This window comes from Gracilinanus agilis, chromosome 3 (genome assembly GCF_016433145.1).
Source record: "Gracilinanus agilis isolate LMUSP501 chromosome 3, AgileGrace, whole genome shotgun sequence".
Taxonomy (NCBI): domain Eukaryota; kingdom Metazoa; phylum Chordata; class Mammalia; order Didelphimorphia; family Didelphidae; genus Gracilinanus; species Gracilinanus agilis.
The window spans coordinates 326,000,005-326,072,093 of NC_058132.1; positions in this window are offsets into that span (position 1 = coordinate 326,000,005).

Below are 72,089 nucleotides of genomic sequence, written 5' to 3' on the forward strand. Positions count from 1 at the left end.
TGGCCTTTTAGGGCATGAACTTTCTTTGTTAGTGACTAAGTGTTAAGTAGTATAAGAATTAAAATAGTGGTTTTGGCAAAATAAGAGAGCAGCTTTTAATAATTTAAATTTTAATGAGAATATAGTAGAGTTGTAAATTAATAGTATTCCTTTAAGCCAGAGAAAAGAAAACTTCTAGGAGCTTTTAGCAATTAACTATATATATATATGTATATATAATTATATACATATAATTATATATATGTATATACACACACATATATATATATAGAAAATAGGAAAAAGAAATTAGTAATCTTATACCCTATAAATATACCTAAAATTCACAATACTACCTCTAACTATCTTCTGAGAACAGGTTCTTCTGCCTGGCACAACTCATGCCTAATTTCACCTACTCTATCTATAATTTATTCACTAACTATATAACTTCCTAAAATAATAGACAGCCACCACTCACTCACTCCTTCAATCAGTTTTCTATAGCAGCCCAACTGTCAGTAGCCAACTGAAAGCAGATCCTTGCCTCAGAGACAGACCTCCTGCTCTCTAGAGATCCCAGAGGCAAAAAAAGATCTCTAAAGACTAAAGCCAAAAGCCCTCTCAGTAAGCTCAGGCCTGTCTTTATATTTCCACAACTGAACACCAACCACAGCACCAACGACCAACTCACACCCAGCAGACAACTTCCCCGCCACTGCCAACCCTAACTGTGAGCAACCGACTCTCCTAACTGTCACCCACTGACAGCCTGCAACTTCCACTGGCTCAGCAGGGTGCTCCCTGGTTCCTACCTCCTGTCCCTGTGGGATAGTTAATCCCTATACATCTCTATGGTAAGAGGATCCTCCTGGTCTCCCATTAAATTAAAGAAATTAAAGAATTCCTTTTTATAGTAGGGATACTTTAAGTTCTTGATTGATTAACTTAAAATAGACAGAATAAAAATTCTCTTTCACAGAAGTAACAAGAAGGGAGGAAGAAGGAAAGGAGGAAAAATGAAACTATCAAGGAATACCTCTATGGCTAACCATCACATATCACCATGGTAGAAGTGACATTAGAAAACTGTTGAAGATGTATGGAAATGTATTAGAAGACTACATTGATATCTAGCTGTTAAAGATCATCAGAAACTTGAATATCATATCACTCAATTAAAGAATAGAATCCAGAAAAGGAGATAAGAAATTTCTATATTCTCTTCAAAAGAAGTTATAACTAAGAAGTCAAAAGATTAAGGCAATAAAAGAAGTCAAAGCTGTAGCTGAATTGGTTAAGAGACTTCCTGGCATCCTGAAATCAAAGCTCAGTGGGAAGAAAACATTTAAATTCATGAACACCGAGGAAATATCAGTCTTAATGTATGCTTATGAACAGTATAATGGACCATAATAGACTTGGAAATTTATACAAACAGATACACACACACATACACACACACACACACACACACACACACACACACACATTGCAGAACCCATCACTCTAAAGCAGTGATGGTGAACCTTTTAGAGATTGAATGTTGAAACTGTAACCCTTATGCTGCATGTAAGCTGCCCACCTTACCCAGACAGGGGAGGGAGGAAGTGCTCCCATTGGGCTGCTGGGTAGAGAGGTGGATGATGGGAGAAATATCTTCAGGTGTACATGGATGGGGGAGGGGAGCAGCCCCCTCTGGCATGCATGCCATAGGTTTGCCAACACAGCTCTAAAATAATTGAAAGATTAGTACTCGAAAGGAAGAATATTTGCAGTATTTATAATTTATTATATATAACATAGTAAATATGATAAAATGTTTTGAAAAAAGTTTCTAACAAATGACAGAGACCTGCAGATCTCGTTCTGAAGTAGAGAAAAGGATGATAATTCAGTGCTAGGCCATTGCCACCAAAAATTACAAAAGGGTTTATAAATAAGGAGCTCAGTATCAGGGACCAATATAGATTACATAAAGCAATAGTAGAAATTTTGTAACACATCCTGTAGTCTATAAACATTTAGCATCAGGGGAATATCTAGCATGGCAGTGCTTTGTGACTAGAATTGTACAACATAAGCTTGTTGATTTTCCAAGGACTAAAATATAGCAAATCCGCATACCACAAATATAGAACTCAAAATATCCTGGAGAGCTACACTATCATCAGAGCCCAAACTGGTTGCCCATCATCACCCAGATATAACAGTGATCCACAAAACCTTCAGAACAGTATATTTTTAGCAGATGGCATCATATCAAATACTCTCAATGATTGAACTGTGTATAACAAAAAACTTTCAAAACATAGATACCTAGGGGCAGCTGGGTAGCTCAGTGGATTGAGATTCAGGCCTAGAGATGGGAGGGCCTAGGTTCAAATCTGGCCTCAGACACTTCCCAGCTGTGTGACCCTGGGCAAGTCACTTGACCCCCATTGCCCACCCTTACCACTCTTCCACCTAGGAGCCAATACACAGAAGTTAAGGGTTTAAAATATATATATATATACACCTAGAACTGGAGTCAATACAGAACACAGCAAGGTTCATATTATGCTTATTATCCTATTTGCTAGTGGAATTGTACTAAGCATGTTTTTAGTGAGCCTACAGAAGATGAGCTTTTTTCCCTAATACTTCTGCTACTAATAATAGTTATTTATTTATCTGTTCAATGGTTCACATAATATTAAATATAAATGAATAAAAATAAGATAGCTATTTGTTACAGGATTGTTTCTGTCTGAATGCTATCAAACACAATTAGAAGAATGATTGTCAATAATAATAATAAATAATACATCAATCCACATTGATGTATCATTTTAAGACTTCAAGAAATAGCTTCAAAAACATTTGTTCCAAGGAAGTAGACAACCATCTATCATGGGTAGAAATAGAGTCACGTCAGACAGACTTTCAACAAGAAATAGGATGTCACTATATCTTCTATCTAGCACCCATTTATCAAATGGAAAAGGGAGGAAGAAGGAAAGGAGCAGGAAGATGAAGAAAGAAAGGGGGGAAAGGAAGGGAAAGCTGAAAAGAGTTAGTTTTAAGGGGGGAAGTTCTATTATTACTTTTTTATTATACTATTTCACTAAATGCTTTTGTTTTGAACTGATTGGATCCTCTGGCTGTATAGTAAAAGCATATATATCAGTAGAGGTTCCTGAGGTGGGACTCTGAATGCATGTGGATCAGCAGAAAAACTAAAAACTGACATAGCTTTGTCAGGGAGCCACATGCAAATTGGGTGAGATTTTAACTAGATAATTTCTAAGTTCTCTTACAACAATCAACTCATGATTTAATGACACAAATTCCACAAAATAAGTAAAATCTCCAGAAGAAATTGAAAATTTCTAGGGCTGTTAGAACTTTGTGCCAAAGATCCAACATTTCTACCAAACCTCCTAAATATATTTGTTAACTCAATATAATATTGAGATGTCTCACATAATTTATTATTTGCTTTCCCAACTTTACTTACTTATTGCCAAATGATTACTGTGCAAATATACCACTGAGTTGCCTCCTACAGAGCCACCCACTTTTAATTCTTCTGTATTTCTTGACATTCTGTTGCTGTGTTACATCATTTTAACATCAACTGTATTTAGGAATCAGGAAATTTGACCCAATTAAAATCCCAAAAAGCTTTCTATTCATGTAAATGTCTTATTAAAAATCTATAAACTAAGGAGTAAAAAGAAAACACTTGAACATGCAGGTTTTAAGATAGGCTTCCACTCTTGAAATGGCCCTGCTTTTTACAAAACAGAATATTTTTTTCTGGAAATTAGACTAAAATGAAGAACAATATTTATTATTATGGGTCTAGTATAGATAAGGTATGAGATTTTTTCATCCACCTATATATTAGCATCTTAATTTAGGAGCCCCTATGAAGTTTATTTAACAAGGTAAATGTTTGACCAAAAAAAAAAGTCCTACTTTAAAAATGGTTGTGAAACTCAGTGACTCAGAAACCAATATAGGCAGAAAATTTTTGAGAAGTTTTAAAAAGAAGTTAAACTGTAGGATGACTTATTAATGACAAGTTATTGAGGAAAAGTAGGGTATTTGGAGAGTGCCCTTTCTTTTGAGTCTGACATCATGAAGGGTAATCACATCCTAAAAATCTTCAGTTATAGAAAATGAAATTTTTGGAACTGTAATGCAAGATTATATTAATGATAATAGTTATAATAAACATAGTAACAACATTAATAATACCTATTATTTATGTAGATTTTTAAAACTTTTACCTTCTATCTTGTAATCAATATTAAGTATTGGTTCCAAGGTAGAAGAATAGTAAGGGCTAGGATTGTTGGGGTTAAATGACTTGTCCAGAGTCAAACAGCCAGGAAGTGACTGAATTCACTCCCATATCTAGGCCTGACTCTCAATTCACTGAGCCACCTCATTGTCCCATTTGTGTAGAATTTTGAAGTTTTTCAAAGTACTTTACATATACTTTCACATTTGATCCTTACAATTCCCTTATGAAGTAGGCACTCTCATTAAATCCATTTTAGAGATAATAAATCTGAGCTTCAGTGAGGGCAAGTGATTTGTCCATGATTATAATTATATCTGAGATAAAATTTGAATCCACATCCCTCCTTTATTCTGAGACTAGTGCTCTTCCAAGTATATCACATTCAAATATCATTTCCTAGATGAAGAAATTGAGGCTTAGCCGTTAGGGCAATTCTCTTTCTCTTAGGATTTATTATCATTAAACTAATATGCAGGTTCTTTACAAATAACATTGGGTTTGGGGATGGGGAAGTAGAGTGAAGAATTCAAGGCTTTGGAAGATGGGACAATGAAAGTATAACAGGATTAATACAACCTTCCTTTTAGATCCCAGGTAGTGTTTCCTATTGTTACCAGTGTGTTATTTAGGTACCTACGGGCATAGACTAGAGATGTCTATTTCCCTTGCAGCTGACTGGGCATATTCTAGGAAATTGCTAAATACTTGTTGAAAGAATGAAAAGAAGCAAAAAAAAAAAGACATTATCTTCAATCTGAAATATTTTTTAATCTGGTTGGGAACACCAAACTAATATACAGATGAAAAAGTCAAAAAAATAATATTACATAGAGTATTATCCGGAACTGACTATGTAACTCTGTCATGATTTTGGGAGAGGAGACATTAAAAGAATCTCAGTGTTAAGGTTAAAAGGCATCTAAGAGATAATTTCATCTATCCTCACACTCATTTTGCAGGTAAGGAAACTGAAGTGAATGACTTGCCCAAGTTAGCAAAGTAGGAGAGCTAGAATTTGATCCCAAAAATGTAAGTGTCTATAAGATAATGTGGACTATTTTCATTATTTTGTCTTTTTATCACCAGCACCTAACACAGAGTCTTACCCTTTAATGAGTAAGACTAAAATGTTTTTGTCAAATTGAATTGTTTTTAATTACAAATCTATATAGAACAATTATACTTGATAAAGTTAAAGAATATTATATTTTCAGAAAAATACTTTTAAAGAAATGGTCACCTAGATATTAAACCCTCTATCTACCCACACACACATATACATACATACATATATACATACATACATATGTATGTTTAATCTCATCTTGGTTTAACTCTGGATTTATGCCCATGTCTTTCCAACTTATTCTGACTTCTTATCTTACAACCTTTTCAGAATAACTCCAAGACTTCAGTTCAGGGAGGCATTACTGTTCTCTCCAAGAATTTGTCTTCAATTTTTACTGAGATGTTTGCTTAACTAGAGCTCTGCCATCTACCTTTACTAGTACCTGATTGCTCTTACTAATGTCTTCTTAGTAATGTAATTTTTTAATGCCTGGAATTAATATCACAAAATGTTATATTAGGAACATCTTATTGTGAACTACTCCCACAGATGTTTTCATAGAGGAAGGAATTAGGTTCATGTATGGTTGGACTAGATGGCCACTGAAGTGCCTTCCAACTCTCAAATTCTGCCATTCTGTATGATAAAACAACTCTAAAGTGTCCTTGCAGTATGGAAGCTGGAGCACTAAAAAAGAATTCCTTCTGGATTGGAATTTTTTAAAAAATTCAACTCAATTCAACAAATGTTTAGTGTAAACATATTATGTACAAAATACTCTGCTAAAAAACAAAACAAACAAAAAAAACCCTGTCTTAAAAGCTCTTATATTCTAAATGAGGGAACAATTAAGCATACAGAACAAAGAACCAGGAGCCCTTTCTGATATTTTTGCTAGGCAGGTAGTATTGAAATTTATGCCACTGACAATTCCAAATTAAATAGGAATGTTTGATCTTTAAAGAATGGCTGACTGGCTGGCATGTTTCAGTAAGACTGTTCAATGTGCATCTAAGCCAGATGTAGTGTAGATAGGAAGGCCAAAGGAAAGCAAAGTCTTTTCATAAATGCGAGCCATTCTTAGAAGAGCATCCTCTGACACTCATCACCATTCTCACCTGTAGAAATGAAGCTATTATTACTAATCTCAAGACAGCACATTGTACATGTTTGCAATATCCTGATTAAAATGTACTATTTCTTCCATTCAAGCTAAATTTATTGGCCTTTAATAAGAACAAGTGCTATCTTGTCCTCTGGAAAGAAGTTGAAGTAATGTTCCAAGAAGCTTTCAGTTCTAACCCATCTTTGAATCAATTGCTTCCCCCTGTCCTTCAAAGTACAAGGCCCTGAGGAAATCTTTGAGGCAATGGTACCTTCTAGGGCAGCATTGGTGAACCTTTTCAAGTTCAAGTGCCCTGAGGGCAAATTCAAGCTATCAATAAGCCCCCTGATTTACCTAAGAGAGTGGAGGAAATGTTTGCTTCAGGCAGCTGGACTGAGAGGGAGGGGGCATGAAAATGTCCTCAGGCACTGGGAAGAGGGGGAATGGAAAGGAGGAATGGAGCAGCTCCCTGAGTGCTGGGTCTGCATGCATGCCTATGCTTGGCCAATGCTGTTCTAGGGTTTCCTTATGTAGAAAATTATGTATGCTTTTGAAGGAATCAGTATTCTAAGAATACCCTGTGAGTAAGGAGCACATCTCAGGCATAGAAGAGAGTCTATGCAAGGAGAAGATGGACTGTTGGCTGTGAGTAACAGCAAAGAGACCAACTTTGTTGGATCTCTTGGCAACTACCAAATTTTAGGTATTCAGTTTAGGTGTTGGGTAGAAAAGTTGGGCTGCCAAAGTCACTGCCTAGAAAGTAGTCTCTGAAATGAAAACAAAGTCCAGTATGATATTCTAAGAGAAAAGTTGAAAAGGAGGTGCTCTGATATATCTCTGATAAACCTCTGATAAAAGGAGGTCCCAAGTGATATAACACTTGGGAGTTTGACTTTGGCTATCTTGGTATAGTTGATCAATGTGCCTACTTTCCATTTGTAGCAATAAGCAGTCAGAGGTCAAGGTAGAAATATTTTCTTTGAAGATTCTAGAAATATGAAGGTATGGGATGATTATATACATTTTTGTAGGTGTGTATTTATATATGCCACACAGATGTATACATGAATAAATGGGTATATATAATCAGATCTATGAATGTATATATGAATGTGAATATGTTAGCCTGATGTACAAGTAGCTGGGCAATCCACAACAACCAAGGAAGCTAAATATTCAGTCCTCAAATAAGTAGCTTTAGGATACAGAAGACAGACATGGAATAATTCTCCTTTCTAGGCCTCATGTTCTAAGCACAAAGTCTGCCTTCATTCAGCCCCATTTCCTGAAGATCAGTCATATGGTAGAGATAAGGATAAAAGTAAATTTTTTAGGGAATATCATATTGGACAACTGAATTGACAGGATACTATTGCTTTTAGTTTTGGCCTAATGACATCATCTTGGCCACAGAAACTTATGACATGCAGTGGCTACATCAGTCTGTAGAAGAAACAAATATTCACTTGAATGGAAAAATGGATGTTTTGAAGTATCAGACAGGTGAGTGAACTTATCAAATTTTTTTCTAAATAGAGGAGTGGAAAAAATTTTAGGGTGATAACCATTTTTGTACTTATGAGGGAGTAGCACAAAGATTTGAAGGAAAGATCATAGAAAAGGAAGGTGGAAATTACCAAGGACAAAATTCTCTGAACTGAAAGATCTGTATTCAGTTCTACTCTGAAATCAGGAGTGAATTTTGCATTTTGTGGATCATTTAGCATAATGCCTGGCACAAGGAAGGAGCTAAATAAATACCTGTTGATTGATTGATCAGCCTTTTCCCTTCCTTAAATCCAGATATTAGTTATTCCTTTCCTTGGACAAAATGGTGAAGCAGAAAAAGAATGTGTCATGTCTTCCTAACAACATTTTAGGGCCTTTCCACTTTCTCAATTACATTCCCTCCAAGGTATTCTCCAGCTTCCTCTCCTGGTATCCATTGATTGCCTAGCACTCTCTAATGCAACATCTAATTCAGACTTACCTTATTCAAGCAAGGGACCAAGCTCCAAAGATTTTGCTGCCTTCATTAAATTTTCTTTCTGCCAGGTAGTTTTCTCATGGGAAAAGAATACAGATCCTATTCATCCTTTAAGACCCATCTACTCCTCAATTCCCATGAAACCTTTCACTAACAAGACCAGCTAACTCTGATCTCTCCCTTCTCAGAAGTCATATGACATGGGGAGCTCATAGCAACTTCTTTGAGTAGTGTTAATGTTTATTTTGCAAAATAGGTTATGATCCCCAAGACAGAAACAGCTCTTATAGGTCTCCTTGTTTCCTTCTATGCCTTCCATGAAAATCTCCCCCAGGGTTGCCCTTATACATAATCTGTGCAATGTAATATAAGGATCCTAGGAACTTCAAGAAGCCAGTCACAGTGTTGTGTCCAGAGCTGATGGCTCAATAAATCCCATTTTATTCGTCATCCTCGTCATAAGAGATAGTATAATGATTAATTCCTATTGATAAGAAGTGTCCCAAAAGTCTCAGCTTTAGTAGCTTTAAACTACACTATGACTTTTGGGACATCCACTATAGCACTTTCTGGTTTAAGAAGCACATATCTCATATATGTAATGCTTGGGTTAGGTAACACAAGTATTTACACCACCATTTTATAGAAGAGGAATTAATCAAAAAGAGATGAATTGGGGGCAGCTGGGTAGCTCAGTGGAGTGAGAGTCAGGCCTAGAGACAGGAGGTCCTAGGTTCAAACCCGGCCTCAGCCACTTCCCAGCTGTGTGACCCTGGGCAAGTCACTTGACCCCCATTGCCCACCCTTACCAATCTTCCACCTATGAGACAATACACCGAAGTACAAGGGTTTAAAAAAAAAGAGATGAATTGATTTACCCAATGTTAAAAGCTGGAAAGTGTCAGAGTCTAGATCGAAATTCAGATCTTTTGACTTTAAATTCAGTACTCATCATGATGCTTTAATTCACCAAATGTATCCCTTTGAAATGTTAATACCATATAATAGTTTAATGTATCTCTCCTTTGGGGGATAACATTTTGAAAAAGCTCTCTAGATTTAAAGCCTTACCTTGAAGGAATGAATCTCTTCAGCTAGAATTTTCGGGACTCTGGAAAGATGTCAAGGGAGATATTCATAGACAAAGAAGCATTCTCAAGATACCCCAAATCATACCATATGGGCTTTTGCCTACTCTGCCTAGAAGTTGGGACATCCGTACAGAGCAATCATTTTCTGAGCACAGAATGGAGCACTAGAAGGACAAATTACTGAATCCAATGAGGGTGTGGGGAAAGAATGCTAATAGCATTGTGGACAAAGGACTAGCCTAGGAGGCAAAAGAGCTGGATATATACTAAATATGTCATTCATCAACTGTGTGACCTTACACAAGCCTCTTTCACTCTCTAGCCTCAGTTTCCTCATTTGTAAAATTATGAGGTTACAGTAGAGAGTCTCTCCAGGGCCTCCTCTACCTCTAACATTCTATGATTACAAAGCAGGTTCTTCCAGCTACAATAACTACAAAGACTATGATACCATGGGCTAAACAACAATTCAAACTCCAGGTGCCTATTGGCATCAATCACACCCAGAGAGAGGATGTTAACTTTAAAAGAACTATTTAAAAGTAATACTGTATATTGATTCTTGGTTTATTCCCTGCCTGGTGCATCTTGTACTGAACAGCACCATTTTAATAGCTTTCCAAGGCTTTTCCATCAGTATCCCATGCCTTAACATTTCCCTCATTAGGCAGCTAACATTTCACTGTTCCCCAGACTTGCTTATCATTAATCTTCAAAAACTTTTAGCAAATACATTACCTTAGAGCTAGGGCCAGATGCCTAAGAGCAGGAGAATTTTAGTTCCTGTTCAAGAATGTCTGCTCAGTTTATGAATCTCCTATTGCTAAGAAATGGAAAGAGCCCTCATAGTAAGGCAGACCACAGCAAGATTTTGACAACTATAATTGGGTTTGAAGGCAGTCTTTATTTCTCATGTGATTCCTTGAATCCCTCTTCTAGGTACTGCTGTCCATCTACCACCATCATCCTACAGGTTGCTGAATATTCACTGTGGGTAAATAACCCAAATAGATTTGAAGTTACAGCTTAGCTGATATGAACCCTGAGGACAATAGACTGTAACCAGCTCCTCTTTTCCATTCATATCTGATCCATGGCATTCACAGGCCCCTAAATGATCACAAAATGCCCTTTTCCTCAATTACATCCTACTACTGCCAAGATGAGTTGTGGGGAAAAAATAAATCTCACTGCTTTCCAATGAAATCTTCGTAAGACTTGACAAGAATCATCTATGACTATGGTTGTTTCCACATTATTTACTGATTTTTACCATCTGAAACTCAGACAAGATTTGTTTTGACTTTATTGTTTGCACTTTGTACCCAACCTATCTTTTCAGCTTTGGTGGACATTATTCTCCTTCCTGAACTTTGTCATCTAGCCAGTTAGCCTTCTCCCTCTTCCTCATCCATGACACACTCTCTTCTTATCTTTGTGCCCTTGCACTCATCTTTCCTCATGCCCAGATTGTGTTCCATCCTTTCTTCTGTCTCACATAATTCCTCTCTTCCTTTAGTTGAACTATCTTCTGCATGAAGATTTTCCTGAACTATTCACCACTGTCATTTCCTCCTTGTAAAACTACCTCACATTGAACTACTATGTATATATATTTGTATTTGTTTACTTTATTCTATGTATTTACTGTATCCTTCATTATAATGTAAAATCCTTGCTAGCAGAAATTATTTCATTCTTTCTATTTATATGTTCCCAGTACCTAGAATATTCCTGACACAAAGTAGGAACTTAATAATTGCCTACTAATTTATCAATTAATGCTCAATCCATCCAAAGTTCAATTCAACAAACATTTATTGAACATTGACTTTGTGCAGTTTCTTGGGTACCCAAAATATATAAAGCATTAACTAACAAACATTTGTTTTTATTATTTTTTATTTTAACATAGATCTAATATAATACTATATAAATCTATTTAATTATATATCATTTATATTTATATGTAAATATGAAGACATTTACATATAAATTTATTTGTTATTTAAATATATCATTTAAATTTTAATTATATTAGTTAAATATATAAGTTAAATTTAAATATGTGTATATATTTAAATTTATTTATGCATAAATGAATTAAATTTATATTTATATTAAATATGTAAAATAATATATAATTAAATAGATTTATGTAGTATTATAATGAAACATGAAACAATCTCTGCCCTCAATAGGCTTATATTCTATTGAGGACTGGAGGTGGGGAACAGCATATATACAGATAAATAAATGCAAAATATATACATAGTAGTTCCGAAATAATTTCAAGAAGTATTAGCCACTGGAGATACTCCTGTAGGAATGTCATTTGAGCTGAGTTTTAAGAGATTGTAAGAGGCAGAGGTAAGGAAGGAAAGTATTCTATGATCCATGAGGTGTGTGAGAAGCAACAAGTAGGCCAGTATGCATGGAATATCAAGTGCATAAAAAGGGTTTAATGTGTGATTAATGTGTAAGCCTGTAAAGGTAGGCTGGAGCCAGACTAATGGGTTCTGAATGCCAAATAGAGGAGTTGCTCAGCTTTTTTGAATAGGTTAGATCCATCCTTTAGGAATATCACTATGATAGGCATATAGGAAAAGATTGAAAAAGAGAAATAATTGAAGGAGGGAGAGCAATTAGTAGGAATATTACAATGGTCAAGGTAAGAGGTAATGAGAGTCTGAACTAGTATGGGGGCCATGTGAGGAGGAAAAATGGGACAGATGCTGGAGATATAGACATAAGACTTAGCAACTGATTGAATATGAATGATTGTGGTATCCTTTACAGAAATATAGAAATTTGGAAGAGGGATATGTTTTGGGGAAAAGATATTGAGTTTTGTTTTGGAAATGTTAAGTTTGTACTTATGAGACCTCAGATTTGGGAGGAAAAAAAAAAACCTCCCTGACTATGTATTCCAACCCATGTTTAACCCAAGAGTGCATTTATATCTCCATTGAGTTCCTTTTAGAAATCTTCTCCTAGGGTGGAATCTACTTCTTCAGGCAACAAAAGAACATTTTTCCCCACTTTGAGAGAGTACTAATTATTAGAAAATTTTTCCTTATCCTGATCCCAAAACTTTCTTTTTTATTTTTTATCTCTTGAACCCATTATTCCTAGTTCTCCACAAGCTAAACACATTGAATCCTACTACTCAACAACCTTTCAAATATTTGAAGTTAGCTGCCATATTTATGTCTCCTTCTTCAAGTTAACTACATCAACTTCCTTTAGGCGATTCTTTTTTGCACTGATTTCTGATCCTCTCACATTTTGGTTACTTCGCTCAAGAATATTATACCTTATCCAATTCGAATAAATTCAATTAGATTCAACAAACATTTATTTAAATGTGGGGCACTATATTAGGCTCAGAGGATAAAAAGTGAAAAATGATATTATGTCCAATAGTAAGGAACTTATATTTTATTAGGGATATATGTCAGATACAAAATTAATTATATAAGGTATGATGTGATCATTTAAAAGAGAGGCTTGGCAAAGGAATATAGAAAAATTTAAGAGTATGCTTATCTATTTGAGGAAATCAGTCATTTGTATACATGTCTATAATACAAGTCAGAAAATAAGAAGAATTATAACTGAAGTTGTTTGAAGGAGAAATTGAAATGTGTTTGGGAGAGTAGGGGTGGGATTAAGTAACCTTAGAAAGTGGCCTCAAAGGCTAGAAGGACTTCAAAAGGCTAAGATAGATGGTAAAGAGATTGCAGATACAAAGAATTTCATGAGCAAAAGCATGAATTTATCAATGGATCAATAAACATGTAAAAGGGACGAGAAATAATTCAATCTTATAAAAGTGTGAGTTCCCAAACTGGAAGTAGCTTCTTTTGGTAGGCTTAAGTTAATATTGCACAGAGTATGCAAATCTACATAGTATTGTCATTTTGCTCTTTATTCAGCATCAACAAAATATGCAGTGTGACTCAGTGTAATTAATAAGTAAACATACCATCTGTAGACTTAATAAGTAATATGTCTCACACATGTATATTATTCTTTTCCAAATATATCTAGACATTGTTGTGACGAATAAAATACAAATTCATTTAGCAACATTTTAGAACTTGTAGTAGTTGTCTGTCATGTATATTCTCTATCTATGGACTTTAAAAGTACTGCAAAATATTCATGTTAGTAGGATTTGGGACTATTCTATTAGAGAATAAGATATGGACACAACTTTACAACATCTTTAGAGAAATGCATCTAAAAAGGTTGTTTGAGAAAAGAATGAAAGTTCTCAAATGTTAAGGTTAAGAAATATTTAGTTTGGGTGGTAATAGAAACTCTTTTGAAGGGCTTTGGGAAGGTAACATGATTTTCCACTATGCATTATGAAGATTAATTCAGCAACCATGGTCAGGAGATGCTAGAGGGAGGATTGAGCAGGGAACCTATTAGGAAACAATATTAAAATCTTAGGAAAGAAGTAACAAGGTCATGAATTACAGTATTGGCAGTGAGAATGGATTTGAGAGAAACTTAACTGCTTAAATTAAAAAATAAAAATAAAAAAATCATGGCAAACTGATTGAATTGGTAGGGGAGGATATAAAAGTAAGCAATGATGGGAAGGCTTTAAAGGTGGGTATCTGGTATTTCAAAGAACAAATATTTATTGAATGCCTGTTATCCACAATATGTTTTGGTATGACTACAAAGATAAAACTGAAAGAGTCCCAGTCCTCATGGAGGGTCTAGGTATTATAAATATTCTACTAGGGAGTAGTGATATTATGCCTCTATTTTGACTGAATTGGGGCTGCACTTGATAGAAATAGAGAAATTAGGAAGAGAGGACGGTGGTTTGGGATTATGTCAAATTATCGTTTAAATGTGTCGAAGACTAGGTATACTTGATGGCACCAGGGATTTTACTAGCTTTGTCTGCACCATAGAATTGTATGTATGTATTGCCTCCTTTTTTATGAGGAAAAAAGAACATTTTTGTGGCATGAGAGAATTAATAGAACTAATTAAAAATTTACACAGACAGTATTGATTTGATGTTTGAAAAGTTAATACTAAAAAAGATAGCTGATATTTCCCTTTTCCCATGGTTCACAAATAACTGTCAAATCACTGGTGGCTGGATATCTTTCCTGGACTCTGAGATCAAGGAAATGGAGAGAAGGTATGACATATTTGATACATTTGTAAATGCAATGCTGTTCCATAGTCATTAAGTCAGGAGCTTTAAGTATTTTCTCCAACAGCAGTGATAGGTTTGTGCCAATCCATCTTTGTGCTCCTGTTGTGATCAACAACGCACAGCACTCATTTGGCAATTCATCCTACAATGCCTTGTGACACTTTTTTATATTGCTGTCTTATTCTGTTACCTAACTAGGATTATCATCAGACTTTTTGAATGCATTTATCTTGTCTGTCCAACCAGATTGGGGACAGGGATAAAGTATCATACTTCTTTATATCCTTTCACTCTGTCTTGGAAATAAATGATGTCCAAAATGATTGATCAGGATAGAGAATCAATATGTAACCAAAAGTAGGGCTTATTTTTCCTAAAGTGTTTCCATGGGGGATTGAACCAATGGGTGGGAGGCTTACTAGATCCTGTGCCTTCACTTTACAATTTAGAATTGGATGCATAAAATCTCTTTAACATCTCAAAAGATAACCAGCAGATTTTCCCCTTTATAAGAGTTCTACACACCTCTCTATTCAAAGAAAAGAGATTTTGATAGCATGTGTAATTAATATTTAATTTTTACAGAAAATATATTCTATATTTAAATCATGAATATGGTTCTTGGTGGTTTCTATTTGTAGATTTTATGTGAATCTCAATGTCACTCTAACAGTCTAGGCTAGTGTTGGGCAAACTTTTTAAAGAGGGGGCCAAAGGAAAGGAAATGCTCATCTGTCAGTCTGTTTCTAAGGCAATTCTTTCAAGGTTTCATTATATTGTATCCTACTCATTGTATTTGTCAGATTAGGAATAATGTGCAGCCAGATAGAACATTTAGGGGGCTGGATCTGGCCCGTGGGCCGTAGTTTGCCCATCACTAGTCTAGGGCTCAGCATCCTCTCTCTTTTTAAAAAAACAAAACAAAACTTAAGGATCATCTTCTCTGCTCACAAAATTACCTTCCACCTACCAAAAGGACCTTTAAGAGTTCTCTGTGTGTCCTATTTCTTAATCTCTATCCTGGGTACTTTATCAGGCTGTGTGGGAGTCAGAAGTATATTTGATAAGAAAAACAACAGAGACTTTAGTGACTATAAATTCATATTTTCATATCTGTAAGGTTACACTTTGAAGAGAAACTCTGATGAAATCACTCAAACTCTATTTCTTTTCTGCTATCTTCACAGACATAACGTAGTCACTGAAAGATACATTTTCAATCTTTTATTTAATAAAATCTACTATTATTATTGTACTAATGTTAACACCTGGAGGGTAAACACATATTGCCTTAGGGGTATGGATTTCATTAAAAATATTTTATTAAAAACTAAGCATAGGGCAAAAGCTAAAGTAAGAGAAGGTTTTTGTTGTTGTTGTCAGATATGGAAAAAAGAAAGAAAGCCATGATTTTCAGTTCAATTCAAGTAATTTGCATTAAGTAACTATGAACCAAGGCAATACCATTAGGCAGTATGGATAAAGGTGAAAAATAACAAATGCCCTAGCCACAAGGAATTTATAGTCTAGTAATATATGAAGAGAAGAAAAAAACACAGCAGAATGTTGCAAATGATAAGAGCAATGAGTTTAAAACAAGTGTCAGTAATTTCAAAAATATCAAGCTTATAAGAAATAGATAAAAGACAAAGGAAACTAAAGGACAATTTGGCAGCAATTCTACAATATTGGACTGGTAGTAGTTATATTAAGTTGCAGGTAATTTTTTTNTATATATATATATATATATATATATATATATATATATATATATCCGTTCCAAGGCAGAAGAGCAGTTAAGGGCTAGGCACTTGGGGTTACGTGACTTACCCAAGGTCACACACCTAGGAAGAGTCTGAGGTCAGATTTGAACCCAAGCCAACCTATCTCCAAGTCTGCCCCTCTATCCACTAAGTCACTTAGCTTCCCCAAGAAGATATTTTTAAAATTGATCTCAAAGGTTCCTTCTAGATCTACATTTTTAATCCTATGTGTCATTCTTTCTTTCTGGAATAGCCCATATCCATTTTGGCACTTGAGAAGAATGACCAAACTCATAATCAATTCATATCATGGTTAAAAAATTAAAAAAAAATCACTTCTAATGGTCTGAGTCCAGAGCTCATTAATTAGAGTACCATGTAATCAGTAGTTCTCTAACAGGATGGGAGGAGAATCTGTTATGAAGTCAGTATTAAAAATAGTGACTTGCATTCACAGGGGGTGGCATTGTTTTCTGATATTTGGGAAATGCGTTCAAAATCAGAGGAACAGATAATGTCTCTAGGAAAATGTATTGCCTTCCAAATGGTAAATATGCAAAGCCTATATATTTTCTAACAAACATGTTTTCATTAAGTCATTAATGTCACTTTAAAGCTTTTTCTCTCTCTCCCTCTGTCTTACTGATAGATTTAACGTCAAGTGATTCTGCTTTGACAGCTGGCGAGAAATCAGCTTTGTGTTTTCTCATTAAAAGTAATGCTGTGTTAGTAGCCAAATACTTGGAAATGTGAAATGTTAAAATTTAATGGAGTGGAAAAGGCTTATTCTAACTTTGGAAATGGTAACATCTTTGCAGAAGTTGGTAGAAAAGACCAACTTGGAGCAAGAAAGGCCTACTGCAGTTGTAAAAATAACAGAAGTTTACCGAAGAGGAGAGTGTCCATTGGAGCCTGGGTGCTTAATGTTGTTTGCTGCCTAGCTTTATAGAAATCTCAGAATTGGCTTGCACACCTGCACAAAATAAAGTTTCTCCCTCCTCTCTGCTTCTTAATTCCTCCCTTGCTCCATTATTGGTCTTGGAGAGGAATGCTCAAATTTATTCAGCTTGTAATAATGTCTTTCCACCACTGTTTTCAGCAATATATTGCCCAGTGTCTTATATTACCTTATCCAGTTACCCATTTAGAAATGCCATTTGTATGAGAGATTGCAGGAAATAAAGTTTCATTGTATTTTAGATTGGGTACAACAAATAATAGTCCTTGCATCAATTGCCATCAAAGCTGCCCATTTGCATTTTTGGAAAATAATGGCCCTCTTTATCTCTTGATTTTAAATCACTTCCTAAAAACCTCAAACACCTGCAACAATGAAAAATATAGTACAGATATACAAATTATTCAGTGGGTTCCCTCAGCCGCCTTTGATAGATCACTGCACTTAAGCTTGGTAATTTCAGTGGAGTTAAGGGTGATGAGGCAGATGGGGACATTTGGCTATTCTGAACTATACTGATCTTCACCTCTCCGAATGAGTAAAGAAAGACTTACAATCTAAATATACATCTAGCACTAGATTATACTCTGCTCTATATTATTATATTTCCATAATAATGGTTTCCTATGCATGTCCTGTCTCGTCAAGGACAAAGACCCCATCTCAGTATGGTAATCATGTGCTGAGTGCATGAGATCATAGAGCTGGACAGGACCTCAGATATCATCAAGAAGGATGTTCTTAACTTGGGCTTCATGAATTACAAAAAAGTGTAATAAAATGATTCAATATAATTGGTTTCTTTTATAATCCTATGTATTTTAATATATGCATATATATATATATATTCTTCTGAGGAGAGGTCTAAATGCTTCATCAGCTTGCCAAAGGGTGATAGTGGGGTTTGATGTCAAAAGGACCTCTGATTTAGTCCAACCTGCTCATTATATAGTTGAGGAAATGAATCCCCAGGGAATTTAAGTGATTTGGCCAAGTTCCCATTCATAGTAAGTAGTAGATATGGGCATCAAACCCATAGGTTCTAAATCCAAAATCCAGTGCTTTTTCAGCTACCAAGCATGGCATCATAGTATCTTAGGAGTTTTAAGATAGCCCTTAGAGATCATATAAACATCACACCTTATATATCAATTTCTCCTAAGGTATTCAAACAGACGACCACCCAAGCCTGTATGTCAATGACAGAAAATTCACTACTTCATAAGAAAACCCATTTCATTATCAAATAGCTCTAACTGCTAAAAATAAAATAAAGTTCTTTGTATTGAGTTATTTCTATCTCTTGATCCAGTGCTCTGGAAATACTCTGAATAAGTAGAGAATTAGGACTCCAAAATATTTAACTAGACTGGTCTCAAAATTAAAAGATCAATTTTATATAGTGAAATATAAAGCCCTTCACTGAGATTCAAAAAATTAACTGTGCAGGTTGGAGGATATATCATTTAAAAGTTGCTTGTTTGAAAAAGTTGTGACTCTTAGTTGGCTGAAAGATTCCCCGAAGTGAATTCAAAGTTAGGGTGCTCTGAGAGTTCCCTATAGTTCAACATTCTTGCAGAAGGGAAAATCTTGTTCATTATATCTCCTTACTCTCCCATTCCTCCACCCAGCCTAAAATGCTCTTATTAGATTGACTGAACTGCCTGATGGGCAGCAAGCATTTGCTCTGCCAGTTTACTTAGTGGGATCCTTTCCTTAGATTTGCCCCTTTGGGTTTACCTCTCTGTTGTATCCATGCTTTGATATCTCAAAAGGGCAGCTAAGTAGTGTTAATAGAGTGCTGGGCCTGGAGTCAAAAAGACTCATCTTCCTTATTTCAAATCTGGGCTCAGATACTTGCTAGCTAGGTCACCCCGGGCAAATTACTTACCTTTGTTTGCCTCAGTTTCCTCATCTATAAAATGAGCTGTAGAAAGTAATGGCAAACCACTTTAATAGCTTTGCCAAGATAACCCCCAAAGGGCCACCAAGACTTGGACATGACTGGATAATGACAACAATAACCAATTTTTGCTTCTTCCCTGATGATCTCTTCACAGCCTATGATTTCCTCTTGAATATTCACCTCTTGCTTCCTCTATCCTAAGTTAGCTTTGGATGTTGTTCTGGGCTGCTGAAATGAACTAAGGTTCAGATGCCCAAATGCAACAGAGTATAGAGAACTCTGACTGGAGACAAAGACCTTGGATTCAAGTCCTAGCAATATAACTTATTAGCCGTGTGACCTTGGAAAAGTCATTTCACCATTCTGGGCCTCAGATATAAAGTGAAGATGTTGCACTAGACCTCCTCTATGTATTTATGTACATAAAATAAATGAATAAATGCTATGTATACACACAGAGAGAGTAGCCATTTACACATACACACACACACAATAACGTTGATTCATTCATTCATTGAAAAGGATTGTCCTATCTTAAGATTTACTTTCAGTTTTAAATCTATAATCTTATGGCAATGGCCAAATCATGCCTATTTTTCCTCTGGATGCTGCTATAAGTGTCTGCTCCCCATCTGTGCTCTCTTTTTCCGATCTCTCCATCAAGTCAAGCCTTATCCATCTTCAAGATGGCAGGGCAAGAGCTACTTTTTACATCCATCTTTGAGTGACCTAGCTCACACAGAAGAAAATTATCTTTCTTCTAGGATCAAGATGACTTTGGAGTCTAAATAAATGCCAAGACTTCTGGGATTTAGAACCCTAGCCTTTTTGTTTCCCCCCAAAGTCAGAAGTCAGTATTACTCCTTCCTGCCTTGTTGATTTCCTGCCTCTCAGATTTTTAGAATATTCCTGGTTGCAAAGCCTCTTGCTTCTCCCTTCATCCTGGACTGACTTCATAGACGATCAATGTTGACCTTCTTCTGACCTTCAATTTAATAACAGTCTGCACATCTAAGACCTTCATAGGTAAGTGACTGGCTTCCATCCAGTCCTATGTCCCACCTGACTAACCATATATCCTATTGCTATTCATTTCCATGCATGACAAGGACCATGTCTCCTTTTTCTCTTGATTCCTCCATAGGACCTATCACAGGGCAACAACCATGCATTACTACTATAGGTATTATCTTTATTATTATAGTGGCATTCTACAAATATTTGTTGATTGCATTGTACAGGATGATTTAGGACAAAGCAAATTAAGGATATAGATTATACACACAAAATGAAAACATAACGGGTAAAGTTCTCCATGTCTTTCTTTTATTGCCTAGAAGACAGACAGGAAAGAATTCTGAGGAAGTTGAACAATGGCCATATACCGTGTTAGTATCTCAACACAAGGTATAGCAGATGGCACAAAAGACTGAACTGCATTTTCCTAGAGCACAGCCAGATTTTCACTAGTCCCAATGGAAAGATATCCTATTATTATAATTTTTTTGGAGGGAGTAGTGGGCTTTGATTGACAGTCCTCTCTCTTTCCTGCTGTCAGGCTAGAAGATGCAATAAGGAACTTGGGAGCATGGGCAAGACTTTGCTTACAAGCCTCTTGAAAATTCTTCTAAATTCAAGGGATTATTCGCATCTTCTGCCGTCCTTGACCCAGGTGCCTAAGAGTTACAGGATGCTGATGACTATGCTCTAGAAATGTGAACTCAGCCAAGCATATCAGACATCAGGGACTGCTTCTCAGAGTCTGGGCAGAACGCGGTCAAGTGGCAACTCACACAAGAAAAACAATGTTTGTGGAACCCAAGATTTTTGTCAATGAGGTTATTGCTTGTTTCTTGTCCTTTTCTCTCCTCATATTATCTTGTATTGTATGATGTATCCATCTAATGGGACATAAACTCCTTGAGGATAAACTGATAGAAAGAATGAAAGAAGGAAGGAGGGTATAAAGGAAAAGCATTGTACTAAACACTTCATAAATATTTTATTTGATCCTCACAACAACCCTAGGAGGTGGTAGTGGTGGGGGTTAAGGTGCTATTATTATCACCATGTTACTGTGGCAGAGGTTAAATGACTTGTTCAGGATCACACAGCTAGGAAGTGTCTGAGATCACATTTGAACCCAGGACCTCCTGTCTCTGAGGCTGACTTTCAATTCATTGAGCCACCTAGCTACTCCTTCTCTATTTTTTTAAAGGGCATATCCACCCTTCCATTCAGTCAGGTTAATAATCCCAATCATCCTTCCATTCACTAATATGACCACTAACTTCAGCCCCAGGCTGGGCTATTGTCATTCCCTCCCTTTGAACACATTCTCTTCCTTCTGGACTATTTTCAACTTTGGCTAGGCAAGGAGATGAGAGGGAAGTGAAGTACAATCATTCTCCCTTTCCCCTCTGTTTCCACAGTTGGCACTGCCTGAAGTCCCAGCCACTTCTTGCTATGTATGGCTTCATATCTCTGCCACTTCTCCCTCACCCTGATTCCCCTGGGTTCTTTACACTGAGCTGTACATGCTGTTTTGTTATGTGTGTGCAGGTATATGTATATGTGCATGTATAAAATAAATGAATAAATGCTATGTGTACACACAGAATAGCTACATATATGTTACATATATACATACACACAAAAAATGAACACATTCATTCATTCACTGAAAAGAGTTGTCCCATAGTAGCTGTACCTGCTGCCTGTACATCTGCTGCCTCTGTCATTGGATCTGTTTGGCTGATTTTAACTTCTCACAAGTCAAATCCATGGACAAGTCTAGGGATAAACATGTATAAAACAATTATGTCTCTCCCTCCTTTCCTTTGTTCCTTTTTCCTTTCTCTAGAAAGGGAAAGTAGATATAAAGTTAAAAAGAAAAGCCCAAACCTTTTCTCACTTTGAATTGCTCAAATGTATTCATCTTTCTACACTTCTCTTGACTCCTATGTTTGCATTTCAAATTATCTTCTAAGCTCTGGAATCTTAATCAAGAATGTTTGAAAGTCCTCTATTTCACCAAAAATCTAGTTTCCCCCTTTAAAATTATAATCATAATTATTTATTCTGGTTGTAAGTACTTATCTTTTGCTTTTTGGAATATTATACTCTAAGCTCTCTTCTTTATGTTGATAGTTATCAAGGTTTATTTGACTCTGACTGTGACTCCTTGGTATCTTAAATTCTTTCTGGTGGCTTGTATTATTTTTTCCTTTGACCTAGAGGGTCTGCGTTTTGTCTATACTATTTCTGCACATCTTCATGTTGGAGTTTGTTTTGATGGTGATAGGTTGATTCTGTTTTTTTACTTTTCCCTCTGGTTCTAATAAGTCTGGGAAGTTCTCACTGAAAAATGTTATGTTACATAGGACTTTTTACTGTCAGGGTTATCCAGTAGTACAATGATTCTTAGATGATCTCTCCTTAACCTGTTCTTCAGAGCAGTTGTTTTTGATAGGAAATAATTTGTTTTTTCTGATATTTTTCAGTCATTTTAATTTTTTGGTTAGTATTTCTTATGATTATTTGTGTCTCCAGTTCTAAGCTTTTTATTCTTTTCCCCATTCTTTCCTTAATAGTTCTCATTTCCTTTCCTATTCTTCCCATTAACATTTTCATTTCATATATAAGATTGTGCTTAAACACTTCTTTTATTTCCTCTAAGAATTCCTGCAGAGCCTAAAGCAAATCTGTGAGTTTCTTTATGGACGTTCTTTTAGAAGCTGAGGAATTACCCTCTTCTTTTGGGTTTATGTCTTGAACATCCTTGGCTTCATAATACAGGCATCCTTTTCACATCTCAGCGGTTAGGAGCATAGCATTCCTCATGATCTGGAAAATCCATGTAAAGTTTTTTGGCATTTTCTTTGTACCAGAGAAGAAGTACAAACTTTCTCTTTTTCTTTTAGGGGCTGCTTACGGTACCTTATTATAAAATTTGGTTAAAGTATTTGGTCATATAGGCATTAAAAATACTGTAGTTTCTAAGCCTTTTCCTTATCATCTATTGGCTTACAAAACTCCCAAGAAATTCCTATTTAATTTCTTCTGCCACTCTGTGATATATCAAAACCACGAGAAGGGGAAAGTCATAATGTAGAAGGAATATCTGTATTTCTTTGTTGACAAGTTGTGCTTTTATAGCTTTACTTCCTGAAATGCAACTTTGAGTCAGGCTCAAGTTCTATATACTTCTCAAAGGAACAGTAGAACTTTTTGTTTTGTTTTACTACTTAACTGTATTATCTGGGGTCTGGGTAATGAGTACAATTTCCTTGAGTACCTTAGGAGCAGCTGCATGGCTCTACAGAGTGGGCAAGTGTAGACAGCTCAGCTTGCACCAGGGTCGAGGATTTGTGAGAGAAATGGTATGAGGTGAGCCTGATTATAATTTTTCAGGTCTTCCCTCCACGCTTTAGAACCACAAACTCTAGGCTCTTTGGCCAGACTGTTGTCAGGGCTTCTGTTTTCCAGGTGTTTCCTACAGTTTGGGTTTCTTGCCTTTCCTGTCTTGCTCTCTGGTCCATGCTAAAAGATTGATGTCTTTAGTGTTGGACAGACTTTTCTGAATGGAACAACAATAATTCAGGTCAGCTAGGTTGCCCAGTGAATAGAGCATTGGAATTCTTATCAGGAAGACTCATCTTCCTGAGTTCAAATCTGGACTCAAACACTTCCTAGCTGTGTGATCCTGGGTAAATCACTTAACCTTGCTTGCCTCAGTTTTCTCATTTATAAAAAGAAGTGGAGAAGGAAATGGGAAATCACTCTAGTATTTCTGCCAAGAAAATTCCAAATCAGTTCAAAAAGGTCTGACATTACTAAAAAACAAATGAACAACAACAAAATATACCAATAATACAGGTTCATGTAGATGACATTGACATCTGGTGTTCCTTGTCTCATAGGTCTCTGTGTAGAACTTGGCTGGAAAAATGCACTTACTCCTTGGATTTCCTGATCCTTTCTTGATCCAGTGCCCTTTTAAAAATATCCTTATTAGAGTAGTTGGGCAAGAACTGGACTTTTCAGCTATCAGTAACTCTATGATCTTGAGGACAGTCATTGAATCCAACTGACTTTTAGTTGTTCTTCCCTGGAATGCTATTCTCTCAGCTGAATTAATGCCAGGAAGTCTCTTCTAACTATTCTAAGTCTATTCTGTTTGACATTTAAAGCCCTTAACAATCTGTCTCCAACCTCTTTTTCCAGACTTATTTCCCATTACTTCCCCTCAATCAATGTTCTAGCCAAAGTGAACTATTTTCTATTCCCTCTACACAACATTTTCTCTCTCCTGTGTTTTATACAGATTCACTCCTTCCCACCTTAAACTTAGGAAGTTCTTCTTCCTCATCTTTGCCTCCTTGAATTCCTGGATATATTCAAATCCCAGCTCAAGATTTGAAGTCTTTTGGGATCCTCAATTGGTTAGCACCTATAAGTATTTTCTGTATGTATCTTATACTTAACTTATCTGTATTCAGTGATGGGAAAACTTTTTAAAGAGGGGGCCAAAGGAAAGGAAATGCTCATCTGTCAGTCTGTTTCTAAGGCAACTCTTTCAAAGTTTGTTGTATTGTATCCTACTCATTGTATTCATCAGATTAGGAATAATGTCCCATGGCCTGATAGAACATTTCTGGGGGTCCCATCTGGCCCACAGGCTGTAGTTTGCCCATCACTGGTATAGATGATTGTTTTTCTCCAATAAAATTTAAGCTTCTTGAGGTTAGTGACTTTTATTTTTCTTTTTTTTTTGCTTTTTTATTTTTAAATTTATTTTTGAATAAATTAAAAAGAATTTGTTATAATACTATTCTTAAAATTCATATTTCTAGAACCTTGTACAGAAGTTGCTTCAGAATAAATAGAAGACTTATAAATGTTTGCTGAATCAATTGAACACAGCATACTGAACATTGTTTGACTTGCCAAAATAGTAGGCTGGACTAGATTGTGGTTTCACAAAGTTTTTTAATCCTCATGTCCTTCCCCCACCCTCAAGAAAAAATAGAGCTTCCTATACTCCTCATTCACCATGAAAGGAAATAAAGTCTAGAGTTTGCTATGCATGTGCTCATAAGAAAGAAGATAAATTTATTTCAATAAGCTAATATGGTTTATTTACAAATATTTCCCCAAAGCAATGGGAAACTTTCTGAATCCTCCAGCAATATGCATCCATCCGCTTGGGAAATGTCAGAACCAGATCTCCTCTAAGGTCCTGTCTAGCTTAGGCAGTCAATTTAGCTATGCTTCTAAAACCCAAGTCTTCAGAATCTGTATCCAGTATCTTTCTACTAAACTCTACTGATTCTCATATACTGCCTCTCCCCACCATAAGTTTCTGAGGAAACCAGAACCAACCAACAAATAGGAATCATGCCTTCCTTTTCTCTTATTCCCTACACTGAAACACTTGAAACTAGGGACAAAGGAAAGACTATTGGAAATGAATTGAATAAATCATCAATGCAACTTTCAGCTCTAGTTCTATATTCTCATTGTTAGTATGCTGCTCTACTATGTCTAGCCTTCTTTGTTTCTGTGAGGCTTGGATCTGTCCAAGGTGGCACATCTGGATTCCTAAGCAATTTTCTCAGGATCACTGTTGTGCTTCTATGAGAATTAAAGGACAGGTACTTTCCCCCTGCTCCTTTTCCCACATTGGTCTGACTTCCCTGATTAATGTCCCAGATTTCCCTTTTTCTTTCCTTCAAACTTAGTTGAGATTTACTTGCCCAATGATGAAAATCAGTCTAATCAGATATCTACCTTGGACAAACACTGAACAAATGGGATGTCTAACAGTGTTCATCTTAGCACTTTAATGAAGTACTGATAAATGACAGTTTTAGTCATAGTAAAGCATCTTACTAAGTGGGTTCTTGTGGGCATCCAACTAGATCAAAGGAGTGGCATTATTTTGATAGCAGGGCAGGCAACTTCTCTCCCAGATGGCCATGTCCTTCAGGGGGCAACACATCCTTACAACCTTAGAAATAGCTTTGAATGCAGGGGGTACCATTTCATGACTAACCTTGGGAAGAGCTAAACAATGAGTCATAGACACCATCAGAAGCACTGAAATAATGTGACCTTAATGAAAATAAGTGCTGCTTGAAATACAGATGGTGACTTTTTGATGTTCAGGAAAAGTAAAAGAGTGGCATGTAAAAATAAAATAAGGGCATTGACAACAAAGTACCACATCAATCAAAAGGGAAGCATTGGGCATAGATTACCTAGTTGGTATAAGTAAATGGTACCAGGAAAGTGCCTCTATAGCAGAATTTTCATTTATTATTCTCTCTCTGAAACCAGAAAAACTATTCTTAGGAATCCACTCCCAGGAATTATTTCTTGTGAGACTATGAATAAGAAATCAGCCATTGTGAAAAGAGTGCTGGATTTGAAGTCAAGAGGACCTGGGTTTGAATCTTAACTTTTCTGGTTGCTCCATGGTGACATAAGATAAATCAAGGCTTTTTCCTGAGCCTGCAAAATTTTGGGGTGAATGATAGAATCCATAAAGTTCATTCCAGTTCTAAATCCTATGATCTCTGGTTAGAATAACAAATTAGGGATAATTTATTTTTTATCAGAGACTTATCAGAGAGGAAGTACAGTATGGTATATAGAGAGCTGGCCCAGAAGACCTGAATTAAAGGCCAGCCTCTTCCAGATCCTAGCCTTGTTACTCTGGGCAAGTCACTTCACTGCTCAGTACCCCAGGCAACTTTCTAAGAAAATAAATTCTAGAGAAGGTGGCAACCTGCAATGTAAAAGGAATTTTCTTATTCAGGAGTTGCCAGTACAAGTTAAATCACAGGTCTATGACCTATCCATATCTGCTTATCAAACCTTTTTAGCAATATAAAATAAGTGTTAAAAATTGAAACTATTTGACCTCACCATTTTTATATACCTTGAAAACACAATTAAAAACACCAAAATAATACCTCTTCATGTAGTTCCATAAATAGTCAGAAAAATAATAGAATGCCTAAATAAATTGTATTACATTAATAGAATGGAAAACTGTAATGAAATTAGTACTAATATGTGAGGAACATGAAGGAAGCTGGGAAAATATTTACAAAATATAAAAAAATGAAAAAAACAAAACAAAACAAAACCAGGAGCACAACAGTGCACATATTAACTAAAACATGTAAGAGAAAAAGAGAATGAGAATGAACAAATGATCCCAAAAAACAGTTGAATTAGGTGAAAATTTTTTGTAACATTTTATACTATGAAATTAATGAAACAGTTACTAAGCAAGTTTAGTTAGCTATATTGATTTTTAACATTAAGTTCATAATAAGCCATTTTAATGTAGCCTGAGCCTCTGACTCTCTTTTCCCCCTCTCCTAGATGCTGATCATGGAAATCTGGTACTTTAGTGTGGACATACAAATTACTCAGAAATCCCCAGGATCTGAAGCTTTCATGACCTTGGGAGGATCTTCATTGGAAATATGGCACAAGGTTGAGACAAAGAACTATGACCAAACCAAGAACCAAATTTCCCCTGACAAACCTGAAAAGGAATGGGGATAATAGTAGAAGTTGTGGGGACCAGATCAGAGCAAGAACTGAGGGGAATATACAAGAGTAGATCGAGATTGGCTAAAGAATGGAGAAATTGCCAAAACCCAACAATTGAAATAGTTTTTGAGAGCAAACTCCAGTTCAGAGTGAATTTTTCCTTGGGCCAGCATAATAAAGTGAAGAATGGTGTGCATCAATCTGCATTTCAACTATATAGATTCCTTTTATCAAAGTGGATAGCCTTTTTCATTAGTAGTTCCTTGGAGTTTTCCTGGATCCTTGCATTGCTGATAATAGTTGTCATTCACAGATGATCATTGTACTTTATTGCACTCACTGTATACCATGTTCTCCTTGTTCGGCTGGCTTCACTCTGTATTATTTCATAAGTCTTTCCAGGTTTTCTTTGATCATCTTGTTCATCATTTTTATGGCATAATAGTATTCCATAACAATCATAACACTACAATTTGTTCAGATATTCCCCAATTGATGGACATTCCTTCAGTTTCCAGTTCTTTGCCACTAGAAAAAGAGTTGCTATATATATTTAATTTAGGAAAACTTCTTGAACTTTATACAAATACAAATACTTTTTCAAAGTTTCTTAGCTATCTGGAGTACTTAACCAATACCATGTCCACAATGTGAGGAGACTATGAATCCCTTCTCTCAATACTATTTTAAGTTAGAATAAAATGATCCATTAAAATAATTTCTAACTTTTAGAGTTCATTTGTAATTATGTCTAATTTTGGAAACTTATTCCCGATATTTGGAGAGGCAGGTAGAATCTTCACTACCAAAGTAAAGAGCTTCACTCTTTGTTCACTATGAATAACCTAGTTCCCAACAACCAAAGGATTTGTAGCAATCTACCAGAATCTCAACTCTGACCATTTAATGAAACTTAGAGGAATTTGCTATAACTTATAATGATTCCTCACTAAGTAATTCACTATTCATTATAAAAAAGCAGAAATTTCTGACTTGGACATTCAGTTATCCAAAGGAATCATTTCATATTGACTGTGTGCAGAGTAAATTAGATGGGTAGTAAATGAAGGTAAGGATTTTTCAGAGCTATCACTTTGGGCATTCAAAATCCAATATGTTGTTGAGAGTTCTTTGCTTTGTATTGTTTTATGTTTTTCCCCTAAGTAAACTGGTCTTATTCTGTGCACTCCAATATGAAGTCATCATTGTAATTGAGTTTGCCATCTGTGTAGCTTGCCATGTAGACAAGATATTCCCTTAAAATCAATCTCAATCTATTAGAAAGTTCTCTAGCAAAAGATCCTGAGAAGTTCTATCCTTTTCTTGCCCCTGAAATAATTTTATTTTTGTCAGAAACATTTGTACCAGTAATGAGAGTAGATTTTTTCCCAATTAAACTGATGTTCCAACAATATAGTGAAAGCTGTATATCTCACTATAATCCATTTTCTTAGTTCAGGTGTTTATTATGATGTGTTTTGCTTTTAAATTAGAATGTTCAGGGATGAACACAATTTGCAAATATGGTTTTCCCCTATCCAATTTAACAATGTTTTCTTCTTGCTAAAGAATGCGTTCCTCCATCTCCATCAAGTGAACTAGAAATTTATTTCCTTATACATACCTTTTTAGTGCTACTTATAATGCAAGAGAGCTCTGATGCAAATAGCCAATGCTGAACAAATATCATGCCAAATACTTTAACTTTAAAGGAAAGGAAGAGGGGAATCAAAATCCCCTCAATCATAATATGAAAAGATTTCATTTGTCAATATCAGTACTAGCATTCAAGAACCCTGTAAAATAATATCATATATATGTATATATATATTTCATTTTAGTCTTTTCATCCCCTCAGTTCCTAATTCACAATAGGTTCTAAGTAAATTCTTCTTATTTGACATATACTGTACCCTTATGGGAGCTATATGAATATGAATATTCTTATACATACACATGCCCCTTCTCCCCACACAAAAATAAACAATGAAAGGGCCAATGAAGAATAAAATTTGTATGGTTTTCATTATTCCATCAGTTCCATTTTCCTTGGCCAGGATAACTAAATACATGTTATTACTTGCCATCTTTTCAGAAATATTTTCTTAACACAGAAGCTGGTTGGAATAAGATGATTGGAAAGGTACATATCTGAGAAGTTCATAAGCCTATGGGGTCCAACACACAAATACTGGAAATTAAACTTTCCCATCACAAGCTATAAGAAAAGGCTATACTTCAATAGATAGCTAAGAAAGAAACATGATTTATTTGTGTCATCATCAAAGTGCATAAAAATTCATCTAAAAGTTAAATTAGTTACTGTAATCAAACCTTGATTCCTTTGGGCACCCCCTTGTGGATCTATATTCAAATGCCATTTTAGTTTTCAAAGAATATAATATTACTTATAATCATAGCATCAACACAATTTGTAACTTCTAATTTTTTGTCCCACTTGTTTCAGGGCATTCCTTTAAGGCTCTGAAGACAAGTTTGGAAAAAAAATGTCAGGTCAGAAGTATTAGAGGATTATGAAACAAGGTCATGTGTTCTATCTCCCTAGGTAATTTTAGGAGATGTTGATATTAGGAAATGTAGCAGCACCTCATAGAATATTTCCCAAATACCTTCAAATGAAAAGTTGATTTGTACAGTAAAACTACTTTGGAAAAGCCCTTAGTCCATCCAGATTACTGATCTTGTATCAGGTTACGCAGCACAAAGTCTCTGGCTAGTATCAGTATTCTTAATGTAAAAGTCTGTTTGGTTCAAGACAGAAAAGCAACTCTTTTCCTTCAGAAAATGCTTCCCAGAAAAATACTTATAGGATCATCAATAAAGAGCTAAAAGGACTTAAAGGTCATCTTGGCCAGTGCCTTCATTTTAACCACAAATGAGAAATCTAAGTCCTTGAGACCTAGTAAATGATGTGCCCAAGGTCACACCACATATTAAATAAATGTGAGAGTTTCAAGATCCTGTACTCTAGCATGCTACCTTTCATTAATTTGTTTAAAATATTTATACTCTCAGTCAGTTATGGTTAGAAAAAAATTAAGAACCTGAAGATAAGTTTATTTAGGGGAAAATACCATACAAACAGTACAAAACAAAACAAAACAAAATTTTCAACAACCTACTGGACTTTAAGTGCCCAATGTGATAATTCTGAAAAATGCTTTCCTTCATTTACTAACACCTCTGATTTATTCTGCATCTAGCCAATATCCTTTCCCTGCTAAGATATTCTTTTCATTATGTTATTCTATTTTTCAAACACCTTTGATGATTTCCTGCCTACAGGATGAATCCCAACTTCCTCAGTATGACAGTCAATGTCTTCCAAAAAAATCATCTTCAACTACTTGACCCTTTGGTTCTACTACTCTTAACCTGTACTCTCCACTCCATCCAACACTCCCTTCAACAACTCCACTCCCTTCAACACTTAGTGCTCTTTTGCAGCTCTTCCTTTCCTTGTTCATGCTATTTGTCTCCTACCTCCTCTTTACTATTCTAAACTTTCCTACTCATCATTGAAGGCTTTAGCTGATCTCATGGGCATATTTTGGCTCCAACATGGATGGACTGGGGTCTCTGTCCTAACAACATCATCTCTCACTAAATGCTGTCAGCTAAGGAGTCAAACTAGGACAAAGGCCAAATGGATTGAATTTAATATTGTGTTTGACTGAAACCAATTAAAGAAGGATTTCTCTAACCATAGAGTTAGTGGACTGGAACTTAATATGGGCTGCCCATAAGTGCTTCACAGTTTATCCAGGGTACTCCCCTTCGATGTCATAAGGACGTTTCTAGGAGCAGACTCTTCAGCTTTTCTCATTAGGAGATCTGCATTAGTAAAGAACGTTGATGCACCCTTTACATAAGTTCCTTGAGGACAGGGATCCTGTCTTCTCTTCCTGTGTCACTTATAGCACCTCATACACTACTGGGAAAATAAATGCCTGTGATTCATCAGTGACTTTCATATTTTCTCTCATGAAGCCACAGAGAACAGAGGAAATTTAAAATGAAGAAGCTAAAGCCAATGGCCATCAAAATGAATGTCGCTGTTTGAAAATATAAGAGTCTCTATTTATCTTCAAATACCTGGTGTGTTTGGTAATTCTAGGACTGATCAGTTCTTTTTGAGAGCTGCAACAAAACCATCAAGCCAGATGGCCAGGGGCTGCTGTACCAACAGCTTCCACTGAGAATTTTTTCTTTTGTCTTTATAGTTGGATTTCTGGGAAGAGTCAGCCCAAGTAAAATGACCTTGAGGATCAAGCCAGATCTGACATTTTAGGACAGTTTAAAGAGGGGTTGAGGTGAGGGAAATGGTAGCTCAGCTGGATTCTAGATGAAAAATAAAGGATTTTAAGAAAGATGCCTACCTCTATAAGTTAAAGCTTACCCAGGTGTCATATAGAAGTCAACCTTGATCTATTTGTTCGGCAGAAATATAAAGGGGACTGTGGATTATAAACTGTGTCTGGAACTCATTGTCTAGCTATTATCAGAACAAATCCCATTCTCTCATAATGGACATCTGTTAAATCTTCCACTGTTAATAGAAAATGTTGCCTGTGGGACATAGACTTTTTATGATAGAGCCATATCTTCAGTGATAAAACCTCTTCTCAATCTTATTTTAACAAAGGGATTGTATTTGTGTCTCGTTTTCTTTGTGGAGAAGGAATAATGACCACAACGTATCTGGAGTATTAGAGACATTGTGGAATGATAAAAGACTAATTAAATTTAAGCCCCTCTTCCTTACCCCAATGTCCACTGAGACTAATGAAGTCATCCTGCTAAAATAACACCAGTACTAAGAGGGATAAAAAGGTAACTGAAAAATAACTAATAAGCTTATTGGCATTACAGATTCACTGATCTTCAAACATCGACTATCAACAAATCCAAATACTATGAAAGAAAGGTATGATTTGGGTTTCTGTGGATTGCTCTATCTCCTTTTATGTCTCATGTCTGCCTAATGCTTTCCCAAGATATCACCATTGATTCTTTCTGATCATAAAAGGAGCAAAATCATATTTTCCCTGATCTTCTCGCTCCGTCCCTTGGACCAGACACAGAGGACCTAGAATCAGAATATATTCATTTAGAAAGGAGAGCTAGACTAGGTGAGTTAAAGGAGCTAGATAAATTATAAAAAAAATTCAATCTCCAGACTATCCATTCCTGTGGCACATCCAGTTCATAATCTCTTAATCTTGTCGCCTGACTCTCCTTTGACAGTCTGTATTCCTGCAAGCTAGGTGGTTCAGTGGATTGAGTGCTAGATCTGGAGTTCAAATCTGGTCTCAGACATTTACTAGATGTGTGATAGTGGGCGAATCACCTAACTCTATATGCCTTGCCTTAGTTCTTTATCTGTAAAATGAGCTAGAGAAGGAAATGATAAACCATTCCAATATCTTTGCCAAGAAAACTCCAAATCGGATCAAGAAGAGTCAGACAAGAATGAAAAATGACTGTTCAACAACAAAATTCCTGGAAGACAATCATTAGTTTTGCCTCATCTATAGAGGAAAATAGAAATGGTAAATTGGAAAAAAATAAGGTTAAGAGATAATTAAAGATGGGTCTGCGTTCAGTTTTATTTAAGTAAGAGACTACTAGGCTAAGTTAAATGATTTCAAGTCTCCAAGTTCCTAATAATGAAATCTTGGGGTACTGAAAAATTTAAGAGATAAAGAAACCACTATAGGTAATCTACAAGGAATAGTGGAGAATGGGAGGAGTCAGAAGATGAAGATGGGCAAAAATGACCATTTTTTTCAAAAAAAGAAGAAAAGGAAGAATTCTAGAAATCAGAGACCAGGAAAAAGTATTTATATTTCTGGTAAAATTATAGAATGGACTATTAAACAAATGGCTTTGTGAAAAGAAAACAATAATAAAGGAATTCGTATATGTCTTTTTTGATGATATTATTAGCAGAGTGGACTGAAGAAATGGAAAAAGATAAGCTGTAGTTAATATATCTTAATTTAGTCAAAGCATTTGTCAGTCTTTTTTATTACTGTGATCAGGACAAAGAAACATGGACTAAATACAATTAGGTAAATTTATTGCTTGTTGAATAATCTTTACCTAAGCAATGACAAGCATATCTCCTACTGACCATGCTTTCTCAGTTGTACTCATCAAGCAATCAGTTGAGAAGAATTAAGCACCTACCATGTGTCAGATGCTGTGCTAGATGCTAAGATTTGTTGCTGTGACTCTTCATGACTCCAGGGACCTTAATGGCCATAAGGTTTTCTTGGTAAAGACACTGGAGTAGTTTGCCATTTCCTTCTCCAGTAGATTAAGGCAAACAGAGATTAAATGACTTGTAAAGGTTCACATAGTTACCAAGTACCTGAGGCTGGATTTGAACTAAAGTCTTCCTGACACCAAGCCAACCACTCTATCTACTAAGCCATAGGTGCCTCCTAAGTGCTAATAAATCCATGATCTCAAGAAGTTCACTCTCAAGAGAGATAAAATTTGGTTTTTCTACTGGTACTATAATGATTACAGCTAGCTAAGTAGCATTTATATAGTGATTTAAGCTTTGTAAAAAAGTTTACAACTATCACAACATTTGATCTCACAACTTTAGGAATTAGATGGTAACATTATCCCAATTTTATAAATACCCAAAATGAAGTAGGCAGAGGTTGAGTGACTTGCTCAAGGTCACACATCTAATGAGTACCCAAGGAAGGATGTGAATGCATGTCTTCTTGACTCCAAGTCCATTTTTCCATTGTGCTCCCTAGCTGCTATTCATATATATAACATATATATACATATATATGTATATATATATATATATAAAATACACACACACACATATATATATAATCATGTGTGTCTCTGTGTGTAAATACTTGTCTATGTGCAAATACATATATGTTATGGAGATTAATATATAACACATATATACAAAATAAATATAAAGGCAATGAATGAAAAATAAATGTAAAATACTGAAATACAAGGTAGCTAATGAGGTAAGTCACTAGCAATTGAGAGGATTTGGGAATCAAGTTGGGGGATAAAGAAAGTTAAAGATTCTCTGAGGTGTAAATGAGAAGAGAATGTATTCCAATCTAGATGCACAAAGATAGGGAATAAAGTGCTATGTGTGGGGAATAGAGAGAGAAGGCCAATTTGGCTCTACCATAGAAAATAGAAGAGAATTAGTATGTTTAATGAGGTGGGAAAGATACATGGAGGTCAAGTTGTGAAGGGTCTTAAAAGTCAAACAAAAGAGTTTGTATTTTAAAGGCAATAGGGAATCAAAAAGTTAATTGATTAGGGGGGATGATGTGGGGATGATGTGGTCAGATACATACTTATGGAGAATCACTTTGGTGGGTATGTGGAAGTTAGATTAGAGTGGGAAAATATGGGTCCAGGAGAACTAATAGACCATTCCAACAATACAGGTGAGAGGCTTGAATTTGGACTTGACTATGTGATGTCACTGGGACATCTAGTTTGAAATATCCAATAGGCAATCTTGAGACCCTGGAGCCATTTTTGACTAATAATTTTCCAATATCTTTGTAAGCAAGAGCTAAGCACACTTGTTTTTCTTTCCCTAATTTCATTGTATTTGTCTTCTTTCTATTCTTACTGCAATTTATCTGGGACAGACCTTCCCCAAATGTTGTCTGTACATGTAATAGCACACTAACTATTCTTCCTGTTTCCATTCTCTCTCTCTTGCCGTTATACTAAGGAAAAATCTTGGTCAAAGGAATCTTTTTAAAGCATGGGTCTGATTTTATTATTCAAAATTTTTCTGTACCTTCTATTATCTATGGGATAAAATGTCAACTCCTTTTAATGTTTATGTTCTTTTATAATCTGACTCTAATCTACTTTTCTAATCTTACTTCATATTATACTCCTTCACACATCCTACATCCAAATTCTTTTTCTGTCTCATTTTGGCTTCTGCTGCCCCTCTGCATTTGTACATACCACATCCTAAAATTAGACAAGACTTGCCCCTACATTTTTATCTGTTGAAATAATTTTCTTCATTTGAGAGCCAGCTCATGTGCTATATCTTCTTCTAGGACTTTCCTAATACTTCCAAATCTCTCATGCTATAATGATACTTGTTTTGTATTTTTTCATATTCTTTATTTCATGGTTATTCATGTATATGTTTCAACTAAAATTCTACCTAGACATCTCATAATTGTATGAAGGTAACTATGTTCTTAATGGCTAAACTAGTAGATTTCAAGCTCTGGTAGTCTCTACTAACCTGAAAGGGTTTCAAATTTGGCCACATGTGTGTTGTCCAAAGTCAGCATTAGATTGATTGCAAGGTAATTAATCTTTCAGTCATAATGGTTCTCAAAAAACTACTAACCTAATTAGAAACTATTATAATCCATATCAGTGGAGGGAGTATTTCCAGTAAAGATATTATAGTTCTATAAGTATGAATGTATTGGGACAGCCAGGTGGCTCAGCATAGAGAGCCAGGCCTAGAGATGAGAGATTCTGGGTTCAAATGTGGCCTTGGTCATTTTTCTAGCTGTGCGATTCTGGGCAAGTCACTTAACCCCAATTGCCTAGTCCTTTTTGCTTTCCTTCTTTGGAACCAATACTTAGTGTCAATTCTAAGACAGAAAATAAGGGTTTAAAAAATTGAATGTATCCATATTTTCCATCACTATTACCCCCTTACTATAGGCTCCTGTGGGTTGTTGTTGTTGTGGTGGCGGTGGTGGTGGTGGTGGTGGTGGTGGTGTATGTCCCCAGGACTTAGCAAAATGCTTTGTACAGAGACTACATAGGAGAAAGAACTGAATTAATTAATGGATCAATGTTGACCTGGAAGAAGTTCTCTAGATGCTATAAGGGCTCTAACATTGGCCCTGTCCTGTTCAACATCTTCATCAATGCCTTGAATGAAAACATAAAAGAACCATTTATCAAATTTTCAGTTGCCACACAACTGGAAGAGATAAGTAATATTCTGGATAACAGAATTAAGATTCAAAAGCATCTTGGCAGGCTAAAATGGTTGAACCTAACAGATGGAATTCACTTAGGTTCGAAAAATTAACTTCAACAACTCAGGATGAAGTCAGCCTGACATTACAGTAGTTCATGAAAACAACTCTAGTAGTTTTTCTTGACTGCAAACTCAATACAAATCGGTTATGTGATGGGACTGGCAAAAAAGCTGGCATCATCTTGGACTGCATTAGTATTAGTGCAGTGTCAAGAAGGTAATAGTTTCATTGTCTTCTTTACCCAACAGACCACATCTGGAGTTCTCTTTTCAATTCTGGTAACTGCATCTTTGAAAGGACAATGACAAAGTGGTGTATTTTCAGAATACAGTGACCGGAATAGGGAAGTGTCTGAAGAATCAATGAATATGAGCAGGAGATAAATGGAGGTACTTAACTTAGCGAAGAGAAGATTTCAGAGAAACTGGTAATTTCATCTAAATATGAAAAAAGATTGTTAAAGAGGAGAAGGACTAGCCATAATTGACAGATGAGAATTTGGTGACTAATAATAAGTTAGGTGTAGTTGCTTGCAGAGATAATCCATAGTCTGAATTCAGAAAGATGAAAGACAGAGACAGAGAGCTACAGAGAGAGATTTCAGAAATGCATCAGTTACCTTGAAGTTGTAAGTGATGAATACTACAATTGTTGTTGATGAGTAAGTAGAGGTGAGCCGGATACAGCTGAGTTGTAGAGAAACAGAAAAATTACTCAGTAGATCAGTAGATCTTAGCTTTTCTGAGAAACCAAGCCCAGAAAGTTGTTAGTCAAGCACAGTGCGGATAAGCTCAGTTCACTAGCAGGAACATCTATTCAACATGAAAACTACATTCATCATAGAACTTTACTGGAACTTTCTGACATAGAAGGGGACACTCAAATTTACAGTTCTAGAATTGTGAGTTACTTTGAGCACATGGATTTTCTGTACTCATGTGCCTTCTTGAAGGCTTTGGTGTGTGTATGTGCTCCCCCCACAGATACCGAGTGCACTGGTTAGAGAGAGTGTGACCTAGGTTTATCTGAGCTTTGAGATATACATTATAATTCACATACTTGCTATAAAATGAGTTATCGATAGTAGTTTTCTTTTACCTTACTGTTAGGTCTGTGGTTATGTTCAAAATCTAAAAGTGTCATTAATGGGAGTGGCTGGTTGGGTAAATACAACCACATTATGGAGGCTCAGTAACTAGAGTGGTAAGAGAAGTACATTCTCTCCCAACAAGGTTAGCCCTAGATCTCTGAAAAATTTGAATGTAACCATGGTTACTTTACAGGGAAACTAGATCTGCCAGTGTGAGGTCAGATTGAAGCAAATGAGCCAGCCCAGAGAGTGAGTCCACATCAACATGTGAAAAGTTCAAGACACTATCAATCAAGAAACATTTTTTAAAGCACCTAATATGTACTTAGAGAAGGAAATGGCAAACTATTCCAGTATCTTTGCCAATATGATCACAAAGAATCATACACAACTAAAAATGCTTAAACAACAAAAATACGCCCCAACCAACTAAATTATCAAACTGTCAAAGCAGCATTTGTTTAGTGCTTTACAAGTTCCTAAACACACACACACACACACACACACACACACACACACACACACACACACACAGAGATATCAGTTCCAGTTCACAATAATCTCATGAGACAATTAGGACAGCTCTGATTCTTCTCACTCTACGAAGAAGGAAACTGGGTAATCTGTCCTAGGAATGTGACTAGATAATGGCAGAATCTAACTGGAAACTAGATTTTCTGCTTTCACCAGTAGTGCTCTTTTTTTGTGCTGGTCCCACATTCATCATGCTGAAGGTAGATTCATACATCAATGATGTATTTACTTATGTTTTAATTTATAGTGTACTTAGGAAGACTCAAAGGCGTTAACATTAGACATGCTCTCTTGGGTCAAGTCCCTTCAAACTTTACATTCAGTGACTGATTATCCATGACAATCGCTTATGATGAACATCACATAATATTCCCACATGCTTTATCTTCCTCTTCTCTTGCTCTGACTTAAATTCTATATGCAAATGTACCAGCTTTCTAGATCAAGGGGAAATTTCAGATGGGAAGGAGTGAGAAATAATGGGAAAAATTCTAAACAGCTGATATTCTAAAAGGCATTCAAATTTGGTTTAGAACATATGATGTGTTCATTTTGTCACAGCTTCTTTAGTCTAATACCTTTGCATTACCTGAGCACGATTGGCAGTTGTGTTTTGGTCAAGGAGGAAAACTGAACAAGGATTAAACATATTTAAGGTCAACCGTGATCTCAGACATATCCTGTGTGACCCTGCATAAGTCACTTAAATTAGTTTGCCTCAGTTTCCTCATTTGTAAAATGAACTAGAGAAGGAAATGGCAGACTATTTAACTGTGTTTGCCAAGAGAACCTTCAAAAGGAATCACAAAGAGTAGGACACCACCAAAAATTGACTAAAAGCCAAGAAACCTAAAATATGAGCCTACCCACACAACTCCCAAATTCAATTGTCAAATTTTCTAAATGTGCTTGTGTCCCTCCCTTCTGGGCATTGTCTTTCCCTATACAGAGACCTCTAAAAAGTTAGTACCATACTAATCAGGTATCTATATCTCCCATATCATTACAATCACACTCTCCAAAATTCTAACTCTCCTCTGTTATAGGGATTGGGAATTGGAATATACTTCATCTGACTTCTCAGAGTTTGAGATTAGCTGAGTTTGAGCTTTATCCCAAGAATCTACTCTCTCCTTGTTCCCAAACTTGCCCCAAAGCCACAATTAATGGCTTAAAATAAACTCTCAAATCACCCAGAATCCATACCTAAATAATGAAACTACTCACATACACTCTCCCACCATATTGACACATACTCCACTGACTTGAATTTCTTTAAATACTCAGGTTATCTATTCATTCTCTGTTTCTCCACAATTAAACTCTGCTCACAATACACTCCATCACAAATACCCAGGGGCTGCCTTCCATATAGCCTACTTCATTGATTAACAACAAATAATAGGTCCTAGTGGGCTACTTATTAACTTAGAAAATCACTAATTAACACTATCTTTGTTATATTGTATTTTTATTTATTTTATTAAACACATCTCAATTGTATTTTAAACTAGTTATGACATACTTGATAAGCTTTTTTCTGGAGTTTTGCTTAGCAGAAAGTTTTATATCTCTGCTTTAGATAATCTATTCTAATAAGTCAATATGAACAACTGATAGTTGCCTGGACTTCTGTTCCATTTCTCTTACATAATAACAATGAAACTAATGATAATAACAATGATTTCTTGCATTTAATTGTTGATTTTTTGTGATTATAGTCATATCTATTTAATAATTTTCTGAATTAGAGTACGTATTATTATCCTTATTTTACACACGAGGAAAACTGCGACTTAGAAAAATGAAAAAGACCATCAATTGTTGATCACAGGACTAAATTTACTAGAGATCTCAGCCCTCATGACTCATCAGCTCCAATTCTTTTTTCCATTTAACTTTCTGACAAAAAAGGGAGATGAATGTGATTATCCTATATGGGTCACTTCTCATTGCATCCTGCAAGCTCCCAGCACCAACCCTATGAAGAGATCTCTGAATTGGAATCATCACAGACCATCCAGTACTCTATGTGTGGAAGTGTGTAGCTCTACAGAATAAATGAGAAATCAGTATTTTCTTGTTTTTTCAATGGAAAGTCAAAAAGACTACTAGATGCACATGCTCACTATGATATTAGAGTCCATCTTTCTCAGGGGGCTCGTATGGTTGTAGAAAACACAAGTTTTCAGATTAACAAAATATTGCTTCTTTCTGATTAATGAGAAAGAATCTAAAGCAATGGAAATGTTATCCTTAATCATCTCCTTGAATAGCAGCAATGTTAACAGTCTATCTTTGAGGTTTTATTTATAAAAACTGGCAAGCTAGAAGTGGATCAATATTTACTTAAAAGTGAAGATCAAACCCAAGCTCAGACTTCATGGGGATTATCCTTTGTCTTTACCTGTGGATATGTTTGTGCTCATAGATGTTACAGTTCTGTCATGAATGGAGCCCACCAGTGTCCCTAAAACTGGCAAAAGAGAACCCTATTATTTTTATATTGGAAGGTGGCAGACATCAAAGCAAACTTTGAAAAGTAGAACATATTGCCAACGCCATGTGCTTGCTTCAGAAAAACAAACATATGATAACATGCCAAGTAGAATGAGACTAAAATAGCACACAAGAAAATATTCAAGTCAAGTGTTGAAGGACAGTTTAAGTGGTACTTTTAAGATATCAGAAAAAAAAATTTGGACCTTCAGAGTATCATCAGATATCATCTTCTTTGAATTATTTATGAGAGCTATGGAGACAGAAGTAGAGAGGGATGATTGTCTATGTTAGAGGAGGGATTGATTATAAATAAGGAAGCAACTGATGGAAAAGTTAAAATAATATTTCAAAAACAAAAGGATGGATCTACATAACACAAAACATATAGACAAGGGGAAATGTAGGAAATAACTGACTATTTATCTGGAAGTTTCTGAATATCTAGAAGTTTGGTCATTGATGAGAAGATCTATCAGAGTAGAAAAGTGAAAATCTAAGGTTCAAAGTCTAGCTCTTCCACTTACTAGTTATGTAGCAAATTATCTGAGTAAATCATCATTTGAGCAAATCAAATAAATTCTTTGAACCTTAGTTTTCTCAACTATAAGATAAAGAGATTTTATTAGATAAAAACTATGGATCCTTGGCTCTCACAATTGAAATGGATGTCTTCAGCTGAGTTTGAAGATAAAATAATTCAATTAAATGCATTCTGGGTATGCCTAGTAGTACAAGCCACTGTGGAGAATTTAGGAAAAGCACTGAACATGACTCCTTATAGGAAATAACCTTCAATCCATACTCTGGGAGCCAAAATGTATTTACACACATGAAATATAGAATATACAAGCTAGATTAAGTCCCCCTGGGTATCGTATAGGTCAATCTCTAATTAAGGAATGTCAGAATAGAATACCTGTAACTATAGGTGAGAATTACTATTCAAAGAATTTTCCCTATAAACTTCTCAATGAATAAATGTCCTATTCTTGCTATATATTTATATCTTTTTTTTTGTCATATAATGCCTTCTCCAATGGGGGATAGAGGGAGTTAACTGGGTATTTAAATGCAACAAACAAATTAATTAATTACTTTTTTAAAAGAAAGCTTTGTTAAGTGTCATGCAATTTCAAAGCAAAATCTCTTTTTGAAGAGATTCCTTTTCCCCTCTTCCAAATAAAAGTTATGTGAACATCATTAGGTTAAATGTATCCATAAAACTTCCACTAACTTGGCAATAATGCTGACATAGTTTTGAAAAAGGATTCCATGCTATATAAGATTAGAACTTATGCCAAGGCTTCTTAGGTCCAGGCTATGAGCCAACAGACCATTCAATATGGAAGACCACAACCTATCAAAAGGCTCCTAAATCCTAAAAAGAACATCAAAATGGAAAGAAGCAAGCTATCACTACTGCTTTGCTCCAATTAAAATGTCAGAAAACTCTAAGTAGAAAGTGAAAGGTGAGGATCAGAAATGGCACTTCAGCCTAGAAGAAATGATCAGAGATAGGATGGTCAGACTGCACTGTATTCACCCTCAGGTATTTCCTGCTTTGCATAGGTGTGCAAATACAGAGGCCTGGAAGACATGATCTCTGGGAAACCCAAGATAGCACATATTGAAGGAAAAAAAAAAACAGGGCAGGAAGACAGACCTATCCCACCCTCATCCAAACTCCCTAGATGTAGAACTTTCATTCTTGTGAGAGTTGCTGAATAATTGTGAGACCAAAGACACAGAAGGGGCTACATTGTGGTACTTCTGTGGGAGGAGGAGTCCATCATTATCACTATGGTGCAGGACTTGAAGAAAAGTGGCTATAATCTCCTGGTTCATCTTGGAACAGCTGGATGTAGCACTTGTTTGCATACTAGGTGCTATGAATTGGATTCTCACCACTCCAGAATAATGATAAAGAACATGAGTACCAAAGAGGCTAGGGAAATGGCCATCATGGGCTAGGGTTGGTGAGGAAAGCCTTTATGGAGGAAATAAGACTTGAGTTTGAAGGATTTGGACCAACAAATAAAGGAATAAAGCAGTCAGTAAAGAGTAATACAAGTCAGAGGAAGTCAATTAACAGGAATGCCAGTTTCTATTTTTATAAAATAGGGATGAGAATGCTTCCTCTACCTACCTAATGAGTTTGTTCCGAGGAAATTACCTTACAAAACCTAAGTAGTAAATAGTTGTGGAACTATTTAAATCATTATAGTCACAGAAACAATACTCTTTTCTCCTCTCCCATATCAGTAACACCTTTCCCTGACTTGCCTGCATATATATATATATATACATATATATATATATAAAACAAAGCTTGAATCTGAATTAATTAATCTTAACTCCTAAATTTAAAAATTTGAATAAAACCCTGGGATCCAGGGAGAAAAAAAAACTCAGACTGAAAATCTCAGCTTTATATAATTTTTAGACACCCAGTAAAGTTCAAATGTGAAACTCCAAGTGAAAACATGCCTAAGGATCAGTTTATCAAGCTAAGAGCTCAATCATTTCCAGGGTAAAAAAAACTACTGCATAGATTCTGAATTCATTATATTTAAGTGTTATTTGACCCAAGCTGTACTATTTCTCTCTCTTCACCGATTGGACTGAGAATATGTTGGTTAATCTTCAAACCATGTAATTTGAATGTGGTATTGGTTGCCAGGAAACAACATTTGGGAGGTAAGGGTAATCTTAGTGGATTAGCTTCTTTAGGGAAAGCACGTGACTTTGAAATGTCTATTTTCAATGTCAGGTTGTTTGATCTACGCTGCCCTGTCAGATCCTGGTTAATGCTAACCATGTTAGAGTTATGTATCTCAGCTTGGTCTATCTCAGTGGGGCAACAAGATGGCGCTACTATTGGAGGCATTAGGGCATCTGGGTCCCAATCTAATTTCTGTTACTTCCTGTTACCTGTTTGATAATGGGTCCTTTATGGGTCTCAGCTTTCTTTTCTGTAAAATGACAGACTAAATAACTTCTAAGGCTCTTTCCAGATCTCAGTCCAATATCCTATCTGATCATATTGCCTCTGAATTTGCTAAACTAGATTAATGTGCTAATCCTATAAGTCCTTATTCTAAGAGTCAAACAAAAAGATAAGGTTTACCACTTTTAAAAGTACCAAACCTCAAACACTTCCTAGCTGTGTGCCCCTGGATAAGTCACTTAACCCCCATTGCCTAGACCTTACCACTCTTCTTCCTTAGAACCAATGCATAGTATTGATTCTAAGGCAAAAGGTAAAGGTTTTTTAAAAAATCTAGAATTCTCTATATAAAAAATTCACAGCTGGGTGATAGAGGAGGATCAGAGAAGAGAACAGAAAAAAATTGTAAGTGCAAAGAATAAGAAGTATTGAAGGTTAACCTAATCAAAGTCTGAGGTGCATATTGTTGGGCACAGTAACATTTCTTTCTCCCATTCTTTATTCAAAGCAAATAAATATCTCTGAGTCATATTCAGATGTCACAATATGTATTTTCAGATTGGGTTATAGAAAACTATTGGAAGATAATTCATGCCAATTTGAAAATACATTATACAAAATACTAGTTATGTAATTATGGAGTATAAAAATAATTTTACTGTTGAGAAATTATTGTTTCTTAAGCATAATCCAAGCAAACATTAAAAGTATATATATGTTAAAAATAGACAGAATCTTATAGATGGGATTAGTTTAGCAAGTAGGAGATTAGCAAGCCAACAAGTATCTATTTATTTATTAAACATCTTCTATGTGTCAGGCATTGTGCTAAGGACTGGGATACAAAGAAAGGTAAAAATAGGCCCTGTTTCCAAAGAGATCACAGTTTAATGAGTGATTCAATCTCATGGATGCTATGATTTTTCTCTGTCCAGGCAATTCATATTTTCTTTGAAAAATAAGAGAAAGATTTAAAAGTTAGGACTGGCCAGTTATAGGTAATCAAATCTCTCAATGTAAGAATTTTATAAATTCTCTTTTCCAATCTCCTACCCCATCCAGGAATCCTCTCAACAATATTACTCTCTTCCTTGAATCTAATAATGTCTAGTCTTGTGCTTCATATCTTTTAATAACAAACTGTATCATTAACACTCCTCCTCATATAATAAGCATTAATTAGCAGATCTTCAAGGTTATGGAAATCACAGAACATTTTCTCACCTAGTGGCCTAGTGTGCTCAATAGGGAGAACATAATGACACATTCAAAAATTTTAAAAGTTGAGCTTGTATATTTCCCATTTGTAGAAAGAAGCACATAATTTTTACATTGTCATGTGATCATTTGTAGCTATATCAGAACTTAAAGGTTAGTTTAACCTTTATTTTATTTTAGATTTATTACAGAAAAAGAAACTGAGGTGCAGAAATAGGTAATGATTAACCCAAAGCTACATAAATAGCAAGGGGAGTAGCTGGATTTTGAATTTCCCCAATTCCATTATAACATCTTTCATTGTCACCCAAGATAGCAGACCCCAAACCAGATTACCATTCCATAAGTGCCCAAATTAGATTTTCCTCAAAATTCTGCATTTCTCTGATTTCTAAATAAAAGGGAGGAAAGTGCCAAGTTCATAACTAGTTCAATAAAAAACATCTTATGGAAGAAATGAATGTGTTTATTAACAAGACTCTGTTAATACTATTGATTTTTTTCTCACCCAATTTCCCTTTTCTTTTTTTCTCTTTTATAGACCACCAACAGCAGAAAAGCTAACCATTAACCCCAATGGACAACACTAATAGATCATCTCTGCTGTCACACTCTTACTCCTTTGTCTCTGAGCATAATACTAACAGCCTGTGGTACAATTTTCAAGTCTATCAGTCATCAAAACCTCCTATTGAAGACGATAGACTCATTACACAGAGCTACTGAGACACGCTACTATCGTAATGCAGTCCCTGATTAAAAAGTCACCTCTAATTTTTTAACTCTCCAAGCAGTATATTATATTACCATTCCAGCTACACATCAGCAATAGTAATGACTCAGCTCTTCTCAGTTGCTCTATCCTAAATCACAGTGACCAGACGTGGTGCATCAGGCAATACTGGATCCAGATTTTTTATTTCTGTTCTTCAATCAATTGAGCAATCAAGAGTGTTTTCTGGGGGCTTCCTAAGTCCTCAGGCATATGTAAGGTCCCTCTGAGCCTCTTTCCTCTAAGACCTTATAATCTAGTTGTAAAGATAAGAACAATCCATTTGAATATATAAATTTCTCAGCTTGGCATATAAAACCTTTCACAATCTTGTACCAGACTATCTTTTTAGGGCTATTATAAAATACTAACATTAGTCCATTCTATGTCCTAGTCAAACAAATGCTTGCTCTTCCGTAAGTTTAGAAATTCAGCTCCCATCTTTGTGCCTTTTCATATTGGCTGACCCCATAGCTAGTATATACTCTTTTCAACTCCATTCTTTAGAATCTCTGGCTTTCTTCAAATGTAAGCTCATATTCTACAGAAGTTCTTCCTAATTTTACAAGTTGTTGGTATCCTTTTTTTCCTCATATTATTGTGTATAACCTTAACCGTTATCATTTTGTATATTGCTGGTAAAATGCAAGTTCTTTGCCAGAGATTATTGTTCATTTTAGTTTCTATATTAAAAGCCCTAGTACATGGTGCTGCATTCAATAATTTCTTGTTGGATAGTCACAGATGAGTTGCAATTTGCAATAGTAGAAAGCATTCTCAAGCTCAGAGTAACCTATATTGATGATATCATTGGTGCTTCAGGAACTGACATATGTCTTATGGATTTTATAAGAGATATATGAAGGTTGGTCACGTCATCCTAAACACACAGATATACATATTTTCTGTGGGGGAAGAGGAGTTCTTTTCCACACTGGCAAATAGAAATGCTTATAAACATCAAGAAACTGTCAATCACAGTGACAACAAAACCGGGCACTCCTTTTGGTCTTAATGTTCTAAACTCTCCTTTATACATACACCAGCTCTTAGCAGTTAAGTTATTCTTTAAAATGTCCTTATAATAACAATATATGGCATTTATATAGCACCTTAAAGGCTACAAAGCACTTTACAAACATTATGTCTGTTGAGTGTCATGATAACCTACAAGATACATTATTCTTGGTGCTATTTTCTCCATTTTACAGAATAGGAACCGGAGTCTCAGAGACATTAAATAGAAGCAGTATTTTAGGAGTGGAAAGAAAGAAGATCTGGGTCCAAATTTTATTTCTGGTGCTAAGAATCTGTGTGACCTTGGGCAAGTTGCCTTATACCCTTCCTCTGTTCCCCACCCCTACTCCTGATTAATTGTCCTCCTCTGCAAGAAGGGGGTTGGACTAGATCAGTAATCAAATCCATGGTAGCACACTGATATAGAAAACCACAAATTAACATTACCCATGTTAAATTGCATTTTTATGGGATGGGAGTTTGACTTCTGAATTAAATGACTTCTAGTTCTAGAGTTCTGATTCTGTGACTTTGCCTAAGGACACACAGCAAAAAAAGGCCAAAGGCAAAATTCAAACCTTAGTCTCATTGACTTCAGATCTGATACTTTACCCACTTTATTCATCTTCATACTACATCATTAGACAACACGGATCTTTGGAAACAACAAAGTATTATTTATTGATGATTTCAAGGAAGGACATGTGCAAGAGAAAATTCTCTTTCTGGTTGCCTTGAATAATTTGACAGCAAAGTGATTACCTGCAGGAGGGCAGAGAAAAACATGATGAGGGACAACATCATAATGAAAACCTATGTGCCAAATAATGACCATAGTCCTCATTTTTCTCCTTAATATTTGCTAAGACTGAACCACCTGAATAGGCTTGTTTTATGATGAGAATCATAAAGGGTGCATCTCCCTGCCAGGATTGTCATTTTGAGAGGAGTGTAGGAGGTTGGCATTGACATCCCCAGCACAAATGACATGCCATTCACATTCCAAGACAGGGCCTTCCCTCTGAGCTATTTCTGCATTTTTATAGCTCATTTTCACTACTAGGAATACAGGTAAGTTGCCACTGTGTGAGCAGTTAATGGCGGGAGAGGGGCATTAAGTAGTCCCAAAGTTTGGGGCATGTCAATAATTGACCCATTAGTCAATCCAGGTTATCTTCATTATGCAACTATAGTGGACAATATGGAAAGGTACAGGACAATTCCCAGTATACGTAAGAATTGTAAATATGGCCAGCTATATGGGGTGACTTGAGGGGGTTATACGTGTGCTAGTTCTGCTCAAATATATCACTCATCAGTGAGACATTAAGCATTTATGAAGCACCCGTTTTGTGTCAGATATTGTGCTAGATGCTGGGAATATTCAGAAACAGCAAATATTTACTGAATATCTATCATATGCCCCAGCCTTTTACTAGGCATTCTGAGGGATTCTCTCTTTCTCTTCATATAGATAGAAATACAGACAAATTGATACAGATATAGCTATTCAGTCACGTTTAACTTCTTGTGATTCCATTTGGGATTTTCTTGGCAAATATACTGGAGTGGTCTGCCATTTCCTTTGCCAGCTTATTTTATAGATGAGGAAACTGAGGCAAACAGGATTAAGTGGCTTGCCCACAGTCACACATCTATATGTCTGAGGACAGGTTTGAATTTGGCAAGACAAGTCTTCCTGACTTCAGTTCTGGCATTCTATCTACTGCATAGATATATACATACATATGCATATACATGTGTATATATTTACATGTATGTAGCCATATGTACATGTGGTATAGAAATATATCTACACAAATGCTTTAAGGTCACTGCTCTCAGAGCTTTCAATTTAAATAGGGAGATAAAGCATAAAAGATAAGCAATAAGTTAGTCCAAAGCTATAAGTGATAGGGGATAAGTGAGTAGTAGATGATAAGTACATGGAAGAGATAAATTACTTCTGGTTGAGGTGCTCAGGGAAGAATTCACAGAAGGGGTAGGGTTTGAGTTTCCATCAGTCATGGTACCACGTTCTTCTCTTATCAAGCCTGAAATTCCCACAATTACAGATACTAATGCATTATTGCTAAAAGAACACAGTTAAAATAAACATACCACTTGGGAATAATACTTCTTGCTTTCTCCCATTAACATGTTGCCATGGCTTGATGGGATTAAAAAGCCTGGCCCAGAGGGAAGAAAATACAGGGTGGCAATTTTTCATTAGTGGAGAATATGGTAGCAGTAGATTCTGGATGGACAGAAAGAAGCACCAGGAGGCAAGGCAAGTGACTGTAGGTCCCAAGTAATGGTTTGCCCTTGGGCATCTGGGGTTAATGGAGTTCTGAGAAAGGAAGACATTGAAGACAAGTTTCACTACTTTACAGTTTTAATTAGAGCAAGCTTTGAGGCTGGTTTTTCCCCCCTTCTTTTCTTTTTAACATCATTAAAGAGATCCCACTTCCATAGCCACAGCTGACTATTTTCTCAGGGTACCTAAGATGAAATTGTAGAGATTAAAGGTTCAATAGTCTAGTGTATGAGGGAGCTAGACAGTTCATTGTATAAAGCATTGCGCCTGGAGTCAGGAAGACCTGGACTCAAATCTGGCCTCAGATTTACTAGCTGTGTGTTCCTGGGAAAGTCACAACCTCTTTTTGCCTTAACCAATTAGAGAAGGAAATGGCAAACCACTCCAATATTTTTATCAAGAAATCCCATCGAGTCAGGTACACAAAGTCTGGGAGAAAAGAGAAGAGTAAAGCACTGGAAGACAAAACACCATGTTCTCTTTCTGGTAGTATAAATTAAACTCTTTAGTCTCTGGGCTATGAGTCTAAAAGATCCTCAATTATTATTATTTATTGATAAGATGCTATCAATGAATTAATAGTAAATGAAATCAGTGGATAAAAAAAAGACTTCCTTGAGCTTTGTAAAGTAGAAAGAGACCCAAATTTTCCCATTTCATGTGAAACTAGAGGTTTCCTTCTAGCTGTTGCTACCTACTGATAAATTAGACTTGGAATTTTTAAGCTTTCATAATATCCATTAGTTATGTATATATAAAGCAAATATTATTATATCCAATGTCCTCAACCCTCTAGTAAGTTACTTTACTCCAGGTAAGAGAAAAGACTTACAATATGTGAAGCGATTAGGGAATAATACAAGACTATATGTACAATTAAAGTAGAAATTTTGTGGTAGAGATCAGTCTGTTCCTGCTCTCAGAAGGTCCATTTCCACTACTAACTCCTATGATGTTATGTCTTTGGAAGCCAAAGAAGAAAATGTTGATGTGAGTTGTGGCCAATGAAGAGCTTCATAGAGGGGTTTGGATTTAGTCTAGCTCTTGAATGATTTTAATAGGTAAAGAAGGAAATACTATAAATTGGACACAAAATAGGACAAAGTGTTCCAAAATCAATTTGTAGCTTTGCATTTAGTCATCATATAAACAACCATGGTGCAGTTCAGTATTGGTGCTTCCAGAATGGAGGAAGAACACTTTTTGCTGATGATTTAATGGGCAACAAGACCCACTTGTGGTGACTTCCTTCCACTAACAGGTAAATCTTTTTAAAAGCATGCAGCTGCTGGCAAACTCCCATCTGTGAAGTGGAGAAGCTTTGGCGAGATGTCTACTATTGCTTGCATCTTTCCAAGTGAATCCTGCCAGCCCAAAGGCCCATAAATAACAGATATTAAAAATGAGAGCAAGAAATAAAACCCCTGCTTTCCCTATGAGCTGTAGCTACTTTCAACTGTAAATAATCAGAGTTAAATCAAGCACTCTTTTGCACTTTTCAGTGGGGAAGCATTCAGAAACATGAAGTGTAATGATTTCAAATGCTCTTAGACCAGAATCTACTTATTGGCAAACATCTTGTTACTTCCGTTTTTCCAAGAGCACAGTCACAAGCCAGATCTGCCTACGTGGTCTGACAATTCCCCAAATCTTCACAATGATGTGTAGAATTGTCACCTAATGAAGACTTCCTGAAATTTTTTGCACTTTTTAGCCACAGGCCTTTACTTTTCTGTCCTTCTATTTTTGCTATCCTTTAAGGGTTCGAGACACACCTCTCAGTACAACCTACTCTCTCCTTCACCAGATTTTAGGTTTAGAAAAAATTCAGAAGATATCCAGAGCAACATGATACTTTACAAATGAGAAAAGTCCCAGTGAGACTGTGACTTGCCCAAGGTCAAAAAGATTATAAGAAACAGAGGTGTGAATTTAAAACATTCCCTCTGACTCTAAAGCTTCTCACTCTAAGCTTCTCTTATAAATTCCAGTCTCCTTCTCTGAATCACATTGGAGTTTCTGCCTATACTTCTGACCTGGAGAACAGGATAAAGCTTGAAATGTTAGGGTAAGGTTGAAGTGAAGGGTTGAGTTATGAACTGCTGATACCTTCATAGCAGAACAGATATAAGAGGAGGAAACAGGTATAAAAGAGAGAGGGAGAGGGAGAGAGTGAAGGGGGGAGATAGAAAGAGAGAGTCCTGAGCCTTCAGGCCAGGTCCCAGTCCTGGAGTCCAAACAGGTCACTTGTGAGGACTTCTGCCAAGTCAGGATTTAAGGTAGCCATGTAACATTCTAGCCAACCTCTTCCAGGAAGCCAGAGAGCCACATGACCTCTTGAGTCCTGTCTTAGGAGGTTAGTCTGGAGGAATAAGGGTGTACACTTTATATTAAATTCACATAATCCTCCTCTCTGATTCTTTGGGAGATTAATATACTAGTTTCCCCAATGAATCATCAAATATATGATGTCTATACATTTCAGGATTGTTCCACTAGGGTGCATTAGGGAACAAAGATGTCATACATTCCATGAAGAATATAACTACAATTTGGGTGTTCCTTAACATAATGAAAAAGTGATTTATAGGTGTATTGACAAGAGCCATCAAGGGGCATTTCCCTTTTCTGCACAAGGGTTTTATAATCAGGATAAAATAATGGCACACAGAAAGAACAAAAGTGTATGGAGGATCTAAACTCCCACAATTCAGTTCATTATATCCAAAGTCTTATATATTATATCCAAAAAGTTTCATGATGTAGTGTTTGATTTCTGGGGACATCCTCTATTGCTTTTCTTTGTATTCCTAGCACTTAGCATAGTATATGTTGACAGTAAGTACTTAATAAATGCTACTTAATTGACAGACTAGCTGAAAATGGGGAGATGAACTAGGGTCCACAAGAAGTATGCCCATCATAAGTGGAAAATTTCCCCTTGATAATTAGAAAGATTCTCTCTCTAGAGAATTTTGGCAAATGAATATACCTGGAACTATAAGATTAAAAGTGCATCTTCAAATCTTGAGCAGCCTCAGAGCAATTTCTAGTTCAGGGAGCTATCCATGGTAGTAGTACTTCAGCCTAAGACCTCTTGTAAGCTTTGATATACAATAAATGTCTTCAGTATGTGTGACCAATCTGTCTTTTTTGCCTTGAATCTTGATACTCCTGGGTTCTTTTAGCCTTTACATTACCCACAAGCTAACTTATATGACTTAATATGAAAGCCTTTCTCAGATATACTAGGGACTACATATTTCCTAACACCAACTTTACAGTTCCTTTAGGGTTTTTAACATCAGTTCCATGATTTTATATGAGTGTATAATTATAGATTTACATACACATGTGTGTAATTATCTGTATAATTACATATGCATAATTATGGACCAATATGTATGCACTTATGCATATATTTGATAACCATATTTTAATATAATCAGTTCCCTTCATAATCTTATTTATTTGAATTTTTTGTATCTAAAAATAATATTCTGTGGAGTCCCAAAAGTATAGTAAACTGACAAAAGGGTTCTATGATACGCAAAAAAATGTTAGTAACTATTGGTTTAGAAGGGATTATTGTGTCCAGTGCTTCCTTCTTCCTTAGAAGTCTTCTTTAGAGACAGGTGATTTCAGCTATGCCACAATTCACATAAGCTATGTTCGTCTAACCTGATCTTACAGTTGTTATGGTTGAATGTTCCATACTGAAACCAATTCCGTATGGGTTATGAACCAGATCATAGATGTTACCCTCACATATACACTGACACACATTACAATTACTATGCGCAGGGTGGAACTTCATCACAAGCCCTATAACTCAGAAGGTTCTCAGACTTTGAACTGTCCAATATTGCCTCTTTTCTCTCATACTGAACTGAACCAAAATGCACACTCACTATAATATATTTGCCATGAACTGATCTCTTATGTCCACCAACTGCTCATCCTCCCCCTACTATGTTTCTAAGATCAGCAAAGAATAGTATCTACTCAAGAACAAACTGATGCAATTTAATGATTGTTTGACATCATGTAAAAAAAAAACACTGACTTTGATACTTCACTTCCGTGGTTATTCATTCAAAGACTTGTAGAATTGGAAGAAACTCATATCATTCAATTCCATGATATACTTTGCAAAAGAGGGAACCTGTGACCCAGAGAAATGAAGTGACTTGCCCAATGTTGAACAGGGGTAGCAAAACTCAGACTTTCTAACTCCAAACCCAATGCTCTTTCCATTATCTCATATTTGCTGGTTCTCACTTTTTTCTCAAGAGTATGTGGAACAATTCTCTTAATTTAGGCAGTTACAATATTTAATTTTTAAAGGGCATTCAATACCATATGACAAAGGCTCAATGTGTTTTAGCATTTCATTTGCCACATGCAACATGATGCCCAGTTATCTACTCCAAAACAAACTCCACCCCTTTCTACTTGTTCCTTGATATAATTTGATAAATACTTTCAGTTTCCCAGGTTAAAATCTCCATGTCAGTCCAAGAAGCGTATAGTTCACCAACTCTCTTGCCAATTGAACATGTGGTTTCTTTTTAGTTCCAAAGATCTATGCATCCCATTGTGAATCATCCACACACTGACCATTTTGTTGCATTAGGCCCTTATTTTCTTTGAAGCAGCAAGCTAAAATTGTCATATTTAATAAATAGTTATGCCTATGTAAAAATGTAGAGAATTTGTACCTTTTGAACTACATTCCCCAGAACTGCTTTCTGTATTGCCCAGCATCCTTTTCCTTTCCCTTTACATGCATGCTTACCGTTGGTTGTTTATAAGTTCTGAAACTCCTCTCTCTTGCTCTCTTCTTTCACAAACAGGCTGGGTTAGCTAGCTTTTTTTACTTTAGTCATTATTTATAAACTTTATAAAATAGAATACTTAGAATATTGGATATTAATTTTGAAACTCACAAATGGAAATAGAAGAATCTAGAGACCCAGGTGCCATGGCTAGAAAGGAAGATCTTCACTAAAAGACAATGAGCAAAATGCCTTGTAATAAAACTCTGAAGGGAGAACTTTTTAAGGCAATGTTCTCATTAAAGTGATACCACCCCATGGTATTCAATTTGACAAGTACTTTTTTCAATAGTTTAGTAACGAACATTTATTTTCCTAAAATGTGACTTGAATGAACTGTGGGATATTGTTGGAAACACACTGGACCAGGAATGATGTGACTTGAATTATCATCCTGCTCAGGCACTCTATAACTATATGAACCTAGGTAAGTAATTTCATTGATCTATCTCTTTTTCTTCAACTACTTAAAGTATGAAAATAATTATAACTATAATAACAAAAGCTATCATTTATGTAGCATTTTAAGTTTTGCAAAATATGTTATGAACACTTCATTTGAAAATAAATTCATATATTAAGATAAAATGGGGTAGGGTTGAAACAGAACTAGAAGTCTAATATCTTAAAATTTGGTCCCTCTTCTGTTAACTATCTCATCTCGGCTAAGTCATTTTCTCATTCTAAATTTCAGTTTCCTAGTTTGTAAAATCAAGGGTTTGGGTTAAGGATCAAATATCTGAGGCTCTTTACAACTCTAAAGCACTACGTTTCTGTGATTATAAAACACAAGGATAAAGAATAGGAAATGAAGACACTAGAAAGGCTATTATAGAGTACTAGAGTGGAAAACAAAGTGTTATGAACAGGAAGAGGATACTAAATGGAACGATGGGAAGATACCAAAACTAATTTATATATTTTTTTTGCTTTTCAGGCACTTTATGGTGGAGATTCTTTTTATTAATGGCTTAGGCCAGTGATGGTGAACATTTTAGAGTGGTGGGTGATGTGAGAAATGTCCTCAGGCATAGGGGGAGAGGGGGAGGGAAGCAGCTTGGCCTCATATCCCTCTGGTTTTCTAGTAACAAACTCTGGCAAACTTTGTGCTGGGGCCACAGCATGAGTGCCCACAGAGAGGGCTCTGAGTGCCCCCTCTTGCATTTGTGCCATAGGTTTGCCACCAAAGGTTAGACTAAAATGGTTGTAGAATTCCTTTCTAATAAATTCTATGATTTCTTCTACATTTGGCTTAGGAATATACCATGTTAAGATCTATGGTACATTGTTATCCTCCAGATACCCATCATCATCATGATCCTGGTTTCTGTAATGCTAAGCCTACAGAACAGAAGCTCTGTCTAATCCTTCCAAATTGTGAAAGGCTTTGAGTACAGATGAGGCATTTGGATGTTGTACCTGTCATCTAAGCTAAATACAAGAAGGTTCATCACCAAGTGGCCATGAGGTGAAGTTTTTCAGTCATGGCAATTCATAACACCATCTCCTGAAGCAAGGAAGGAATTAGAGATTGCAATTAGCCTCATTGGATGGTTGTACCTATAGAATAATGAAGTCACATATTTGACTGTACATCTAGTTTTGCCTTAGGCATTGTATGCATGTAAGATAGAAAAGGAGATGCGACTCCACTCTTGATGAAGAGACAAGACAAACACATCTAAAGCACATAATAATAATAAGTCTAGCATGTGGTTAGGTACTGAGCAGCATGATGCATTCTGTTCAGGCCACAGGAGATCAATCATTCAGCAATTTTCCAGATGGAACTTATGCCTGAAGGGCAAATCCTTCATGTCAGCTACATGCCAAGTAAGGCTTGGTGCATTTCTTTGTTCAGTGCCTGAGATATTTTTATTGACACATTTTTTGAGGAATTAGGAGCCTAGAAAATGAATAAAAAGGCATTTATTACACTTATTATATGTCAAGTATTGCTAAATGCTAGGGATATGAATAGAAAACAACAACAACCACCTCAGCAACCATCTTTATTCACAAGGAACTTGTACTCTAATTGGGTGTATGGAATGTGTATGGAAAGGCCTGGATGAACTAATGGTACATCTGTTAGAGATGCTGTGGTCTTCAGAGTGTAGTACAGAGAACTAAAATAATTTAGGACATAGTGGCAAGAGATAGTAAGACTTAGTAGTCCTCCAACTCACCTGAATGAATAGAGTTGACAACTCCCATGTCATCCAAGTTGTGTCATCAGCCAGAGAATCCAGACAGATTCATAATAAACCAAGATGAAGGGGAAGGGAGAAGAAAGAAAGATCAGAGGGGAGGGTACTCATATTTATGGTAGATCTTTCTATTACTTTATTAGAAGGATTGGGAAGAGAAAAAGCTTTTTAAATAGAACCTACCCATTAGCTAATCTTCATAGGACTGTGACTAAGAAAGGGACCCCATCTCCCAACAAGAGTCTGCGATCTTCTCATAAGATACCTTTATAGGGGAGGAAGCAGGATAGGGTTGTAACTCTGGAAATATGGGTTTACATTGAAGTACTGGGAATTGTTCTGGAGGTGTAGGGAGATATGAAACAAGCCTTTTGGAAAATGGATGTGGGACTGTAGCTTATAAGAAATGCATTCTAAAGGCAGTCAAGCTTAAAGCAGTATAACCAATCACTGTTAATAAAGAATTAAAAGTTTCATAATTCATCTCAGAGCAGCATAGATTGAGCAAAGGAATGGGTAAGTACTGGTGTCAAAAGGCTTCAAACTTTAAGACTGATGAGAGACAAGTGAGGCATCCTTCATTCTGATTAAAATACACAGATGATAAATGGCCAAACCAATTGACATGGAGTAGTGTCTGATAGGCATGCTGCTGATTGCTAGTCCAGGGTGGGGAAAATCAACCTTATCCCATCTTCTTTCTTAACAAAAAAGCCCAACTCTTGAGAGTGTCTGTGGAGAGATCTGACCAACTGTCTTTGTGACTTAATTATCCTGACCCGATCCTTTTTTTTTTTTTTAATAAGATGACCTAGAGCTCATAGTAACTGGCAAAGTGATGATGAAGAGAAGTTTTATCTATAAAAAAAATGTCAGTATGATACAAGGGGTATAACTAAATTAGCATGGAGGATCATGTTTGGCCCTCAAAATAACCTAGGCTCACCTTTTTTTGTTTTTCCTCTGGAACAACTGCCCACCATTTTTTGTAGTCCTCTGACTTCAGTCTCTCTTTCCCTACCCAAAACTCTAATCAAAACCTACTCTTGGGGAAAAAAATCTATTCTTCATTCTTTGCTGTGAATTAAGTCCTTTATGATCTCTCCTCAAAATAGTTGTAATTTAAACCTTAGTTCTGATCAAGAAATGAAGTTTATCCTTTGTAGGAGGATTTTCAGTCATGAGAATGAGGGAATACATATATTTTTTAAATTTTAATTTTTAAATATTTTTTCTATGTTTATATGATTCATTTTCTTTCCTTCTCCACTCCCAGAGCCAACAAGGAATTCCACAGGGGTTGTACCAGTATTATCACTTGTTACCTATTTCCATATTATTCATTTTTGCTATAGAGCAATTTTTAAAGCCTAAACCCCCAAATCACATACTCATATATACCTGTGATAAGTGATATCATCATATGTTTTGCTTTTGCACTTCAGGAGTATATTTTTATTGGGGGTACAGAGCTTGTTCCTAGTGTTCCTGAAATCACATGTAAAGCAGCTGCATAGTCTGCCTAAGTGTTTGGAACTGTGAGAACTCTGAAGAGGATGTAGCCCTCTGATTCCTTGACCAGTTTTGGAGAAACTACCTTGGTTTAAAGGGATGCCAAACCTACTAGTTATTAATTAACTTAAAATCAAGGCAAAAGGCAAATAGCTCCTGTCCTAAAATCTAAAGTCATACTCTGGCTGTGGTATTGATTTGGTGGATGTATCCACCTGCTTATTTCTGATGAAGCAATTTACAATCTGAACTCTACTCTCTGCTTGTTTTTGCATGACTGACTAAACACCAAACAGATTTTCATTTATACACTCAGATTTTCTACCTACCTCTCTGTCCTATTGCCTATTTTGGACCACTAGATACCAACCTCAGAGTTTTGTGAACCTTCACAACATTGCTGTGTCTGTGTTTTCATGAGAGGTTTGGTGCCTTGGGTCTCAGGACACTAATGCCTTTACTGTATTGTATGTCTCTGATTCCTACCGAATTTCGATTTTGACATCAGCCTGCCTACTAAAAGGGCAAATTTCTTTTTCTCATGCCCTATAGACTGATGATCTCTGTAATGCAAGGTGGCTAACAGAAACTTTTTGCTTCAGTAATTTCTAATGGTCACAAAAAGTCAGTTAAACATCTTAGAATGTTCAGAAAGTCAGTTAGAACTTTAGGCTATAAATAGAGGTGAAGTTCCAACTGACGGGGATTTTGTCTTCTGGCTTTCGCTGTGGCTGGAGGCTTTTGCTTTGGCCTTTCAGCTTTGGCCTAATTGCTTTGGCCTTGGCTTGTGCTTATTTTGTTTTGGGGGAATTTGGACCTATCTCATTTCTCTGTACCTCTCCCTGATCTCCCATCTCCATCCCTCCCCTTCCTGATTTTCCATTGGGTTCTGGTTGGAAGGGAGGGTTTGGTGATTGAACATAGTGGGTTTTAGTTTCTTTCGATAATTGGAGTATCCTCAAATAAGTATCCCTAGGTTTGATAAAGACTTTATTTAAAAGGCAGTCAAATCTTCCTGACTGGGAGAGCCAGACTCTCTCTGTCTAAACCTCTCTGCGACCCATCCCCCACCCTCACCCCTCTCCCTAGCAGCAGTTAGAAAACCCTGAACCCCTCCCCCTTCTGACTGACCCTCGTATTAATAAATCCCCTTGTTCCCTATTCAAACCCTGTGGTGAGTCATTGTGTCGAAATTAAGACAAGGGCCCAAAGGAAAGAATCATTTTCTTTTATTTCTTGAGACAACTGGGGCATCCATCTTGACAGGAAGTACCCACCTTCAAGACTTCCTCCAGCCATCAGTTTGACTGGCAGGGAGGGGCCCTCTCGACCCCTCCCTCAAGAGACTTTGAAACTAACAAGAGAAACCCTCCAGTCAAGCATAAACGTTTCTTACTGGCCCTAGTTTCCTCCCTGTATCCTCTGTCTCAAGCCTCTGGGAATAAACCTGTTTGAGCTGCCTCTCCTACATACCCCATTTCCTTTATCTCCTATATACCTTCCCATACCTTCATTCCTCCTCCAATCACCTTATAATCTCCCTACACCCCATTATCCTTTCCTCACACCCACCTACTCAGATTATTTATTATTTTTTTATAACATCACACTTTCACCATCAGTATTCACAAAAACTACTCTCTGTCTCTCACAGTTTTGGATGCCCACTACATCCTGCCCTTATTACTTTCTATGATCCAATGAAGAAAACCTATGAATCCAAACATGTTTAGTTACCCCATAAGACAATTCTGGCTTTAGAAAGGTTTTTCGGAAATCTTGTGGATATGAAGTATTGTCAAGCTTGGAGGCAACATTACCCAAAGGACACATGGAAAACTTAAACCCACCTGACAGAATCCTTTGTAGAGTCATACAAAGACTGATGCATTTGGGGAATGAAAAAAATGTTTTTCATTTTTACTATTTGCTTCCTAATGAATATAAATTTCTTTTGAGACTATTGAACATTATTTTCCTCATGGGATAATCCTGGCATAACTAATCCCTGAACCTGTCTTTCATGCCTTCATCCTACTTCCTTATCTCCACAAATATCACAAGTTAGTTCAATTTGTCCTCATGTCTTTTTCATCTTCTAAAAAGTGGTCAGAACATAGTTATAAATTTTTTCCCATTCATAAAAAAATCCTCAATCACTTCTACCTACATTCTCCATCCTTTGTATAGAAATCATCCATTTTTTAATACTATCTTTTATTTAATTAATTAATTTAGAACATTTTTCCATGGTTACATCATGATTCATGTTCTTTCCCTCCTGTCCTCTCACCCCTTCCCATAGCCAATGTACAATTCCACTGGGCTTTACATGTGTCATTTATCAAAACCTATAGAAATCATTCATTTTAATAATCAAAGTCATTTCATATATGCTTTAAGTCATACCCTATTGCCACCATACTGGTTCAGACTGTCATCATCTCACATGGGATAATGAAATAATAACAGTTTACTTTTATATAGGGCTTTAACATTTGAACTTACTTTAGCTACATTATCTCATTTGATCCTTGCAATCCTGTGAGAATAGGTACTTTTATCCTGACCATTTTATAGATGGGAAACCTGAAACTCAAAGAGGGTTAAGTGGCTTAATCAATAAACATTTCTTTACTTTTAAACACTTGCCTTCCATCTTAGAATCAATACTATGTGTTGGTTCCAAGGCAGGAAAGCAGTAAGGGTTAGGCAATGGGGGTTAAGTGTCTTTCAGGTCACATAGTTAGGAAATGTCTGAGGCCAGACTTGAATCAAGGACCTCCCATCTTTAGGTCTAGCTCTTTATCCTCTGCTCCCTCGCTGCCTCCAATAAACATTTATTAAATATTTTATGGCAGTCACTGTACTACTAAACACTGGAAGTACAAAAAGGGGTAAAACACAATTCCTATCCTCAAGGAGTTTATAATTGAATGGGAGAGGAAACACGTAAATAAATATGAAGAAACAAGCTAAGTATAGGATAAGGAGGAAATAACAAGAGGGAAGGAACTAGAAATAAGAGGCCTTGGGAAAAGCTTCCAGTTAAAAAGTGGGGACCTTAGTTGAGACTTAAAGGAAACTTGGGACAAAGAAAATGCTTAGAGCAGAGAGATGGAATATTTTGTTCATGGAATGGCCAAGAGGTCAGTGCCACTGAACCCAAGACTACATTAGGCAATAAGGTATAAGAAGATGTCCCACAGTGGGATAGTTTCTTAGGTACATTTTAAATCCAATCTTCCTGATTCAAAGTCCAGTACTACTGTTCACTGCTTTGAATAACATTTTTTTGAGCTCTTGTCTGCAATCTCTTCTTCCTCCAAATTTACCCAATAAAACATTATAGACTGGCTGGTCCAGAGGTTCTACAACTTTCCTGTCTTTGATCCCTTCCCCTCCCCACCTTTCCAATTCCCTCTGCTATTGCTTACAGGACAAAATCCAAAGACCTTCCACAATCAAAGCCCACTGATGATCTGACCCTACCCATCCTATTTGAATGTCATCTCCCATTATTCTTTTACACTTTATCTTCACTCCACACAAAAACCACCTCCTCATTGTCATTGTTCCTAATATGCCTATTCTTGCCTCTGAGAATTTGCCCATAAAGTTCTCCACACCCAAAATATCCTTCCTCCTACACTCTCCTCATCCAATTCCTACTCCTTCTTTAAGGTCCAGTTCAAAATAGCAATAAATGGGGATCAGAAGGCCATCAGCAAACTGTGTTCTTAGGCAAGTAAGTCATATGTTCTCCCAGGTTATAATTTTCCTAGTCTGCAAAACAAAAAGGGTGAATTAGATAATACTTTTTAGTACATATATGTGGGTGTGCACACAACCAAATAATATTATTTGATACAACCCTATATGATAAATTCTACAGGTATTAATGTCATCATTTTATAGACAGGAAAACTGGGAAAAAGAGAGTTCTGTAATTTAACCCCAGGATCTCAAGACTATTAGAGATGAGAGTTGAAATCACTCACTCAATCAATATTTATTACTGTTACTACTATGTTCCAGGGACTGTGTTAGTGCTGTACAAAAAAACAGTTTTCTCTTGACTTCAAGAGTAGGGCTCTTAAGTTTATGAATCACCATTAGGTGTAATTCACCATATAGATGCAGCTGCTATTTTTTTAAGAAACATCAGAATAAATATTGGAGATAGAAGGTAAGATCAGATAGTTACTGAGATAAGGACACTAGGAAACTAATGAGCAGCATGAACATTGGGTGTCCAAGAATAGATTATAACAAATGGGAGAAAGAAACTGAAAGGGCCCCAAAGCAAATTATGCCTCCATCAATCACAATTTAGCCAAAGGCTATCCCTGCCTTTATTTTTTCATCATTTTTATTTATTTACTTGTTTGTTGCATTAAAATTCCCAGGTATCTTCTTCCCTCTCTTCCTTACACTAGAGAAGGCATCATTTGACAAAAAGATACATGTATGTATAAAACTATGTTTCTGTTTATCAGGTCTTTCTCTGCAGGTAGACATATACAAGTCATTCTTCAAACAATACTACACTCTTCATAATTTCATGTAGGTATTTTCATATTTAAAAAAAACAACTTGCTCATCATTTCTTGTGAAGCAATAATATTCTATCACAATCAGATACCACAACTTGTGTAGCCATCGCCCAACTGAATTACCCATCCTTTAAATACTCATCCTGAAAGACTGTTGGGTAAACTGTGAAATCTTGGTGAAAATGCAGCTTCCCAGGCAAAGAGGGAGCAACAGTAAAATGTATGTTAGGTAAAAGCCTAGAAAGGATTGCTGAACATATGTAAATATGAAAGGCCAGGAATTAAGTTGGAAGAGGGTAGACAGAGAATGACCTTAGAATAGACTTTTGTGGGTGACAAAAATCCTGCTTTTAATAGTGTTAATAATAATAACAACAAATAGTTAGCTTTATATAGTGCTTATTATATACCAAGCATGGTGCTAAGCACAAATAATATCTCTTTTGAACCTCACAACAATGTTGAACGTTAGGTGCTATTATTTTCCCCATTTTATAGTTGAATAAACTGAGACAAAGAGAGGTTAAGTGACTTTCCCAGGATAACAGAACTAGTAAGTTTCTGAGGTCAGATGTAAAATCTGTTCTTCCTGACACCAGATCTGTCACTATCCACTATCCCATGATTAAAAAAGCAAACTTGACTGAGGAAACTAGCTAGCAAGGAAGTTCTATAGTCTGAAGATCTTGACAATTGGGCAAGGTCCTTCCTTCTAGGAAGGAATATCCAGAGCCAGCCAAGGCTCTGATAATCAGATACAACTTTCCCAGGGAAAAAAGCCAATGAGTTTTCCCCTAATCCAAAAGAGTTAAAGTGGGAAAATCTGAGTTTTTAACTAAAAACTCACTAGCGACAATAACAACAAATAGAGAAGTCAAGAAAAGTATTAAAAATTAAATATGAATGAACAATCATAATGAACCAAATGAACAAATGATTTATATTCTAATTAGTGGAAATAATATGTAAATACCCTCTGAATCTAATCATAAATGTCAGGGGGAGTCTAATTTGACTGGGGTCATAGAAATGGATCTATTATATCCTGGTGATATTAAAAGAAGAATGGAAAGGGAAGTGGAAATTACCTGTCACATTTGGGACATAAATGTAGACGTCTATACGAACATAGAGGTAGACATGGGGGAAATACACACTTAAATCTCACTCAGATATGAACTGGCCAAAGGAAGGAAGAATATACACGGCAGGAATATTTCATTTAAAAGGGAAATAAGACAGTAAGGGAGGAAGAAAGAAGAAGGCATGGGGGAGAAGTTAAGGGAGATCAAGAGAGAAATTAGACCAAAACTAACTAAGGATGCACAAAAATATTAATAGCAGCTCTTCTTTGTTGTGGCAAAGAATTAGAAATAGGGATGTACCATGAATGGGGAAATGGATGAACAAATGAATTACTAATTTGCCATAAACATTTTTATAAGAGAAACCCAAGAAGACTTGTAAGAAATTATGTAGAATGAAGTGTCCAGAACTTATAAAGTAATGTGTTCAATGATAACAAGATTATAAAGACAAACAACTTTAAAAGATTTGAGAATTCTGAATAACACAATGATTAGCCATGATTCCAGAGGACTCAAAATGAAACTACCCTTTTGCTAATAGAGAGTTTAAAGATACAGATTGTAGAATGAATTATTTTCTTTGGAAATGGAGAATGCAAATATTTACTTTACTTGCCCATACATTTTTGTAGCAGGAGAAAAATGTCATATTTTCTAATTGAACAGAAAAGTCTAACATATTGGGAGGGGGTTGTGAGCTATGGTTTGGAGAAGATATGGTTACAAAAAGAGCCTTGAATCTGGGATAAATTGTTTGGTTTGTGTGTTGGGGGTGGGGTGCAAAAGATATTCATGTAGATAGAAAGCTTTTAAAAACCTCACCCACTGAAAGACACAGCTCATGTTAAATTATTTATGGCAAAATTTAATTTCTCAATATGGTTTTAAAATAATTTTTGTACCAATTAATATTGAAGGGTTAACTATTTGACTGTATGGTGAGCTTGTCTGTTTTACTACTAATGGCCCAACCCTTTGCCCCCAAACAGTTTCTGGAGGCCGCTAGCCAGCAATCAGCAGGGCCCTCGCCTCACTTTTTTACGCCAAAGAGACAAAGTACAAAGTTTAATTGAATGGTCCCCAAGAGTTGGGTCTGCAAGGTAAAAGCACCTGCTGGGCCTCTGATTGCTTCTTGTTCATGTCTAAGAAGGGATTCAGAGGCCAGTGAGGGCTGGGATAATGGCAGTGAATGAAAGCCAGAGGCATTTAATTCTCACAGCATCTCCTCCTCCTCTTCCCAGCATCTCTTCACCAGGTGACATGCTCAGCAGATGGAAAGAACCAAAAGATTCACTCAGGAGACTCCTGAATCACTCCCCACAGAGCAGAAACAAAACAGTTGTGCGGAAAAACACACATTATCCTGTGACAATATATCTGTTCCTTTCTCTTGAGCTTATGCCAAAACAAAAACCATTCATTTTACTTATAGAATGTTTTATGCTTTTTGGAAGCGCTTCCACTCATAGTATCTCATTGGTCTTCTTGACAGTTTTGTGACATAGGCAGGAAAGATGCTGGTATCCCCATTTTATAGATGAGGAAACCAAAGCTCAGAGAGAGTTCCTGCCTTACTTAAGGTAACACCGAGTTAATAACAGATCTGGGGAAGAGAGCAAGCTCAATCCCATAGGTTAGGGACCCCATAAAATCCTTCTTCAGCAGATGCTCTGATGGTTACTCTTTGAGCCTAAGGTAGGATGAAGATAGTACAACAACTCAGACACCTTAGGAGGACTTTTAATATCAGGCATTTCTTTGGTAAAACATTAGCAACTTGAAAATTTTGATTCAGTGAAATTCTACTCACTTACCTACCTATTTTTTTTCTCATGCTGGATGGCAGTTCCCTGTGCTAATGTTGCATAATAAATTGTTAACAATAGAGCACAAAATCTGAACCAGGGAAAGATAATATCCAAATTAATTTTGGAATTCAATACCATGAAGATGATAAGCTTGCTAGAGCTATGTTAACCATAATGAAGATATCAATTTCTTTTGATGCCACATTACCTATATAATCAAGGAGGCACAAAAGGATAATATGTAATTAAGGACAGGTTGCTTTCTGGAGAGGAAATCAAGGGAATTAGATAAAAGGATGGAATACCCATTACAGGACAACTTCATGTCACAGTGCATAGAACATAGGTCTTGAAGGGGCAAGAAGACTTGTCTTTCTAAGTTCAAATCTGGCCTCAGACACTTACTAGCTGTGTGACCACTTAGCCCTGTGTGCCTCAATTTCTGTAATATGAGCTGGAGAAGGAAATGGCAACTCATTCCAGTATCTTTGCCAAGAAAACCTCAAATGGGGTCACCATGAATTGGACATGACTGAAACAACTGAACAACAACAACAACAATCTATTCCCGGAGAAAGAGGCTGAGGAATTGTTTCAAAAAATGAACTCAAGTCACTTTATCCCTCCAGGCCTCTATATTCATCTCCAAAATGAAGTGGCAGTGTGAAACCGTGGAGAGGGTATTGGATTTGGAAACCAAGAGTAAGCTTCCAAATTCTTTTATGATCTTTCTATCTGGGCTCTTGTTCAAGTTGCTTATCCTCTCTACTGTTCAGGTTACTCATTTTTAAAATTAAGAGGATAGTATAAGGACTCCTACAAGTTTAGAGTGCTGCTTAAATGACTGATTGATCTCTAAGGTCTCTCTGAGCTCTGAATTTCTATAATCCTAACTAGATTAAGCCTCCGGTTCTATCCAGAAGATAGTTACAAACAATTCCCTATCCCTTCTTGACTCTCTCTTCCTTCCATCCAGAATTCTACCTCATATCCTAATTCTCTAAGACAAAAGAAAGACTGAGCTGATTATAATATATGATATATAAATTATCAAAAAATTCACCTCAACCGTATAAGATGATTGTAGTAGCCAGTGAGGCAACTAACTTTTCAACAGAGGAAGATGCATTGTGCAAACTGCTAAAGAAGTATTTGAAAACTGAAATCACAGCTGGATAAATACTGGCAAAATCAAAGTAACCATTAAACATATTATAATTTGTTTTCCTTTAACCTGCTCACTTGGAACAGTAGAATAGATTAAATGATGTTTCAGTGATGACAGGATAGAATGGTGGGGGTTGATTTGTCCTTGCAATTAAACACAAAACATGCATATATGTTCCTTATAATTGTTATTTCAGCAGTTTCAGAGGAGTTGTATAATAAAGTTAACATGTCTGTGAGCTACATATTTTTTTTTGACTAATGGAATAAAAGGATCACAACTTAAACAATAATATAATTTGTACTGGATTTGGAGCCAGAGGTTCTAAGTTTGAATTCTGACTCTGACACCTCATGAGACCTTGTTCAACCCATTTCACCTTCCTGGGTCTCAGTTCCCTTTCTGAAAAATGAGTTATTGGATTAGATGAGTCTTGAGGTCCCTTCATATATTTATGATCCTAAAATTATTTTTATTTTTAATATAATTAATAATTTTTTAGAATTTTAAGACAGTGTTAGAATGAAGAAGGTTAGCAAGTCTTCAGGAAGGGTATCATAGATACAGTCAACCCTTATTGCCTCTTAGGATTAATGATTTTTTAAAAATCCTTTCCAAAGAACAAGCTTTAGGGGTAGATATGCCAGGAACCTTTAAGACAAATGAGGTTGGGGTAAGGGAGGGAGAACAGGGTTGAGAAAATATATCTACTGGGAAGATGGCTGCTGAAAGAAATGGAAAAATTCAGAAAAGAAAGGCCTAAAGAGAAACAATATCTACTTCACAATTTCATTGACTATCTCTGATTATAGTATGCAAAGAACCCTACTGTGTATCCTTTTATAAAGTAAAGAATACTTTACAAAATAATAATCCTCCCATAATTGGTGCTGTCATTGAACAACAGAATGGCATAGTTGGAAGAGCCATTAGAGATCAATTAGTCTAACCTCCTTATTTTCTAGATAATGCAGAAGGAAACAGCATAAGGGGGAAAAAATTAAACCGTGAATCAGAAGAGCTGTGTTTTCTTCCCAATTCTATGTTCTGAGGGAAATTACCTGTGTTGACAGGTCACTTTAATTTCCTTACCTGTAAAATGAAACTGATGAACTAGATGATCTCTAAAATTACTTTCAATTCTAAAATTCCAAGACGCAGGCTATTAAATTACTTGCCCAAGGTCACACAGCTATTAAGTGACAAAGCTAGGATTAGAATCCAGGGTTACTAATTATGAGTCTAGTGCTTTTTCTGCTAACCCAGTTTTCTGGTTAGCCAGTCTTCATTTTAACCTAGAGGATTTTCTGTCTATCATACATGAAAAAGGTAGTCTATCATTGAAACAAAGGGGCAACTTTTTAAGTACCTGTTTTCTGTTAGTGTTATCTGAGTGCTACTTATAGAATATCCAGTCTCTGAATAATTAAAGTTGAGGATTCATTCATTCAATAAATGAGAAATGAGAAATTTTCAAGTGTCTACTATGTGCAAAGCAAAATACTAAATTCTGGAGATAAAAAGACAAAAAATAAAACAGTTCATCTCCTCTAGAAGTTAGACAACAAAGAAGAAAACGGAGGGCAGGAACAAGCTATAGCAAAATAAATAGGGAATTATGCAAGACAAGTGGTGGAAATTATATTAAAGACACACATGAAAAGAAAAAAATAGACAATCCAGTCACATGCTGAAAGTTAGTGATAATCAACCAGTATTTTAGGAGGCTACTAACTGCCAGATACTGTACTGAGTACAAAGACAAAGTGAAATTGCCTTTTCACAAGTTTGCATTTTATAAAGAGAAATAACATAGAGATACGTAAGTAACTACAGAACAACAAAATAAATACAGGGGCAGTGGGGAGGGCACTACAGTGAATGAGGAAAGACTCCCTATAGAAGGAAACTTGAGGGGCAGATAAGTGGATCAGTGAAGAGAGTGCTAGGCTTGGAGTTGGAAAGAACGGGGTTCAAATATGGCCTTAGATACTTCCTAGCTGTGTGATCCTAGATAAGTCATTTAAAACCAATTTCCTAGCCCTTGCTGATACTTGTATCAATTATAAAATTGAAGGCAAGGGCTTTTTTAAAATGAAGTATATAATAATTAAGAGAGCCAGTAATTAATGTTAGGGATAAAAGGGAGATTGAGAGGGTCTATGAGGTGAGATGCTCTCTTCTAGCTCTCCCCACCCTTTGAATATACACTAGGAGACTTTTTGTTTGATGGTAGATTTAGCCTCTTTTAATTGCTCTTTTAAATATTTTATGATATCATCTTTTTCTCTAATGGATTCTTTGGATTCTTTGGCTTCCTGATTTCCTGAGTGAACATATGCTAACAGTTTTATGTAGATCTTCCAAATTTAATGATTCCCATCCTGGACAATGCAAATTAAAGTAGGTCCTAATTGGTATGGAACTGCCCTTAATAAACTGTCTCCTTATGAGCTGCAAGTTGGGTTCATTTAAGTCTTGGAACCCCAAAATTGTTTCTCCAGCTTCGACAAGCCTATCTAAATGTGTTGAGTGGTGCTCATTTATCTCTTGCTTTAACTTTTCAAATTTTCCCCAGGAATCAGGATGCTTAGCAAAGGATTTCATAGCTTCTATAAGATCTTCCCTAGCTCTTCTTAGGTATACTAGGTTTTGATGACTATTTAATTCTAGATCTTCATAATACTGTCACCAAGATGTTAGGTTTGCATTTCTATGGGTTTCCTCAATAAATTGTGCTTTTGTTGCTGGTGTAAATAATTCAGAAAGAAGAATTTCAATGTCTGAAAATGTAGGATCAAAAAGTCCTAATGCTCTCTTAAATTCTTTTATGGCCTTGAAGGGATTTAAATAAAAGGCAGGCATTCGTTGTTTTAGGGTGTCTAGATCTGCAGCAGTGAATGGTTTATGTCTTTTTATATGGAGAAATCCAGAATCTGGCTGCAAAATCATGTGATCAATAATTGGCAATATTGGTACTGCTGGTGCTGTTGCCCCTTCCTCTATTTTCTTTGCTGTGTCTGTATGTGACTCAGTTGTTCGCATTGCTATTTCTATTTTGTCCCTGCTATGATCCCTTTTCCCTCTTTCAATTGAGCAGTCTCTTCAAGTAACTTTGCTATTTCATTTCTTAATGTCATTATCAATACAGTGCTATCATCCTTGTGTCCTAGCAATTTGTGCATTAAATTCTTTAAGGACCAATGGAAGTGGAGGAATGAGATGATTAATGCAATTGAGAAGTTGGTATGAAAGCAAAGATCTGACCTATTTCTATCTTCAGCCATTGGCAGGAATCATATATTTCTATGGTTCCCATTATATAGCCTCAGATTACTACAATCAAGAAATTATAAATCATAGTCAAAAAGTTAGTATAGTAATGTAAGGATCCCATCATGGTACAAATTGTTTTCCCCATTGATGCATCCACAGTACCAGTTTGAATGTAAAATTTCTATGGTACTATGCCTTAAATTTTCTTTTGCTTGCTAAGTTTGTCCCCTTTGCTATGCAGTAGAAAGGAGAAAAATGGTTGCCATCTGGTTCAAACAGAGGCTTTTTTTTTTCAGAATTATTTAGTTTTTTTTTAACCTAAACTGGCTCTGCTAGCTTATTGTAATGATAAACAGAGCCAGTAACCAAATGATATGATAGAAGGGAGAATCTATGAGGAGAGACTCTCTTCTAGCTCTCCCCTCCTGCTTAATATGCACTGCTGAGACTTTGAGGGGGTGTCACCCCTAAACTGGGTGACCTGGATGGTCTTGCTGCCCCACAGGATTTGGGAACAAGGCTTCCCTATTAGATGAGGTATGGGGGACCCCAATCCAATTCTGAATGAGGAAGGGGTTCAAACAAACCTCCCCTGAGGTCAGTCAACTTCACAGAGGATGGTCTGGATCCAAGATGGAGGCAGCTAGACCAAGCTGTGATTCCCCTCCCCCATCGCTGTCTCTTAGGCACTCTGGAACACTATCTGACTAATGAATGGCTTTTATTAATCACAATTCAGGGATTGGGGACGGGGGTGAAGGGCAGAGGGATTTTGGGGTGCCCTCTTCTCTATTTCTATGGGGTCTGTCACTCGAGTGGGAACCTTTGGGGTTCCCACTCCCCTCTTCTCCTTTAGTTTCTATTTCTATTTCCTATTTCTATCCTTTTCTATAATTGCAAGTCAAACCGGAAAGGGTCTCTCAGCAAGGTTGGATAATGGGAGAAGGAGCCTAAGAGAATCGCTCCCAAAAATGGAGTCCCAAAACTTATCTTACTCATAGTTTGAAGTCTTTCTGGGTGAGATGGGATGGGATGCATTTGACCAGGGAATCAGGGTTTCAATGTTCAAAGAAAGATCCTCAGGAAGTCCTCAGGACTGGATCCAAGCTAAGATGTTCTCCTCCCTCTCTCCAGTCCTCCACCTGAAGTCCCTCCTTCTCCTTCCTCCTCTGGAACATTCCCCCACAATCCCCTCTGGTCTTAACTGTCACCAAGTGTCAGCCATTCTTTCTCTGGCTCCTCCTGTCCCATCCACCTTGCACAAATCCCATTCTTACAAGTAGTATTTAATCTTAAACTTGAAGGAAATAAAGTCATTCATTCACTGGAATCCATTCAATGTCAGGAGAATGAAGTCCTGGGCCACAAGCCCATTGCCCAGATATTCCATGGCAGGTTGATGAGAGGATAATCATACAGCATGTGCATCCACATTGATGAAACCAAAGATGCATTAGAGTACCAATTTCCTTAAAGCTGTGCCTGTCTATGGTTATATTGAGACCAGAAACTCACTGAGTTACTGGCTAAATGAACAAACTAAGTATTAGAGGGTGCCTATTCTGATGGACAAGACATCAACTGAAATAGTTGAAATCATGTAGAGCTTTAAGGTTTGCAAAAACAAATGTTATCTTATTTTATCCTCCCAAAAACCCTGGGAGATAGATGTTATTATTATATAACCAGTTAAGTGACCCTTCAGAGACACAAGAGAGTCTGAGACTGATTTGGAGCTCAGGTCTTCCTCACTCCAAGCCCAGAACTCTGTATATTCTTCCTAACCCCTTGTGTCTGAAATTTGACACTAAACTGTCACTGAATCATTTGAATAACTAGTCCTTAGCCTGTTTCAGTCTCTGATATATGGCAGATTTATCTCCAATAGGGTGTCCTGGGAAAGATACTAACATAATTGGGGAGATGCTTATTTTCACCATGTTTGGGAACATCATTTTCCTACAAGTCTTCATGGCCTCACTTAGTGAAGACAGAAATTCAAGGTCATTGCCTACCATTCTCAGAAGGTTCTCCTAAAGGAAAGAAAAATTAGAAATGAGAGAGCATCACACTTTTTCATCTTTCTTTTCCTTATTTTCTTATGAATGAGCAGACAATACCACTCCATAAAAGTGGACCTGGTAGGAAGGGCACTGGAGGACTGAAAATGGTGAGACCCTGAAAGTGCCTATTTAGTCCAACCTAACCAAGTTTCTTATTTTGTAGATGAGGAAACTGAGGTAGTTTGGCATAGTGG